At 47.2% G+C, this 72,089-nt stretch overlaps 1 protein-coding gene across 1 annotated transcript; it reads right to left on the reverse strand.

Moving 5' to 3' along the window:
* Positions 1-7,485: 7,485 nt before the first annotated feature.
* On the reverse strand, positions 7,486-49,554 carry LOC100663851 (cytokine receptor like factor 2). The gene is made up of 8 exons (XM_064277863.1): positions 49,355-49,554; positions 30,050-30,158; positions 23,152-23,330; positions 21,113-21,246; positions 17,464-17,626; positions 14,329-14,437; positions 11,046-11,130; positions 7,486-8,234 (listed from the first exon to the last, which is right to left on the reverse strand). The coding sequence occupies exons 1-8, from the start codon at positions 49,434-49,436 to the stop codon at positions 7,968-7,970; spliced, it is 1,128 nt and encodes a 375-aa protein (XP_064133933.1). The 5' UTR covers positions 49,437-49,554; the 3' UTR covers positions 7,486-7,967.
* Between the last annotated feature and the right edge of the window lie 22,535 nt (positions 49,555-72,089).

A 72,089-nucleotide genomic window follows, 5' to 3' on the forward strand; every position in this document is an offset into this window, starting at 1 on the left:
GACCAAAAGGGCAACACCTGCCCAAAAGCAAAGAGGAGAAGGCAGGAAGGGACAGGAAAAATGGCCAGATGGCAACAGGGAATTGGGGCACAGAAGGGGAAAGAGTTGGCACATTGCAGGGATTGCAACAATGTCACAAAAAATTTTGTGTATAAATTTTTGATTGAGAAAATAATTTGCCCTGTAAAATTTCACCTAAAGCACAATTTTTAAAAAATGTAAACTTAAAAAAAAAAAAAAAGACTTGGACTTAAGACTTAGAGCCTCTTGGCCCACGAAGCTCAACATTTCCTAAATCCACGGGGTTTTCTTGGCAGACATACAGACGTACAAATTTAGCCTCTAAATATTCATCTAATGAGAAGTTTTTTAATTGAAAAAAAATGTGAAAATGTAGTAAGCAGCAATGCTAAGAAAACATAGACATTTTTACGATGCGTTCTCCCTGAGTAGCCAGCGGCACCTCACTGAGGCTGGCTTATGTCTGGGAAATTTTTTTTCTGTTAAAAAACCTAATAGTTTTTTGCATGTAATTTAAGCACACCCACGATGACCTGGATAGCCCTCGTCTTGTGTGTGATAGGAGACAGACAGGAAGTGCTTTCAAACCCAAAGGTTAACTTTTCATTAAAGTGAGGACTAGTTTGTCTGGATGGATTGCTGAGCTAAGTTTTTATGGCTCAATTCTGAGCACACATAAATGCTGAGAAACTGTAATTCCAGCATAACATATATACCCTGAAAGGACTTTCTAGAGATTCTGGGCTTAAGTTAATGAGTAAATTTCTCGAGGATAACGAAAGCTATGTTTTCGATGCCTGATTTTCCTCAAGGAGATTGCCAGGCCTTTCTTTTGAGGTTCTTCTGGGTGGACTCGAACCTACATCCAGTCAAGCTTGCTAACTATTTGCTAACCATTAGTCCTGAAGTATTTCTTCCCAAATAGTTCATTAATTACAAAGGGCAAGATGGTAACTTCCCAAGTCAAGGGACTTTGTACAAAATAATGGCCTGAAGTCTTCAAAACAAAATATTGTCTGAAATATAGTGCCGGAAGATGAGCCCCATAGGATGAAAGACACTGAAAATACACAATGGCTGAAATAGCGGAGTCGAGCTACCAACAATCGTGAAGATGGCTCAGGACTAGGCAACGTTTTGTTCTGTTCTGCTCGGGTCGGAGCTGACTCGACGATAACTTTCAACGGCTCTTCCAAAAATCAAGGTTAAAATAATAATAAGGGTCTTCTTTAAGTCAAACAGTAAGTTCGTTTATCAGTAAAGAATGTCTCTGCCCTGAGCATCGTGCTCTTTTAAAGAACTACGTATATGGGATCGAACTGAGAACAGCAACCCTAAAGTTTAGATAGGAAGCTTAGGGGGCAGTGAGTAGATGTGAGTGGGGGAGGAACAACTCAGAAAAGGAGGGTGAGAATGGTCGCCCAACTCCAAGAATGTCATCCACGTCACTGAATTGTAGGTGCAGAAACTGTTGAATTGGTGAAAGGTTATCTGTGTATATTTTCAATAACGACAACAGCTACAAAATGTTTTTAAATCAAGGTGAAGAAAGACCATGAAAGGCTGAGTAATTGCTGCAGACTAGATACTAAAATCAGAGAGTGAAAGAGGGCCAGTTATTATTATTTGCAGTAGCTGTGTTCTGTAAGGTTGCCATGAACACTGACGGCAAATAAGGTATTACCACTGCGGCGGAAATACAGGGTTAGGTTCCTGTGAGCCTGTGGTCACTACATTTTCACCATCCAATCCATACGTAACCTCGTTTTGTGTGTGTTTCTCTTTAAAGAAACCTTACTTAATATATGGCGCCCTGGCGGTGCACTGATTAAGAGCTTGGCTGCTAACCAAAAGGTTGGCAGTTCAAATCCACCAGCGACTTCTTGGGAATCCTATGGGGCAGTTCTACTCTGTCCTATAGGCTCACTATGAGTCAGAATCCACTCGATGGCAACGAGTTTGGTTTTTGGTTTTTATTTACTATGTGGAGCCCCTTGGTGTTGCAAACGGTTAAGTGCCAACTACTAAAGGTTGGCAGTTCAGGCTCACTCAGAGGTGCCTTGGAAGAAGGCCTGGTGATTTGCTTCTGAAGGGTCACAACCTGGAAAACCCTATGGGGCAGCTCTACTCAGCACACACGGGGTCACCACGAGTTGGAGTCTGCTCGACAGCTACTAACAACGCTGTCTCAGGGTGGGTTCTCCAGAGAAGGAAAACCAGTAAACTGTACAAATATCTACATAGAGAGATTTGTATAAGGAAATGGCTCATGAGGGTGTAGAGGCTGGAACGTCCCAAAATCCGTGGGTCAGGCTGGAGGATTTTCCTGATTCACATAGCCGCAGGGGCTGGGAAACCCAGGACTGGCAGGTCAGAGGGCAGGGCTCCTGCTTACAGGCTGCAGAGACTGTCAGGAAATACCTCAGGTAAGCTGCTAGCTCGAGTCCCAAGAAGCAGAGGTCAGGTGAAGAGGAGGCAGCAGCAGGGTCCAGAACCAGGAAAAGCTCATGAGCCTTGCCGGAATGTCCACTTGTATTTGATGCAGGCCACATCCCAAAGGAAATTCCCCTTCAACCGATTGGTTACTCACAGCAGATCCCATCATGGAGGTGATCACATCATATCAGATCCCATCGTGGAGGTGATCGCGTCATGTCAGATCCCATGGTGGGGGTGATCACATCATCACACGACTGCCAGACTACATCATAGCTGCCAAACCACTGAGAATCGTGGCCCAGCCAAGCTGACACACAACCCTCAAGATCATGAGCTTTCAATGTCTGTTGTTGACTGAAGAATATCGACCTAGGGGAACCAAGCTAATCTAACACAGGTCTTTTCTCTGCAAGGCATGTCACACTGATCCTTGGCTTAGGATAACCACGCAGCACTTCAGCTCCATGCCTGGGGGCCTTTGAAAGAGCAAAATCACCAATAAAAAGCACAGAAATGAGAAATGTGCGTGGCACTAAACAAACCACGAAGAAGGCCCTTATCCGTTGTAGGCCAGCTGAAGCAAGAAGGAGAGCGTCGCCTTGTTCCAGCTCAGCTGGGTACGTGCATGTCCTGCTTCTCATATTTCTCACCGCTCTGAGCACACCCATGAATGACAGCCATAAATGCCATTGCTGTCAGGGACGGGACAGACCAAGCTTCGTGAGGGCCTGTAAGTCCCAGGGAAAGAGGGGGACCAGAGACAGTTAGGAAAACCTGAGGTCACACAGCGCTGTACAGTGTTCAGTCTTTCTCTGCGAAGGCCTGGCCACTGCCTGTCTGTCTCTGTTCATTCGACTGTGGGGACAGTCGGTGCAGCCTCCCCGCTTACAGCTTTGACCTGAACACATAAACCTGTCACCTGTCTTTTCAGACTGTGGTCTGGGGCAGGCACACCGAATCTCACTCGGGATTTCCAGTTCTTTGCCTCTGAACTTTAAACAGCCTTTTCTGTTATTGATTACCAGGGATGATTAGGACTGGAGATGAACAGAAAGTGAAGTGCCTCTTTGGTAGAGAACGTGGACCAGACAGAGGGGAGATAGACAGCATCTCTCTCAAACCACCATTATCCGCAACACCCACGGCTTCCTTCTGCTGGTTTCCGTGCCGCACGCAAACCCCGAAGTCAGGTACACCCCTGAGAAGGAAAACTACATCTTCCGAGAGTTACCGCATGGTGAGCAAAATTATATCAAATAAAGAGTTGGGGCACAGGGTATTTTTGGGGTGGGGAAACTGTTCTGTCTGATACCGTGATGGTGGGCAGGTGACATTACACATTCGTGAAATATCGTCAGGCTGTACAACACAGAGAATGAACCCCAAAATGAAACATAACCATTTACCTCGGAGTGGACCCCGACTCGTGGCACCCCTATCTGTGTGTGTCCGAGTAGAACTGTGCTCCACAGGCTTTTCAATAGCTGATTTTTCAGAAGTAGATTGCCAGGCCTTTCTTCCGAGGCACCTCTGGTGGACTCTAACCTCCAACCTTTCTGCTAGCAGCTGACCGTATTCACTGTTTGTGCTGCCCAGGGAATCCTTTAAAGTAGCACCCTGGTTGTATTTACTGTAAAGCTCTCCAGGGCTGGGCTTGTGGGATTGGACAGTCAGCATAAGCATGTCACCAAGATATTTAAGATGGATGTTCTCCAAATGGCTTATAAAGTGGACCTCTAAAGGTATCACTTAAAGAGCAGGGTTCCAAAATAATAGGAAAGAACCAAAAAATCATCCAAAAAAAACAAACGCATTATCGTCCAGTCAATTCTGACTCACGGCAACCCTGTTAGGGCACGGTAGAGCTGTCCCATTGGGTTTTCTAGCCTGTAATCTTTATGGGAGCAGACTGCCAGGTCTTTGTCACTTGGAGCCCCTGGGTGAGTTCAAACCACCAACGATTCAGCTACCAGCCGAGCTTTTAACCAGTGCACCACCAGGGATCCTTAACCAGATAATGTTGTTGTTGTTGTTAGGTGCCATTGAGTCGGTTCCGATTCATAGCGACCCTGTGCAAAACAGAATGAAACACTGCCCGGTCCTGAGCCATCCTCACAGTCATTGTTATGCTCGAGCCCACTGTTGCAGCTGCTGTGTCAACCCACCTCGTTGAGGGTCTTCCTCTTTTCCGCTGACCCTGTACTCTGCCAAACATGATGTCCTTCTCCAGGGACTGATCCCTCCTGACAACATGTCCAAAGTGTGTAAGACGCAGTCTCGCCGTCCTTACCTCCAAGGAGCATTCTGGCTGCACTTCTTCCAAGGCAGATTTGTTCGTTCTTTTGGCAGTCCACGGTATATTCAATATTCTTAGCCAACACCATAATTCAAAGGCGTCAACTCTTCTTCGGTCTTCCTAATTCATTGTCCAGCTTTCATATGCATATGAGACAATTAAAAACACCATGGCTTGGGTCAGGCGCACCTCACTCCTCAGAGTGACCAAACAATAATTTAGCTTAATTTGTAAAGAATATCTGCCTTGAGCATTGTGCTCTTTTAAGAACTACCTGTATGGGATCAAATTGACTAAAGTAACTGGAAAGGTTATACAGGAAGCTTAGGGGGCAGTGAGTTTATGTTAATGGAGGAGGAACAACTCAGAAAAAGAGGGTGAGAATGTTTGCACAACTTGAGAAATGTAAGCAATGTCTCTGAATTGTACAAGTAGAAACTGTCGAATTGGTGTGTGTTCTGCTGCCTATACCTTCGACAACAACAAAAATAAACAGAGAGAATAGGAAGCAGCGGGGACCGTGGACAAAGACTCAAAAAATGGAGGAATCTTACATCTTACACACCCTACGTACAAGGGTCCTTGTGTGCTCCAGGCCCTTCATTGGAAGGTCAGCATTCTGAGTCTACTGGGGACATGCAGCTGTGGACAGTACCTGAGGTGGCTGGAGCCTGCCCGTCAAAACTGTTCTGTTCACATTTAAATTGCATCTGTACCAATGGGTAACAGGCATTCTTTTTCTTCATTATTCCTCACTATGGGGGATAAAATGCATCCAAGCAAAACACACTGTTCTGAAAAGGAAGTACCCAATCAGCCTCACAAAGGGCCCCGGGTCCGACCAATCTGCTCTCCCCTAAAATCACCCTCCACCACGGCACAGCCCAGGGGGTCCAGGCAGGTGGAGAGAACTGGGTGGTGGAGCTGCAGGGCCTGGGCTGTGAGGGGGCCGCTCACACATGGCTGTCGGGACACCCAGAGCAGGGCATGGATCAGAGGAACTGTGGGGCGGCCGCCCCTACCCATACACACATACACACACACATACGCCACACGAGCCACATATAGACACCCACACACACACACACGCATGCACACGCCACACACTCATACACCCCAGGTGTGATTGCAAAGCCTTTTCTGGACCCCACAGAAAAACAACTTCGACCCAGTTCCCACCTGAAGATCTAAATGTCAGTCACCCAGCAACACTGAGGGCTTCGAGCCTGAAGGAGGGAGAAAGCACTAGAAGCACGTTTGTCCCCACTATCTACAAGCACATCAGAAACCAACTTGATCTCACGTAGTTCTCGTGCCAACGCTTTTCTTATTCCCTTTATTCCAATGGCGTGAAAAGCCAACGCAAACTCAAGGGACAGGAGGCTTCATGTGACTGAAATGAGGGTTTTCGAACTCAACTGTCTCTTAGACACAGAATCATGTCATGCGTGAAGACCCAGGAGCAGAGGTTGGGTCTCCTGAAGAAAATGTTCACGTGGCTACAAAGGGGACCTTTCTTCTTCAGAAGACCTGCTTCTTGGGGTTGGTATTTTAAAAACAGGCTTCTTTTTATCATCCAAAAGAGCCACACTTCATGTTCTGGAGATCATCCCATAGAAAGCCACCCCCCACCCTGTCTGTCTGTCTGGCAGTCTGTCCTAATGTGGTGGCTTGCGTGTTGCCGTAATACTAGAAGCTATGCCACCAGCATTTCAAAATACCAACCGGTCACATGGTGGACAGATTTCAGGTGAGCTTCCGGACTAAGAAGACGGGGAAGAAAGTCCTGATGATTTATGTCTGAACACCAGCCAGTGAAAACCCTAAGGAGCATGACAGAACATTGTCTGAGTCTTGCTTTGACAGGTCATCAGGAGGGCTCCATCTCTGGAGGAGGACACAATGCTTGGTGAAGTCGAGGGCCAGCAAGAGCAAAGGAGACCCTTGGTGAGATGGGTTGGCACAATAGCCACAATGATGGACTCAAACATGTTGTCAGTTGTGAGGATGACCCAGGGCTGGGCAACATTTTGTTCTATTGTACATGGGGTCACCATGAGTCAGAGTCAACAGCATCTATCTGTCTATCTCACCCATCCAACCATCCACCCATTCACCCACCTAACTAATCCATCCATCCATCCATCCACCCATCCCTCCATCCACCTACCATCCATCCATCCACCCCCATCCATCCATCCACCCACCCAGCATTCATCCATCCATCCATCTATCCCTCCATCCCTCCCTCCCTCCATCCATCCCTCCATCCCTCCATTCCTCCATTCATCCCTCCACCCATCCACCCATCCCTCCATCCCTCCACCCCCATCCACCCATCCCTCCATCCCTCCATTCATCCCTCCATCCATCCACCCATCCCTCCATTCCTCCATTCATCCCTCCACCCATCCACCCATCCCTCCATCCCTCCATTCCTCCATTCATCCCTCCATCCATCCACCCATCCCTCCATCCCTCCACCCCATCCACCCATCCCTCCATCCCTCCATTCATCCCTCCATCCATCCACCCATCCCTCCATCCCTCCATTCATCCCTCCATCCATCCACCCATCCCTCCATCCCTCCACCTACCCATCCCTCCATCCCTCCATTCATCCCTCCAACCCTCCATCCATCCACCCATCCCGCCATCCCTCCACCCCCATCCACCCATCCCTCCATCCCTCCATTCATCCCTCCATCCATCCACCCACCCACCATCCATCCACCCATCCACCATCCATCCATCTATCATCTGTCTATTTATCCCATGGAACAAAAAGTCCAAGAAACTACCCATCGATGCACTTGGTGACAGAAATGATGGTCCCTGTGTGCACCTCGACAGCCCTGGGTTTTTTTTGTGTCGTTTGTGTGCACATAAGAAGGTGGTCTCCATGCACCCTGGCTGTCCTTCTTCAAGATTTTTGTGGACAGCACCAGACAGGAGGAGGTGCAATCTGAGAGCAAGGAACCCCCAAACCAATGAGGTCTTCCACCTACAATGGCCCCACCGTCAAACCCTGGAATGGAAATGTCCTGGGAATAAAACTGGACCCAGGGAGCCCTTTGGTCTGGCAGTGGGGGTCTTCAGTGCCCCAGACAGCAGCATCATGGGTCCTGGATGGTGCTGACCGCTGGGGCATCTCCTTTGGTCCTTTACCACCAACGTTGACCCTGCTTTTGGCTCTGGAGGGGGCACTCTCTCATAGCATCAAGTATGCATCGTCATCTACCACAAATGAAAAGCCACCCAGGGTGACCATATCACTGTGTTGGGGGGGCCGAAGAGGATGCAGGCCAGGACCCAGGGCCTCTCCCATCTGCATCTGTGGGCACAATGGGCCTGTCATGGGTGCCTCCACCTTGACCTTGACCAGCTGGACCACGGGCACCTCCTCCAGGGCACAGTCCTCCTCTTCATTCTCCACCTTATTCACAGGGGCCACGTTCTCAGTGAACTTGATCCACTCCTGCAGGGATGGAACATTCTGGCTTAAATCCCGTGAACACACCAAACAGCAGTGTGTCTTACCGCAATGCATGCCCCAAACACGAACCCCTAGCACTTTTTTTTTTTAGTGCATGCAAAATTTTGATATATTCTTCTGTTCTAATTAAAAAAAAAAAGTTCTAAATCTCCATTTTCCAAGCATAGACTCAGTGAGTGATTAAAGGTAAACCAGTTGCCGTGAAGTTGATCCCGACCCACAGCGACCCTCATGTGTGTCAGAGTAGAACGGTGTCCCACAGATCACCAGGCCTTTCTTGCAAGGCACCTCTAGGTGTTTTTGAACCGCCAAACTTTCAGTTGTAGCTGAACACTTAGCCATTTGTGCCACTCAGGGACTTTTTGATTAAATCTACCCTAATGCTAATACCACCACCCCTCTGTCAGTCTGTCACACTGTGGTGGCTTTCATGTTGCTGTGAGGCTGGAAGCTAGGCCACCAGTATTTCAAATACCAGCAGGGTCACCCGTGGTGGGCAGGTTTCAGCAGACCTTTCAGACTCAGACTAGGAAGAAAGGACTGGTGATTTACTTCTGAAAATCAGCCAATGAAAACCCTACAGGTCACAACAGAACAGTAATATAGCGCTGGTAATACGAGCCCCTAGGTTGGACGTCACTCAGAATACACACTGGTCACCACAATGGACTCAGGCAGACCAAGGATCATGAAGATGGTGCAGGACCGGAGAACGTTTCCTTCTGTTGTGCACGGGGTGGCCAAGAGTCAAAGCTAACTCATTGACAACCAACAGCACAATGCTAACACATTCAATCCAGTCATGCAGGTATTTGGTTAAGAAGAGGATTCAGGTTGCCCTTGTTGAGTCATTGTCATTGCGTAGCTGTATTTTTGAGGACCCCAGCTAAGCAACTATGTATTTAAAATTACTCCTAAAGTAAAATACAAATTCTCATGGAATCTGGACTTTCTGGAGATGTGGAGGTTGGATGAACCCCTGAAACCATTGCCCTGAGATAATCTTTAAACCTTAAACCTGAAGTCTTCTTAAAACCAAACAATAGTTTAGCTTAACTAGGAAAAAAAAGTCTGCCTCGAGCACTGTGCTCTTTTAAGATCTACCTACATAGGGACAAATTGACAACAGCAACTCAAAACGTTAGATAGGAAACTTGGGGGGCAGTGAGTTTATGTTAATGGGGAGGAGCAACTCAGAAAAGGAGGGTCAGAATGGATGCACAACTCAATGAATGTCATCAAGGTCACTGTACTGTACGTGTAGAAAATGTTAAATTGGCTTATGTTCTCCTGTCTATATTCTTAGAAACAAGAAAAAACAAAATAAACTATGTAAAAATAAAATACTTCCAAGATAAAATGAGTAAATGAGTAAACCAAGTTTCTCTACCAAGTTAGGGAAGCTAGGTTATGAATTTTGTAAAAAGTAGCACGTTCTATAGGGAACTTTACCGTCAGATCACAATGGCATTCAATTCTTGTAGGTTGCCTCAAGACTGTGACCAGGTATGCACACATAGCAAAAAGAGGATGTAAGGACTGTAAAATCAAGTGTATAGTATATTTTAATTTTATTTTAAAAACCATAAATTCTAAAATTTATAGTAAATTTATATTTAGAAAAACAAAATCACCCCACGGAAAAGCACCCCTGGACTTGTTACAAGCTGGCCAAGTGTCCAGTACTGCCCCTTTCCTCAGAGGGTTGCCAGCAAACATCCTTGGGGATGAGGCAGACTCCCTTGGGAAGGCTATTCCCGTTGGAGCAGAAAAGCCCCCTTCTTCAGTAACTTTCCACAAAGTGTACACCATGTTTGCTGTTGCGGTTAGCTGCTGTCAGTTGATCCCAACTCACGGCAACTCCGGGCACAACAGAACAAAACGCTGCCCAGTCCTGTGCCATTCCCGTGACTGGTCGTGAATCAGACTACTGTGATTTATAGGGTTTATTGTTGGCTGATCTCCACAAGCAGAATGCAGGCCTTTCTTCCTAGTCTTAGTCTGTACCTCAGCTAAAACCTGTTCACATCATAGCAACAAGCAAGCCTCCACCGACCGAGGGGTGGAGGCAGCACATCAGGTGCATTGGCTGGGAATTGAACCTGGGTCTCCTACATGGAAGAAGAGAATTCTACCACTGAACCACTATTGCTTCACCATAAGCAACTGAATAACCAGGTATAATCAACGAAGATAGAGGGAAAAGACAAGATGGAGAATGGAGGTTGAAAACAAGATGGAAGGCAGGGACAAGATGGAGGATGGAGGGTGGAGACAAGATGCAAGGTGGAGGCTGGACAGAGGGTGGAGGCAGAAAACAAGATGGAGGGTGGAGACAAAATGGAGGATGGAGGGTGGAGACAAGATGAAGGTTGGAGATAAGAGATGGAGAGTGGAGATAAGATGGAGGGTGGAGACAAGATGGGGGTGGAGACAAGATGAAGGTTGGAGATAAGATGGAGGTTGGAGATAAGATGGAGGGTGGAGACAAGAATGAGGGTGGAGAATGTAACATATATATGATGTTATGTGTGTGCTATGTTTGTGCAGGCAAGGTGGAGGGTGGAGATGGGATGGAGAGTGGGACAAGATGAAGGATGGACACAAGATGGAGGGTGGAGACAGGATGGAGGGTGGAGAATGTAATATATGTATATATGATGTTATGTGTGTAATTACATGTGTTGATTTTTTAGTTTGTAGTTGCCGTCTGCTTGACAGCAACTAACCACAATAATAACAAGCAAGCCTCCTGAGTTGAGAGAAGAGAAGACAAAGCAAGATCACTGTTACCTGGAAGTTCCCTCTGTGGTCCTCAAAAAGCCCGGGAAAGGTGAATTTTGGGTCTGGCACGCTGGGCATGAGGAGATTCTTCACTCTGAAATGGGCATGGAGAGTCTGGCCAGACAGGCTGGCGCCCCAACATGGCTCTGGACCCATTGTGGTGCACAGACCCCAAGAGGGGTGAGGACATTACAGACCTGCTTCCCAGCGACGCAGCACCCGGACCCCAAGTTCAGGGTGGTTGCTCCCCTCAATGCTCCCACACCGTCCCCAGGCTCTTGACATCCACTGGTGCCCCTGCTTCACTGTGCTCTCTGGGACACACAGCCACGTTCTTCGTACAGTGTAAACCAGTTACCGTGGAGTAGATTCCAGAGTAGAACTGTGCGTCATGGGATTTTTAGGGGTAGGTCACCACACTTTTCTTCTGAGGCACCTCTGGGTGGACTCAAACCTCCAATCTTTCAGCTAGCAGCCGAGCATGTTAAACGTTTGCACTGTCCAAAAAAAGCTCATTGTGTTGACTGGATTCCAACTCATAGCAACCCTATAGGACAGAGTAGAACTGCCCCATAGGGTTTCCAAGGAGCAGCTGGTGCATTTGAACTGCTGACCTTTTGGTGAGCAGCTGGGCTCTTCACCAGGGCACCACCAGGCACTGTCCAAACCAAACCAAACCCAGTGCCGTCGAGTCGATTCCAACTCATAGCGACCCTATAGGACAGAGTAGAACTGCCCCATTGAGTTTCCAAGGAGCGCCTGGTGGATTCGAACTGCCGACCCTTTGGTTAGCAGCCATAGCACTTAACCACTACGCCACCAGGGTTTCCGGCACTGTCCAGGGAGTCCCAAAAACCAGATTCCATTGAGTCAACTCTGACTCTTGTTGGCCCCAGGTGTGTCAGAGTAGAACTGTGCTCCATGGGGTTTTCAATGGCTGACTTTTCAGTAGATTGCCAGGCCTTTCTTCTGAGGCACTGCTGGGTGGACTCGAACCTCCAACCTGTCATTTAGCAGCCGAGCGTGTTCACCCTGTGCGCCGTCCAGGGGCTCCTTGGGCAATGCATTGATTTCACTGTTCACTGTTCATTTTGAACAGGGTGTTCCCTTGAAGATAGAGCAAGTGTTGGGTTTTTCCAAGAAGACTGTCCCTCAGTTTCCCCCAGTGGATGACTTTCGCATTCAAACACCGGACTCGTTAGCAGATGCTGCACCTGACAGCTTGGCCTCCTGGCAGCCAACCGTCTTATCTGATTACCTTATTTCCTCCCTGGCTGAGCAGCATTTGGGCTGATTAAAGAGATGGAAGTGGACTGAAGAAGCTTGCCTGATCTGCGAGAGATTAAATGAAGGCAGCACTAACCCTACACTGTATGAAACTATGCCAGGAAACACTGGAAGTTGGCTAACTCAGCCCAGCTCAGACCCAACGTGATTCCTCTCAAATGGAGGTCTGTCTTTCTCTCCTTGTCACTCAGCTTGTTGCTATGGAAACCTGATCCCAAGAAACAAAGATGGCACCAGCAACACAGGACATGAACAGCTCCCAATGTCGTAAACAGCCAAGAGCTTAGGCTTCACTTAGGCTTAAACAGAAATGGAAACAACGCCAAAACACAAACCTGTTGTCATCAAGTCGATTCCGACTCATAGCGACCCTATAGGACACAGTAGAACTGCCCCGTAGGGTTTCCAGGGAGCGGCTGGTAGATTCCAACTGCTGACCTTTTGGTTAGCAGCCTGAGCTCTTAACCACTGTGCCACCAGGGGCTCCAGAAATGGAAATCATGATGATTAAAATGTCATAAGGAAGGTAAAAAAAAAAAAAAAGAAAGGAAACTATTCAATATTTTTGAAAAGTTCTCTTATGGCCTCAAAGAGTATTGGTTTTTTGTTTTGTTTTGTTTTTTTGTCTATAAATGTACAGACAAAACCTGAGAGGTTTTTCTTATACAACTCTATTTTCCACCTTCGCCAAATTGCCCGCTGTAATTGATCTCAATCAAAATTAAAATGTATTTTTATCTCCTGTTACATGCAGAGAATGAGGGTAGGAAGGACGAAGCTGAGTCAGGCTCTGTGTCTGAAACACGCTAACCCTCTAGAGGAACCCTGGTGGCACAGTGGTTAAGAGCTCGGCTGCTAACCAGTCAGTCAGCAGTTCAAATCCACCAGCCGCTCCTTGGGAACCCGATGGAGCAGTCCTACTTTCTCCTATATGGTCGCCGTGAGTCGGAAGCAGCTCGAGGGCAACGAGTTTGGTTTGGTTTAATCCTCTAGCAGGAGTCCCCGGGTGGGGTCAACGGTGAGCATGCTCAGCTGTAACCAAAAGGTTGGAGGATTGAGTCCACCCAGTGGGTCCTCAGAAGAAAAATCATCCATCGAAAACCCTATGGAGCCCAGCCCTGCTCTGACATACAAGGGGTCACCATGGTCAGGGTCGACCCGACGGCAACTGGTTTAGCCTTCTAGCAGATGCTCGACACACATACGTTTTACTGCGTCCACAAGACCCTTTCTGAAATAATATTCCCAATATCCCTGTGTCTTTAGCATTATCTGAAAACCCTGGTGGCTCAGCGGTTAAGAGCTCAGGCCAAAAGGTCTCCAATTAGAATCCACCCACTGTCCATCCATCCATCCCTCCTTTCAAACCTACGCATTCAGCCACCCATTTACTCATCCATCTATGCACCCATCCACCTACCCATCCATCCATCTATGCACCCATCCACCTACCTGTCCATCCATCTATGCACCCATCCACCTACCCGTCCATCCATCTATGCACCCATCCACCTACCCATCCATCCATCTATGCACCCATCCACCTACCCGTCCATCCATCTATGCACCCAACCACCTACCCATCCATCCATCTATGCACCCATCCACCTACCCATCCATCCATCTATGCACCCATCCACCTACCCGTCCATCCATCTATGCACCCAACCACCTACCCGTCCATCCATCTATGCACCCATCCACCTACCCATCCATCCATTTATGCACCCATCCACCCATCTAAGCCACTCCTTGGAAACCGTATGGGCCAGTTCTACTCTGTCCTGAAGGGTCGCTATGAGTCGGAATCGACTCGATGGCAATGGGTTAACATTATCTGCCTCTCAGCTTTCATTGGCCATTGGCAACAAAGTGGGCAGTGATGGGGCGTGAGACTCAGCTGAACCACCCCACCAGGCAACTGGTCTTTCTTCCAACTTCATGGACATGTTGTAAGCCAAGCCGTCTGCCCTCGTCCTTAGGAGGCCCGCAGAGGGATCCTTACCTCTGCCGTTTCCACAGGAACAGAAGAAGAACACACACAGTGAGGAGGGTCACCAGAATAGCGATCAAGACAAACCTTGGGAAGGACGTTTCCTCCTGCAGGCACGTATCTGAAACAAAACAGGATGGCCACTGTCAGGTTTCAACCTGGTATTGGAACTCATCCTACCCCCGTTGTTTTCATTTATGAATGCCACCATCAGCAAAACTTCATGGCTGTGGAAATATCTTTTTTTTTTTTTCAAATTGTATTTTAGATGAAGGTTTACAGAACAAACCAGCTTCTCATTAAACAGTTAGTACATATATTCTTTTCTAATACTGGTTGCCAGCCCCATGACATGTCAACACTCTCCCCTTCTCTACCTTGGGTTCCCTGTTACCAGCTTTCCTGTCCCCTCCTGCCTTCTAGTCCTTGCCCCTGGGCTGGTGTGCCCCTTTAGTCTCGTTTTATGGGCCTGTCTAATCTTTGGCTGAAGGGTGAGCCTCAGAACTGCCTTCACTACTGAGCTAAAAGGGTGTCCGGGGGCGGTACTCTCAGGTTTCTCCAATCTTCATTAGGCCAGTAAGTCTGGTCTTTTTTTGTGTGAGTTAGAATTTTGTTCTACATTTTTCTCCAGTTTTGTCCAGGACCCTCTATTGTGATCCCTGTTAGAGCAGTCAGTGGTGGTAGCCAGGCAACATTTAGTTGTGCCGAACTCAATCTGGTAGAGGTTGTGTGTGGGTAATATCTTGGAAAGGGAGACTGATTGAGTCTACAGACAGGCACACGCTGCGTTGGCATCCCCACAAGATGGTGTTGGCTCAACTCACTGCCCAGGGAACCGACTATGGCCAAGGGAGAAAAGGGGTGTTGGTGGTGGAGAGAGATTTTAGGACCCTGACTTCTCCTCTGTTCTCTGGCTAAAAGCCTACTAGGGTGTTGCTTGGGCATAGGGACATCCACTGAAGACACGTGAAGGATGGCAGGCTGGAGGAGAGGAGTGTCGCTCACCCCAAAAGGGTTCATGGTTTGCACACCCAGGGACGCCTTGCACAATATGGAAGATAGCCAAGCAGCAGGTATCCATATTGTGAAAGTCACTGATTTCATTGTTCATTTTGAACAGGGGGTTCCCTTGAAGACAGGGTAACCGTTGGCTTTTTCCAAGAAGGCCGTCCCTCAGTTTCCCCTGGGGATGATGTGGGCTCTGTATCCAAACACCAGATGAGCCACGGTGCTATGACTTGCTGCCCGCCCTCAAGACAGTCAATGCCTTTATCTGATGGATTCATTTCCTCCCTCCTGTCTCTGAGCTCCTTACTGATAGCATATATTTGAGCTGGTAAAAGCAATAGACGTGGGCTGGAGAGGCACACTGATTTGCAAGAGATTAAATGAAGTGTGCACCTTAGCACCATATTAAACTACACCAAAAAGCCTTTGAAGCTGACGGTTCACTCATGGGACCGGCATCAGTTGGTGACCTGCTGAAGGTCAGCCAAGCCTGTGTTGGGTCCCAGGAACAGGGAGATGAGTGAAGCATGACCCTTCACTCAAAGAACTGAACCTAAGGATGCCATACATCATCCTGTTTGCAGGGGCCCAACCCAAGTGCATCGTTCATTTTCAGGTACATGTTGAGTTGTTCGTTGGACGTCTCAGCATCGACGTCCTCCAGGAACTTCAGGGTAAATTTATCCAAAATGGCACTGCTTCCCCACCAAGCCCTCTTTTCTTTGGTCATTCCCTGGGGGAAGCTCTGCTGTCTGCTCAAGGCAGAGCCTGGAGCTATCCCTGGCATCCTCCTCCACCCTGTGAGTGGGCAATCTTTCTTAACAGCACCTGAGCATTGTGGCACTTTGCTCCCAATGGCTTTATCCTGCTCAGAAAGCTCTTCTTGGTGTGGTTCTGTTCCCGCCTTTCTCCTCCACTCATCATTGTCCAGCCATGGCTTGAGATATGGTGACAGAAGTTTGAACGAAGGGACAGATAGATCTCTACCTTCCCTTGGTGTAAAACTCTGAGTTCTGTTTCTTCTCTCTCCTCTCCTCCCTTTTTGGAAATGCACCATCTGTTTATACACACAACCAGCCACCCACTCATCCACCTACCTGTGCTTCTATCCATCTGTCCCTTCACCCATCCACATACTCACCTACCTATCCACGATCTATCCACTCACACGGTCTTTCACCTAACCACCAACCCATCTATCCATCCACCTATCCATCCATCCATTTTTTTTACCTACTTATCAAGCCACCCACCCATCCAGCCACCCATTTACTCATCCATCCATCCACCCATCTATGCATCCATCCATTCTTTCACCTACCCATCCATCCATCCTCTCATACGTTCATCTGCCCATCCATCCTTTCATCTACCTACTCATTCAGCCATTCATTTACTCATCTATCTACCCACCCATCCATCCACCTACCCATCTATCTATTTTTCACCTACTCCTCCACACACACACCCTCCAGCTACCCATTTATTCATCCATCTAGCCACCCATCCATCCATCCATCTATCCAATCATTCTTTCACCTACCCATCCAACCACCCATTCACCCATTCATCCTCTACCTACCCATCCATTCATCCATTTTTTCACCTATCCATTCAGCCACCCAACCACCCTCCAGCCACCTATTTACTCATCCACCCACCCATCCACCCATCCAGCCACCCATCCATTCTGTATATAATTACATGGTTTCTATCATGGATGGAAAGGCACATAGACTGGAGTCTAAAGCCCAGCTTGACAACTAACTAACTGTGTATCTTTGGACAAATCACTTTACCTCACTTAATTTTATCGTCAACAAAATCATACTACTGTAACAGCATTGAAGGCTTGTTTCAAAGATGATAAGAGCTAATCTATATAGCAGCAGGTCCAAATCAGGCTTTTAGTAAATGATACTTGTTATTTTGTTGCTGTGTTCCTAGAAGTAAAAAATATATATATAATTACGTCAGTGAGGAAGGCTGCCTGCAGAGAGAAACACTGAGAGGAATCACTTTCAGATTCACCTTTGGTACCAAGATCATTCACGGTTTTCACTTGTCGTCTACTGGTGCCCCCACCCCTGCCTGCCCTCGCCACAAAGGTGCGAGACACGGCTGTGTAACAAACATCACCTTTCTGCTCTCCCCCCTGCCACTGGGTCACTTCCGACCAGTCACTGGGGTACGTCTCTGGGCCATATCTGGACTCCATGGTTTTCACTCTGGCGCGGAAATAGTAGCATTTATCAGTATCCAAGTTTTCTATTGCAATGCTGCAGGTTCTCCGCTCCGTAGACTGCAGAAAAAATAGACATGTGAGGGGTGTCATGATCTAGCCTTCTTATCTTAGCACCAGGAATCCACAAGGCTCTTACTGCGGGCATTAGTGGTACAGACATTCACGTTCCGCTGTTTCCCATCCTTCCTTCATCCCCACCTTCACATCTCTTCAGCGAAAACACATCGATGAAGCACCTCGACCCCCTCCTCTCCTCCACCCTGAGAATCCTTTATAACAAATAACTGCTTTTGAAGAATGACTTAGAGACAAGTACTTCCTTTTAGGAAAACAAATGGTTTGTTACAATTATAAAAGTAACACCTTTATTTCTGAGACCTTAGAAAACATTCAAGACAAAAGGGGAACCATTAAAAAAAAAAAAAAACTTTCTTATTGAAGTGTGGAGCAGAACTCAAATTCTTAAAAAGTCCAGACTTACTGGAACAGTTTAGACTAGAGGACTCCCCAAGGCTACCACCCCAAGATACTCTAAACTTTGAACCAAAACTACTCCCTGAGGTAACCTTTTAGCTAAATAACAGATTGGCTCATAAAATAAAGACTATCACCTGTGAATACTGTGCTCCTTAAAAAAAAAAAAAAATCCATATGAGATAAAAAAAATGAAACCTATTGCCATCTAGTTGATTCCAACTCACAGTGACCCTATAGGACAGAGTAGAACTTGCCCATAGAATTTCCAAGGAGCGGCTGGTGAATTCAAACTGCGACCCTTTTGGTTAGCAGCCAAGGTCTTAAGCACTGAGCCACCAGGGCTCAATTACTCTAAAGCAAAGATGAGAAAGTAAGGGGGCAGGGTAACCAGATTACTGGAAAAGAAATATCCAGAACTACATCAGTGAGAATGTTAGCACATTGTAAAAACGTAACCAACCTCCCTGCACAATGTATGTAGTAATTGTTAAATGGGGACCAAATCTGCTGTACAAACTTTCACCCAAAACACAGGAAAACGTTATCTAAAAAAAAAAATCTTGTTTTAGCTCCAAGACATGGGCACCATGGGCAAGTTGATGTTATCTATTTCCTCCCAGAAGTACTCATAATGAAAATGGGGTTATATTTTCCCTGCAACTGTGTGTCTTTTTTAATGCAATGTTTCATCGTATGCGTTTTCTCTTGTCTAAATATTCACCCATGTTGTCGTTAGCCGTTAGCCGCAATAGAGTCTGCGCTGATTTTGACGACCCCACGCACAACAGGGCAAGATATTCCCTAGCTTTGCTTCATTTCCATGATCAGTTGTCGACTGAACTACGCGACACCCAAGGTGTTAACAGTGACATAAAATTCAGTTTTCCATTGATCTGCTCACACGCTCAAATCTCAAGCTTGTTCCTCTGTGTCTAAAACACAAAGGAGGCATCTGTTGCAGGGAGTGATTTCCCAATGGGAGGGTGTTATGGGTTGAATTGTGCACCCCGCAAAATATGTGTTGGAAACCTAACGCCCATACCCGTGGTTATAATCCTGTCGTTTGGAAATAGCATCTTCTTACACTAATTAGATCATGGCGGGGGGGGAGGTGGGTTCTAAATCTAATCACTTCTGAGTTAGAAGAAGAACAGATTAGACACAGAGACACAGAGATTCTATTTGAGAACAGAGGAAGATTTATCTACAAGTCCAGAAACTCCAAGGATTGGTGGCTCAGTGGTTAACAGCTCAACTGCTAACTAAAAGGTTGGCAGTTTAAGCCACCAGTCACTCCTTGGAAGCCCTATGGGGCAGTTCTACTCTGTCCTATAGGGTTGCTATGAGTCGGAATCTACTTGATGGCAAAGGGTTCGAAGCTGAAATAGACAAAGAAGGACCTCTCCCTAAAGCCACACCATGAATTTGGACTTCTTGCCTCCTGAATTATGAGAAAATAAATTTCTGTTTTTATCCACTGGTGGTATTTCTGGTACAACAGCTCTAGGGAACTGACACAGGTGGGGACAGGGAAAAGCTGTGAGTGATTGAATGAACAATCGGACAATGGCTAGAACATATACAAAAATACAACTGACTCGCAGCCTGCAGCAGTCAGCCTAGGAAAGCAAGCAACGATCTCTGTAACAATGAGCCCGAAATGGCCAAGGCCTGATTTATAACTGACCCGTTGCTATCAAGTCTTTTCCAACTCACAGGGACCCTATAGGACGGAGTAGAACTGCCACGTAGGGTTTCCAAGGCTGTAAATCTCTATGGAAGCAGACAGTCACATCTCCCTCCCGCAGAGCTGCTGGTGAGTTCGAACCACCAACCTTCTGGTTAAGAGCTTTAACCACTGCACCATCAGGTCTCCTTGATTAGTAGCTGACACTCACTTAATTCTTATCCCCCCTTCCAATGTAAGTCCAGCCAATGAAAGTCAAATTCGCTCCCCTAACCAATAACATAGAAGCCCTAGTGGCACAGTGGCTAAGAACTACGGCTGCTAACCAAAAGGTTGGCAGTTCGAATCCACTAGCTGCTCCTTAGTAACCCTGTGGGGCAATTCTACTCTGTCCCATAGGGTCGCTATGAGTCAGAATTGACTCAAAAGCAATGTTTTTTTTTTTTTTAACCAATAACATAAAATGCCCCACTTCCAGTTAGCCCACTTCTAGCTTCCCCATGGCAACAGCGTCCGTTCAGGGCATACAGGAAGCCTTCCCTTTGTTCCCTCAGAAAACCCTGTCTTTGAAATTCTGCTGAACACAAGTGATGTTGGTCTTGTTACAGCCAAGCTCTGTATACATAGTCTTGTTGGTTCTTACTTAGGTGGTGTTTCTCTGTTGCCATAGTCAAGTGGGATTAGGTATTGATCTTGATGGAAAGATGGAATGGAGTGCAGTGGGGTCCAGAGAGAGGGGAAAGGGGGTTTGGGGGGAAATACGGAACCCCACAAGGACAAGGTGGGGTACTCTCTGTCTTAGTTGTCGAGTGCTGCAGCCATAGAAATGGCAAGTGAATGGCTTTAAGGAACAGAACTTCATTCTCTCACCGTCCAGTAGGGGAAGGCTTTCTCTCTCTGTCGGCTCTAGGGGGAGGTCTTTGTCTAGCTTCTGTAATGTTCTTATCGGCGTACCTTGGTGATCGCCATGTGTCATCTACCTTTCCCCATCTGTGTTTGCTTCTCTCTGTGCCTAATCTAGAGCTCGGCTGCTAACCAAAAGGTCGGCAGCTCGAATCCACCAGCCGCTCCTTGGAAACCCTGTGGGGCAGCTCTACCCCGTCCTATAGGGTCACTAAGAGTCAGAATCAACTCAATAGGAATGGATTTGGTTTTTCAGCTTGGTGCCTAATCTGCTCCTTTTATATCTCAGAAGAGATTGACTTAAGATACACCCTACACTAATACTATCTCATTAGCAAAACAAAGAACCTATTTCCAAATGGAATTACAATGTCAGGTGTAGGGCTTAGGATTTATGACATGTATTTGGGGGGACACGATACCAATCCATGACAGGCATGAACTCCTCATCCCTGAAAGCACACCGCAGCACTCACCTCCCACTCGGAATCAAAGTTGCTCTTGTATTGGATTTGATATAGGAGACCGTTGTAGGAAAGGTTGGAACACCTGACAGTGACTGTCTCCTGTCGCCACAGGAAGGTCAAGTCTTTCGGAGAGCTGGGTTTCACTAAGAAGGGAGGAAGACCAAAGAAGAAATGACACCTTTGAATTACGGTGTAGGCGAAGGATATTGAATATACCATGGACTGCCAAAAGAACATACAAATCTGTCTTGGAGGAAGTACAACCAGAATGCTCCTTACAAGCGAGAATGATGAGACTTGGTCTCACATACTTTGAACATGTTATCAGGAGGGACCAGTCCCTGGAGAAAGATATCATGCTTGGTAAAGAAGAGGGTCAGCGAAAAAGAGGAAGACCCTCAATGAGATGGGTTGACACACTGGCTGCAAGAACAGGCTCAAACATAACAACGATTGTGAGGATGGCGCAGGACCAGGCAGTGTTTCGTTCTGTTGTGCATAGGGTCGCTATGAGCCGGAATCAACTAACAACAACAACAAGGAAAAGCAATAGAACCATCACCTCCTTGACAGATAAACATGTCACCTCTTGAAAACCAGTGTCGTATTTGCGTAGACACACTTTCTTTAATCGCTACCACAACGGGGCATACCCATGATCGTGAGGCTGGCACAGGACCAGCCAGTGTTTTGTTCTGTTGTGCGTGGAGTCGTCATGAGTCAGAGCTGGCTCGAGAGCGACTAAGAGCAACGACACTTTCTTCTGCCTGCATCAACCCTTCCTTTAAGGGGCATCCTTACTACCTTGGAGGAATTTTCGGTTTACTTCTCTTTATTACCTTTAACCAACCAGCGGCCATTGAGTCGATTCCAACACATGGCGGCCCCGTGTGTGTCAGAGTAGAACTGGGCTCCACAGGGTTTTCAATGGCTGATTTTTCAGAAGTAGATCACCAAGCCTTTCTGCTTGAGGGACCTCAGGATGGACTTCAAACTCCAACCTTTCAGTTAGCAGCTGAGCACACTAACCCTTTGTGTCACGCACAGGCTTCTCATTATCTTAAGAGTGAAAGTTTTTAGCCAGGAATTCAAAGATCTGTAGGCGTATAATGGAAGAGACTCTGTCAAACTGCGTGAAACACTCCTGTACCTGGGCACCTATGAGTGATTTATTAAGGAGGGGTCTATAGCTTCCATCAGACTCTGAAGGGAATCTGTGGCCCCTCCGCCTCAAAAAAGAACCTCTGCTTTACAGAGTTCTAAAATGATGAGTAAATATCGTAGAGAATTTAATGCATGTGTGCAGTTTTTCCTCACTCAAGACTGACCAAAAAAATCCATTGCCATCAAATATTACTGCTCCATAGGATTTTCTTAGCTGTGATCTTTACAGGAGCCGATCCCCAGATCTTTCTTCAGCGGTGGCACTGGGTGGGTTTAAACCGCCAACGCTTAGGATAGTTGTAGTTAGGTGCCGTTAAGTCTGTTCTGACTCATAGCGACCCCATGCACAACAGAGTGAAACACTGCCCCGTCCTGCACCATCCTCACTATCGTTGTTATGCTTGAGCCCATTGTTGCAGCCACTGTGTCAATCCATCTTGTTGAGGGTTTTCTTCTTTTTCCCTGGCCCTCTACTTTGCCCAGCATGATGTCCTTCTCCAGGGACTGGCCACTCCTGAGAAGATGCCCAAAGTAAGTTGAACATAAAATGTTTGCACCACGGAGGGACCTCTGGAGGTTGACTCCAGCTCTGAAGGGCACTTCAAAAGAAAAGGATAGATATGGGCTGGGGGTAATAGGGTGTTTCTCTCTCTGTGGGGTTTGGGAGAGGGTGCTATTTTTCAAATCACAGCCTTCACACAGTCACCTGGTCTCCATCACTGGACAACCAAGATCCCCCGGTCAATGGAGACACATCCATGCCCGGCGTGTGTCAAGAGGGACCTCCTGGAAAGGTCCATCTCTTCCCTCTTGGGCTCAGGGAGGGAGTGCTCCCAGACTCAGCTTCCCTGGGGTGAGCAGACAGCTCCTCGCTCAGTACTCACGGTATTCGCTGATCCACACACTGTAATTCAGAAGGACACGGGTTTTGTTGCAGAGAGAGAGCTCGAGTATAACATCTCTAGTGCCGTCCTCGTCTGGCTCCACCTCCAAGACGCAGCCTGAGGTGTAGCCTTGGTCAAGAGTGTAGTTGTGACATTGGCTCATGGTAGCACCTCTGAATCTGTGCTTAAAGAAAGAGGACCGTTTAGCCAAGGGCCATCTTGAAAACACCGTCTTAACAGGTTCCCTGCCCATTCTCTCTCTCCAAACCCCTGTCACAGATGAGATCGGATGCCCTCCTTCCTTTCTCCAAGAGCCCTCCCTTATAGCCACAGAGAGACCTTTCCACACAGAAAAAGGGTCCCTTCTCTCAGATGCTTAAAGCCCTCAAAACACTCCCATAGAGATAGCTGAATGGGGGCCCCTCAAAAGATATGTCCACTTCCCTAATGCCCAGAACCTGTGAATGGGAACTTGTCTGCAAAAATGGGTCTTTACATATGGAATTAAATGAAGGATCTTGAGAGGAGATTGTCTCGGATTTTGGGGGGGAGGAGCCTAAATCCAGTGATGGGCGGGCATCCTTATAAAAGAGGAGAAGACACAAATACAGGTAAGACGGTGTCATGGATTGAATTGTGTCCCCCCCAAATATCTGTCAACTTAGCTGGGCCTTGAGTCCCAGTATTGTGTGATTGTCCACCATTTTATGTGATTTTCCTGTATTTTGTAAATCCCATCACTATGATATGAATGAGGTAGATTAATGGCAGTTATATTGATGAGGTCTACAAGATTAGGTAATGTCTTAAGCCAATCTCTCTTGAGATATAAAAGAGACAAGTGAGCAGAGAGACATTGGGACCTCATACCACCAAGAAAGAAGAGCCAGGAGCAGAGAGGGTCCTTTGGACTCGGGGTCCCTGCTCTGAGAGGCGCTCAGTCTAGGGGAAGATTGATGACAAGGATCTTTCCCCAGAGCCGACAGAGAGAGAAAGCCTTCCACTGGAGCTAGAGCCCTGAATTTGGACTTGGAATCTCTAGACTGTGAGAGAATACATTTCTTTCTTGTTAAAGCCATCCACTTGTGGTATTTCTGTTATAGCAGCACTAGAAATCCAAGAAAGACAGCCTTGTGAAGGCAGACACAGAGATCGGAGTGATGCGGCCACAAGCCAAGGGATACCAAGGATTGCTGGCGACAACCAGAAACTGGAAGAGCCAAAGAAGCGTTCTTCCCTAGAGTCTCCAGACAGAGCGTGATCCTGCTAATACCTTGATTTTGGGCTCGTGGCCCCAGAAGTGTGAGAGCAGCCATTTCTGTCGTTGTAAAGCACACCAGTCGGCTCCTACCCATGGCACCCCTGGGTGTCAGGGTAGAACTGTGCTGCATAGGATTTTCAATGGCTGATTTTTTTTCATTATTGTACTTTAGACGAAGGGTTACAGAACAAACTAGTTTCTCATTAAACAGTTAGTACACATATTGTTTTGTGACATTGGTTACCAACCCCACAACACGTCAACACTCTCCCTCCTCCACCTTGGGTTCCCCATTACCAGCTTTCCTGTCCCCTCCTGCCTTCTCGTCCTTGTCCCAGGGCTGGTATGTACCTTTTGTCTCGTTTTGTTTTATGGGCCTGTGTAATCTTTGGCTGAAGGGTGAACCTCAGGAGTGACTTTATTGCTGGTCTGAAAGCGTGTTGGGGGCCATACTCTCAGGGTTTCTCCAGTCTCTGTCAGGCCAGCAAGTTTGGTCTTTCTTTTTGAGTTAGAGTTTTGTTCTACATTTTTCTCCAGCTCTGTCTGGGACCCTCTATGTGATCCCTGTCAGAGCAGTCAGGGGTGGTAGCCGGGTACCATCTAGTTGTGCTGGACTCATTCTGGTGGAGGCCGTGGTAGATATTGGTCCCTTAGTCCTTTGGGCTAATCTTTTCCTTGTATCTTTAGTTTTCTTCATTCTTCCTTCTCCCGAAGGAGTGAGACGAGTAGAGTATCCTAGGGCCACTCACAGGCTTTTAAGGCCCCAGAACCTACTCACCAAAGTAGAATGGAGAACAGGTTCTTTATAAACTCTGTTACGCCAGTTGAGCTAGATGTTCCCCGAGACCACGGTCCCCACAGCCCTCAGCCCGGCAATTAGTCCCTCAGGGAGTTTGGCTGTGTCTATGGAGCTTCCAGGACCTTGTCAACGGTTGGTTTTTTGAAAGTAGATTGCCAGGCCTCTCTTCTGAGATACCACTGGGTGGACTCAAACCTCCAACCTTTCCGTCAGCATTCAAGCTTGTAACCCTTTGTACCAGAGAAAACAAACAAACGGACAAACCTAAACCAAACCCACTGCTGTGCATTCAATTCCAACTCACAGCAACCCTACGGGACAGAGGAGAACTCCCCTAGAGGGTTTTCAAGGCTGTAAATCTTTTTTTTTTTTACATTTTATTGTGGTTTAGGTGAAAGTTTACAGAGCAAATTAGTTTCGCGATCAACAGTTTAGACGCTTCTCGTTTCTTGACGTTGGCTACACACCTCTGAATGTGTCAGCACTCTCCCCGCTTCCTCCCTGGGCCCCCTGTGTCCATTCACCTGGCTTTCCTGCCTCTACCGTCCTTCTGAATTCTGCTTTTGGGCAAATGCAGCCCGTTAGGTCTCATATCCATGATTGTTCTGAGAACTCCATTCCTTACTGGTGTTACTGTTCACTTTATAGTCTTGTCTATTGTATGGTTATAATGTGATCTCTGGGAGAGATTTTAGCTACTAGTTTGAAGGGTGTCTAAGAGCTGTAGTCTTGGGGGCTCCACCAGTCCCTGTGAGACAGACCGGTAAGTCTGGTCTTATTTATGAGTTTGAACTTTGGTCTACATTTCTTTCCCATACTGTCCATGACCTATTACTGTGGTCCTGGTCAGAGTGGTCAGTAGCGGGAAGGCTGTAAATCTTTACAGAAGCAGACTGTCACCATGTCTTTCTCCCACAAAGCGGCTGGTGGGTTTGAACTGCTGGCCTTTTGGTTAGCAGCCGAGGGCTTTAATCCCTTGCACAACCCAGGAAGAACCATAAGGCACCTGGTTTGTAGTCACCTGTTACGGAGCCCTGGGAAACACGCACAGGTACCGTTTCACCTGAGGAGAAGCCAAGCCCCAGATTTGAAGAGGTGCTTCGTCATAGATGCACCATGCTGGGTACTGCTCTTCAACATTCTTGCAACACTAAGAAGGAGAGTATCCAGCAGGAAACAAACTCACAATCCCTCACTAAGACCACAAACCCCAGGGGTGACTGGATGGAGGATTCCCATCGGGTGACATCAACGGTTCGCACACAACTACTAACCTAAAGGCTCGCAGCTCGAACCCACCCAGAGGCAGAGGAAAGTCCTGGGAATCTGCTTCCAAAAACTCACAGCCAACCAAAACCCCAAGGAGCGCAATTCTACCCTGTAACACACGGGGCTGCCATGAATCAGGGTCAACTCAACAACAATGATGTTTTTTACACATGAGGCCACTGAGATTCAGAAAACTCAACTGACTTCTCTGTGTGACCCCTTGGAAAACCTGGTACTTCTCTGTGTCATGGGTCTTATTTCCCAAATCAGTTCATCTTAGAATTTCTCTCTTCCAACACCAAAGACACAAGGTAAATATGAGCCCAGGAGACAGAAAGGGCCACATGAACCAGAGACTACATCATCCTGAGACCAGAAGAACTAGATGGTTCCTGGCTACAACCGATGACTGCCCTGACAGGGAACACAGCAGAGAACCCCTGAGGGAGCAGGAGAAAAGTGAGATGCAGACCCCCAAGTTCTCATAAAAAGACCAGACTTAATGGTCTGACTGGGACTAGAAGGACCCTGGTGGTCATGGCCCCCAGACCTTTTGTTGGCCCAGGACAGGAACCATTCCAGAAGCCAACCCTTCAGACACGGATTGGACTGGACTATAAGATAGAAAATGATACTGGTGAGGAGTGAGGTTCTTGGATCAAGTAGACACATGAGACTATGTGGGCAGCTCCTGTCTGGAGGGGAGATGAGAAGGCCGAGGGGGACAGGAGCTGGCTGAGTGGATATGGGGATACAGGGTGGAGAGGAGGAGTGTGCTGTCTCACTAGGCGGAGAGCAGCTAGGAGGACACAGCAAGGTGTGTATAACTTCTTGTATGAGAGACTGACTTGATTTGTAAACTTTCTGTTAAAACACAATAAAAAAAAAAAATTCCCTCTTCTGTGGCCTTTCCGTTTATCTCCTGTGCTATCAAACCTCAGAGAATGAGCCATACTTTGTGCCCTTCTCCCACCCCCACCCCCACCCCCACCCCCGTGACCAGAATTCAGATTGATATCACTGGAAAAAACCTTCCTCCCACATTTATTCTCAGGCTGATGGGTGCAAAAAAAAAAAAACACAAAAACAAAGTCGTTGCACTTGATTCTGGCTTATAGTGACCCCATAGGACAGAGTAGAACTGCCCCATAGGGTTTCCAAGGGTTTAATCTTTTTGTTTGTTTTTAATAGTGCCTTAGATGAAGGTTTACAGAGCAAATTAGTTTCTCGTTAAACAATCAATATACATATTGTTTTGTTACACTGCTTGGCAACCGCGCAACCTGTCAACACTCTCCGTTCTCAACCTTGGGGTCCCTATTACCAGCTTTCCTGTCCCCTCCTGCCTTCTAGTCCTTGCCCCTGGCCTGGTGTGTCTAGTCTCGTTTTGTTTTATGGGCCTGTCTAATCTTTGGCTGAAGGGTGAACCTCAGGAGTGACTCTACTGAACTAAAAGGGTGTCTGGGGGCCATACTCTCAGGGTTTCTCCAGTCTCTGTCAGACCAGCAAGTCTGGTCTTTCTTTTTGAGTTAGAATTTTGTTCTACATTTTTCTCCAGCTCTGGCCGGGACCCTCTGTTGTGATCCCTGTCAGAGCAGTCAGTGGTGGTAGCCGGGCACCATCCAGTTGTACTGGACTTGGTCTGGTGGAGGCCATGGTAGATGTGGCCCCTTAGTCCTTTGCACTAATCTTTCCCTTGTGTCTTTAGTTTTCTGCATTCTCCCTTGCTCCTGAAGGACTGAGACCAGTGGAGTATCCTAGATGGTTGCTCACAGACTTTTAAGACCCCAGACACTACTCACCAAAGTAGAATGTAGAACATTTTATTTAAAAACTACGTTATGCCAATTGAGGTAGGTGTTCCCCAAGACTATGGTCCCCAGCCCTCCCAAGGCTGTAATCTTTACAGAAACAGATTGTCACATCTTTCTTCTGCCGAGCGGCTTGGGAGTTAGAACCGCTAACCTTTCGGTTAGCACCCGAGCACTTAACCACTGTGCCACCAGGGCTCCCTTGGGTGCATATGGCAAAACAAACAAGCCCATGTCAGAGAGCCATGCTGCTGGAAGCTGGCCCCTAGAAACCTGACATGGTAGTAACTTGTTGTTATTAGGTGCCATCAAGTCAGCTCTGACTCATAGCGACCCTATAAGACAGAGTAGAACTGCCCCAGGGGTTTTCCAAGGAGCTGCCAGTGGATTCGAACTGCCAACCTTTTGGTTAGCAGCCTGAGCTCTTAACCACTGTGCCATCAGGGCTCCTAGCGCTGCCATAACACAAAACGTACCAAAGGCTGTGGCTTTGCAGAGCAGGAATTTACTGTCTCACAGTTCTGGAGGCTAAAATCCACATTGGGGCATCGGCTCCAGGGGAGGGTCCGCCCTTGTCGGTAGCCCCAGGTGTTCCTTGATTCCTTGGTTTATAGAGGGTCTTCACAAGTCGGCTGTCGTCTCCCTCTGTGTGCATGCGTGTGTGCGTGTGTGCATGTGGTGTGTGTGGGTGTGTGTGTAGTTGTGTGGGTGTGTTTTCTGCTCTTTTTATAAAACACAACTCAGAATTTATTTGTTCTAGGACCTACCCTACTGTGGCATGGGCTCATGAACCTAACAAAAGAAAACCCAGATTTCCATACGGGGTCATAGGTACCAAAACAAAACCCAAGCCCCTTGCTGTCGAGTCTATTCTGACTCACAGTGACCCTACAGAACAGAACAGAGCCGCCCCACGGGGTTTCTGAAGCTGTCAATCTTTATGGAAGCAGATTGCCATATCTTTCTCCCAAAGAGCGGCAGGTAGATTTGAACCTCGACCTTTTGGTTAGCAGCTGAGCGCTTAACCATTGCACCTCCAGGGCTCCTTATTGTGCTATAGTTATTATAATTTGACACTGTTGTTAGTTGTCATCGAGTAGATTCCGACTTACAGTGACCCCATAATATAACAAAACATATTATATATTGTAATGTGTAATATGACGTAATATAACCCAACCGAAAAACCAAACCCAGTGCTGTCGAGTCGATTCCGACTCATAGCGACCCTATAGGACAGAGTAGAACTGCCCCATGGGGTTTCCAAGGAGCAGTTGGTGGATTCGAACTGCCGACCTTTTGGTTAGTAGCCGAGCTCTTCACCAACTGTGCCACCAGTGCTCCGTTTACAAGTACAGAGGTTAGGATTTCAATCCACAATTCGACCCGTAACATCTGACATGAAAGTTTTAGAGCAGGAATCTTTGGCGCGGCCACGTATCAGATAAGGTTTCGAGGCTGCAGAGCAATGAGAAAGGGCAGCTGCTGAGATGTCCCAGGTGGCGCTGGGTGAAGTAGGCACTCTGTGAATGTCCTGGTAAGAATCTAAGTGTTTTCAAGTGTGACTCAGTCATCACTCGGCTCCGAAGTTTAGAGAACTGTGATTGTGGCGTGGGCTGAGGTCAGAATAGAGAGCACACACTCAGACCTGCATGTTTTGGTTCTCGTCTTGACTTCCCCGACTTCCTAGCCTCTGACATCTCAGAAGAAGAGATGTTTTAGCAGAAGGCATCAGATTCCCTGCCCAAGGGCACTTACTTGTAGGAGAAAGTCAAATTAGTCCCAGGGTATTCGCTTGCATTCCACGTAACCCATACGGTTTCAAAATTAAAGTTGATTATCTGAAGCTGCACGGCTTCTTCTGGGTCTAAAAAGAGACAAAAAAAGATTATACTTTGCGGCAATGCTGAACTCAGCTTGAAATCTGAAACATGGTGGCCGTATTCCTACATTAAGAATGGTACACATTTTACCTTGGTAGTGTCTGGGATCTTAAAAGCCTGTGAGCAGCCATCTAGGATACTCCCCTGGTCTCACCCCTTCAGGAGCAAGGAGGAACGAAGAAAATTAAAGATACAAGGGAAAGATTAGTCCAAAGGACTAATGGACCACATCTACCCCAGCCTCCACCAGACTGAGTCCAGTACAACTAGATGGTGCCCGGCTACCATCACTGACCACTCTGACAGGGATCACATAGATGGTCCCAGACAGAGCTGGAGAAAAATGTAGAACAAAATTCTAACTCACAAAAAAAGACCAGACTTACTGGCCTGACAGAGACTGGAGAGACCCTAAGAGTATGGCCCCCGGACACCCTTTCAGCTCAGTAATGAGGTTACTCCTGAGGTTCACCCTTCAGCCAAATATCAGACAGGCACATAAAACAAAATGAGACTAAAGGGGCACACCAGCCCTGGGACAAGGACTAGAAGGCAGGAGGGGACAGGAAAGCTGGTAATAGGGAGCCCAAGGTCGAGAAGGGAGAGTTTTGACATGTCATGGGGTTGTTAACCAAAGTCATAGAACAATGTGTGTACTAACTGTTCGATGAGAAATTAGTTCGTTCTGCAAACCTTCATCTAAAGTACAATTAAAAAAAAAAGAATGGTACAGTGTTCTAAGGGGGCAAAAAAAAAAAAAACAAGATTTTCACAAATGAGCTAAAAGCTGTGTGATATACAAAGGTTGGTCATGAAGCCCATTTGCCCAGAGAGAGAGCAAGATCATGGCTGCCCTTCTTCTTGTTTTTGCAATGGGTTATGACCACACATTGGGAGTCTTCCGGTGGGTCAAGCAAGTAAGCACTGGGCTGCTAACCGAAAGGTTGGAGGTTCAAGTCTGCCCAGAGGTGCCTTGGAAGAAAGGCCTGCTTATCTACTTCCAAAAGATCAAAGCCATTGAAAACCCTGTGGAGCACAGTTCTGCTCTGATCCACATGGGGTCGCCATGAGTTGGAATCAACTCGACAATGACTCTTAAAGGCCACCCATTAATGCAATTGGACAGTGAGAGCCAACTGTATGCCCAGTGACACAGATTTGTGGGCAGATAAGAAGCCTTGGGGTCCATCCCCCATCAACCAACCTCACTGACTTATCCGGAACACCACACATGGCAACGTGAGGAAAAGCTCAAGGACGCACCAGTTCTTCGATCTTTGCTTTGAGAGCTGGGTGACTAGTTAGTCAGGTTACTTTTTTTAATTGCAGAGGTCTGGGTGAGCAATTCTGAAGTTAGTTAATGTGTGTGTGGTAGGGCTGAACCCACATGTAACTGCATTGTGGAAAACGGGGGCCAGGTTTCTTGTTCGCTGAGGAGGAAGGTGGAGATATGCAAAGATGGAAGGCTAGATGCACCCTGTGGCGTTGGTTTGAAACTGGAGGTATCAAGAGGTAGGTAGGCAGACGGGTGGATGGTTACATAGACAGACGGATAGATGGACAGATAGACAGACAGACAGACAGATAGATGTTCTTTTTAGATGCCGTTGAGTCAGTTCTGGCTCACAGCAATGCCATATGTCAAAGCAGAACTGCCCCATAAGGTTTCCTAGGTTATAATCTTTATAGAAGCAGATCGCCGGGTTTTTCTCCCACAGATCCACTTGGTGGGTTTGAACCAACAACCTCTTGATTAGTAGCCAGGCACTTAACCCTTGTGCCACTAGGTCTCCTTTAGACTGATGGGTAGATAGATAGATACATACGTACACATGTATGATCATATATGAAATTATATATTATTTGTTATTTATATATTATCTGAGACCCTGGTGGTGCAGTGGCTAAGCATTTGACTGCTAACCAAAAGATCGGCAGTTCAAATTCATCAGCCACTCCTCAGAAGCCCTAGGGGGCAGTTCTACTCTGTCTTACAGCCTTGCTATGAGTTGGAATCAACTCGATGGCAATAGGTTTGGTTTGGCTTTATGTATTATCTATTATAATAACTGCCCGGCTGTTAACTGAAAGGTCAATGGTTCGACACTACCTGTGGCTGCACAGAAGATATGGGAGTCTGCTTGCATAGAGATTTACAGCCTTGGAAACTCTATGGGGTCACTATAAGTTGGAATCAACTTGACAGGAGTGGGTATTATAATATGATAACATATGATCTATCTGCCTCTACATCTATTATCTAGCTATCTACCAAACCAAACCTGTTGCCTCCGAGTGGATTCCAGCTCATAGTGACCCTACAGGACAGAGTAGAACTACCCCATAGGATTTCTGAGGCTGTAATCTTTACAGAAGCAGACTGTCACATCTTTCTCCCATGGAGCGACTGGTGGGTTCAAACCACTGATTTTTCGATGAGCTTCTGAGCAGTTTAACTCGTATGCTACCAGAGCTCCTATCTATCTACCTATATATATATATATATATATATATATATATATATATATATATATATATATATATCTATATATAATATCTACATTACATTACATTAAGGAGGGTGATTACATCACATTACACTGTATTACATACAGGAAGTTCCCAACTTACAATGGGGTTCCATTCTGACAACTCCATCATAACATGGTCCTGGCATAGGTCAAATACCTATTTTTTTTTTTTAGTTTTCATTATTATTGCCTTTTATTATCAGTATCTTTATAAATCTGGCATTGTTTTGAACACTGAATCATAAAACTGAGTATCTGCGAGTGAACATCTGAGGATAACATCCGCAACTATGTGCTGCAACCTATTACTAACAATAAGGTGTACACAAAAAAAGGATGGTCGTAAGTGCAGTTTGCTATAAGTCAAATACCTCATAAGTTGGGGACTGCCTGTACTAATAATACATGAATAAATGAATATAGCAATATATAATATGTATTATTATGTATAATATAATTCATACTAATATAAGTGAACATCAACATCAATGAATGAAAAGGAAAGCTTTTCCTTACAGTAGAATGTGAACGAATACGTTAGAAGGAATGATAGAAAATCACCATATCACAGTCACCAGGGTCATATCTTTTTCAGGCAAGAATCATCAGTGAGTGCTAAAACTGGTAGGTAAAAGTATGGAAACAGGGTGTTTACATGATCCGAAATAAGTCCACACAATACCGTAATTTTGGTATTTGGTAATTACACAGTGGAAAGTACTAACTTGAATGTGGAGACAGCTGATAAATGCCATTGGAATCAAGTGATCCAAGTGTCCATCCTCAGAATTGGGACAAAGAGACACCATGGTCCTTCTTAAAGAATGTGCCAAGAAGCACACACCATGGCTTCTGTGATGCTCACGCCAAAGTATCCGTGCCAAAAATGCCTAACTGGGACCTAACCATGGAAGACATCAGACAACCCTAAATGGAGGGACATTCCACAAGGTGACTAGCCTGTACCCTTCAAAATGATGTTTTCAATCACCTCATACACATGTAAAAGCTGGACAGTGACTAAGGAAGACCGAAGAAGAATGGAAGCCTTGAATTATGATGTTGGCAAAAGAATATTGAATATACCATGGATGATCAGAAGAATGAACAAATCTGTCTTGGAAGAAGTACAACCAGAGTGCTCTTTAGAAGCAAGAATGGCGAGACTTTGTCTCATATACTTTGGACATGTCGTCAGGAAAGATCAGTCCCTGGAGAAGGACATCATGCTTGGTAAAGTACAGGGTCAGCGAAAAAGAAGAAGACCCTTAACAAGATGGGCTGACACAGTGGCTGCAAAAATGGGCTCAACCATTGTGTAAGGCCAGGCAGTGTTTCATTCTGTCGTCCAACTCGAGAGCACCTAAGAACGACTAACAACTCTTCAAAATGGAGAAGGTCGTGAAAAATAAAGACAGCCTGAGACATTGTTCCAGGTTCAGGGAGATTAAAGCAACTGGAAAGCTGGGTTGGATTTGGACTGGACTGCTTTTTTTTGGAGTGGATGTTGGTAGGACAACTGGTAACATTCAAATAGAGCCTGTAGATTAGATAGTAACATCCCACCAGTGTGAATTTTCCAATTTTGATCATTATGATGTGGTTACCTAAGAGCATGTTCTTATCTACATGGGCATCATGTCTACAACTTATTGTCAAAAGTTTCTGCGGGAAAAAAATCGCCCATATGGAGAAATCAATAGAAATACACGTGGGAAATTATCCCAAACCAGCAGAGCAGTGTATAAAGATTTCTGTTGAGTGTACTCATCATCTCTTTATCCATAATATAAAAAATTCCTCAATGCACAACCTTGTGGAGTTAAATAGGACACACTCATATACTGAGGAACCATTAAAAGGCATCTTGATACTCATGAAGAGTGTGCTTCTTAGTTCAAGTAGGTACACGAGATGACATAGGCAGCTCCTGTCCAGAGGCGAGATGAGAAGGCAAAAAGGGATAGGAGCTGGTTGAATAGACATGGGAAATCTGGGGCGGAAAGGAGGAAGGTACAGTCACATTACAGGGAGAGCAACTAGGGTCACATAACAATGTGTGTATAAATTTTTGTATGAGAAACTAACTTGAGGCGTAAACTTTCATCTAAAGCACAATCAAAAAAAAGGCATCTAGATAGAGATTATTCATTGATTTTTTCAAGTCCCATTTACTGTTAATAAAAGATGGCGAAGCACCATGCACACTATGGTCTTGATTCATTTTTTTAAATAATATCTATGTTAACAGAAAGGACAGGAAAAATGTTTCTCAATACATGAAGGTTTATTCCCTGTGATGTGTGCCACAGAGGGCAGGGTGTAAGGGCTCAGCCTCAGAAACCAGGCAACCCAGGTTCAAACCCCAGCTCCCACTTGTTAACCTCAAATTGGGCAGATCATTTCATCAAGGACTTCTTAAGCCAAAAACTGCGCTCAATTCCCTGGGGGTCCCACTAAAATGCAGGCTCTGATGCACAGCTGTGGGCAGGGCTGGAATCCTCCATTTCTGACTCCCAGGTGATGCCCACGTTTTCTAGAACACTCAGACAACATAGCTCGTGTTTGAGTCTCCTGCAGCAGCTGTAACAAACTACCATACACTGGGGGGCTTAAAGCCACAGGAATTTATTCTCTCACAGCTCTGGAGACCAGAAGTCTGAAATCGAGGAGTGAGCAGATCCTTGTCCCCTCCAGAGGCTCTAGGGGAGGATCCTCCCTTGTCTCTCCCAGCTTCTGGTGGCCCCAGGCATTCCTGGGCTTGTGGCCTCATCACTCCAGTTCTCCATCTTCACATGGCTGTCTCCACTGTATGTGTCTCCTTTTCTGTGTCTTATAAGGACACCCTCTGTGGGTTTAGGGCCCACCCTACTCCAGGAAGTAGCCCTGGTGATGCAGTGGTTAAGAGCTTGGCTGCTAACCAGAAAAGGTTGGCAGTTCGAATCTACCAGCTGCTCCTTGGAAATCCTATGGGGGTGGTTCTACTCTGTCCTATAGGGTCAGTATGAGTTGGAATCGACTCAATGGCAATGAGTTTTTTTGATCTACTCCAGGATGACCTCCACATCTCAAGATCCTCCACTTAAGTACATCTGTAAACACTCTTTTTACAAATAAGGCCACGATCACAGGTCCTGGGGGTTAGGACGAGGATCTATCTTTTCAGGGGTGGAGGGGCACCTTTCAGCCCCTGCAGGGTGCACCCTCCATGTGCCTCAGCTTCTCATCGGCCCCAGGGAATCTTTATGAGGGTTAAACAATCAGCGTGTCTGCTATGGCAAAGCGTGTCTTCACTCACCAGCGTTTCTTGTGTTTTCCTACACCTACGCTTTTTCCCTTAAGAAGAAGACTTGTTTTGGACCTGGGAACAGGACATTTTAAACACTATTTCATAAAATGCTTTGAAGAGGCACAAGGGGGTTTTCTGGCAGCACAGAAATGTCCTGTATCTCAAGCGGGCTGGTGGGTTCCTTGCCGTGTGTATCTGTTTTAAGTTCATCCACACGGAGACATAAAATGTGTGAGTTCAACTGTACGTCACCAAAGTTAACTTAAATGAAGTTTCTAGGAGGGATTTTTTTTACTAGGATTGTGGAGTCACACGGTGGGGGGAGGTCACTGAAGACCCCTTACCAAAGACATTCTGAACGGTCTTTAGGCTTAGGAATACACATCAAACTAGCATTAAACACATACAGTCTTCTGCCATGAGAATATAGCTGTCGCCCCTAAACCTGCTGCCATCGAGTGGATTCTGACTCATAGTGACCCCATGTGTTACAGGCTAGAACTACCCCGTAGGGTTTCCTTGGCTGCGATCTTTACTGAAGCAGATTGTCAGATCTTTGTGGTGCTGCTGGGTAGGTTCAAACCACTAACCTCTCGATTATCAGTCGAGCGCCTAACCATTGTGCCACCAAAACCAAACCCACCACCCTCGAGTCAATTCCGACTCCTTAGAGGGTAGAATTAAATAACGGGCGTAAACTTTCTCTGAGTCTGTGAGAAAGAGACTGACTGTATCTGCCCGAGGTGTACGGGATACTTTATTCTACGCTAATCACCGTTAAGGACATAAGTGATCACAAAAGAGATGCGACTAACTTGAGCTGGCCGTTTCTGAACGTGGAGCAAAGATTCCATGAGGAAGAGCGTTTGAGCAAGGGGAAAGCCCCGACATTCAGAAGAGGAACTGGGGTTCCTTCCTTATTGCGAACACCTCCCAGGCTCTGTAGAGAGGAAGAGGGTTGAGTGCTCAGCCCCTCGTGAACATTACATCAGCTCTTTGAGCCCACAGGGTGGAAAATGTCTGATTGCTGAAAACAGAAACCCCCATTTTCCAGCTGAAAAGTGAGGTGTCCTGTGGTTGAAGGACTCCCACAAGCAGTGAGTCAGCAACAGGAACGGACAACCCCCTCTCTGAGCTCATGCCTGGCTCGAGAGAGAATGACATGGACGGGACCTGTGACCCCCTAGCTTGCGTGCTCACCGGTCATGATGGATGGAGTCATTTCTGCTGCGTCACCGATGGTCATGAGGTCTAGGTGAGGGGTACAATCGGGGCCCCCAGCCTCATCCTTTGTGTGGTCAGTGCTCTGAGACAGGGGAATGGGGGAACGGTGGGAGGCTTCCCACCAATTCTACAACATGCTTCCGGGCAGCCCATTTTTATCTTGCGATGGCGTCTTCTCACAACTGGTTCAGTATTGTCGTTGTTGCTGCTGCCGTAGACTTGGCCCCTGACTCCCGGTGACCCCGTGCACAACAACACACAACACTGCCTGGTCCTGCACCATCCCCATGAGCGGTCGCAGATCCAACCACAGCCATCCATTGGCTGATTTTCTGAAGTAGATTGCCAGGCCTTTCTTCCTAGTCTGTCTTAGTCTAGAGGCTCTGCTGAACCTGTCCAGCATCACAGCAACATGCAAGCCTCCACTGGTGGCGGCACGTGAGGTGTATCGGCTGGGAATCGAAACCAGGTCTCCTGCAGGGAAGCTCAGAATTCTGTGGCTGAACCACCCATGCTCCCAGTTCAAAAACCGCACGGCTGCTAACCACAAGGTCGGCAGTTCAAACCCACCAGAGGCTCCCCAGGAGAAAGATGTGGCAGTCTGCCTCCGTAAAGATGACAGCCTTGGGAACCCTACAGGGCAGTTCTACACTGTCCTATAGGGTCACTAGGAGTCAGGATCAACTTGACAGCAATGGGTTTGGTTTGACTTTTTTTTTTAAGGATTAGAGGCTATTTGGAAAGCAGAGGGAACTTGTGCTAGCCCATGTTGTCCTCACCCCGGCTCTACTTCTAAAATCCCCACATCCTCTTTTTCTCTCTGGGAGTTACTGATTCCCCTGAGCCATCCATCCGTGGTTATTGACATTCCCGGGGCGGCCAGCTCCATTAAAAGCTGCCGTTTTGTTCTTGTGTTGTCAAAGCTCCCACCTTTGAACACGAGCTCCTTGGCGGAAAGGGACTCGTGACTCCCACACTCCAACCCTACCCACAGTTGTTCAGAAAGCATTTGTTGGTTTTACTGGAGGTTAGTCATTTATTTGGAAATTTTAAGAGGCAGAGGTTTAGATTGCAAGGGGGCCCTGTTAAGGGAGACTGTCTATACTGAGAGAAAAAGAGAAAGACAGAGCGACAGACAGGGAGAGAGACAGAGACAGAGAGACAGGCTGGTAGATAGAGATGCAGAGGGAGAGAGACAGAGACAGAGAGACAGAACAGAAAAAGACCCAGAGAGAGAGAGGAAGACAGAGACAGAGAGACAGAAATGGATACACAGAGACAGAGAGACAGAAAAAGAAGGAGACCCAGAGAGAGAGAGAGGGAGAGAAAGACAGAGACAGAGGGAGAGACACAGGGACAGAGAGGCAGAGGCAGAGAGAGACCCAGAGAGAGAGAAAGAGAGACAAAGACAGAGAGGTCTTCGTGTTTTTGATTTCCACACCGATCCAATGCACTTGCCTTCAAAATCCCCACCCTCATCAAGACCCCCTCCTCAGACCAAAGAACACTGCAGAACACATTTCTAAGATCGAAAAGATAAGTTAATTTTGCTTACCTATTTTGTTTTAAAAGTACAGTTTTATGCTACCTCTTGAAACAACCGTACCTCATCCAGGTAAGGGATTACCTGCCTTAAAAATGGTTGCACTGAATTTTGCTGATTTGTTTTGATTTCTGGCCACCGACTACCACGGTGCTGCCGTCAGAACATATCTAGGCAAAACTCTAAAGCTCGTCTCGTTGGATTAACACGATGTGGTCTATCCGTATGATGGAGTATCGCTCAGCCATCAAGAGAAACGAAGCCCTGACGCACGCCACAGCGTGGATGAACCTTGGAAACGTGATGCCGAGTGAAAGAAGCCAGACGCGAAAGGACAGATGAAGTAGGATTCCACTTATCTGAAATCCATTAAAAAAATAGGCAAATTGATAGAGACACGAAGGAGATTAGTGGCTCCAGGGGGAGAAAGGAGTGACTTCTAACAGGCGCAGGGTTTTGTTTGGGGACGATGAAGACATCCTGGAGCTAACTGGATGGTGCCCAGCTACCATTATAAACGCTTTGATCAACGAGTCTACAACAGAATCCTGATCAAAAGGGGGGAAAATGCAAAACAGAATTTCAAATGTTCATAGAATCTAGGCTTCCTGAAGCCATGAAGCTGGATGAACCCCCGAAACTATTGCCCTGAGATCATCTTTAAACCTTAAACCAAAAATATCTCCTGAAGTCTTCTTAAAACCAAACAGTAGTCTACCTACGTTAACTAGCAGAGAATCTCTGCCTTGAGCATGGATGGTGCTCTTTTTTAAGATCTGTATTATGGGATCAAATTGACAACAGCAACTCAAAAGGTTGGATGGGAAGCTCAGGGCAGTGAGTTTATGTGAACTGGGGAGGAACAACTCAGAAAAGGAGAGTGAGAATGGTTGTACAACTCGAAGGATGTCATCCATGTCACTGAGTTGTACATGTAGAAACCATCGAATCGGTGTGCGTTCTACTGTGTATATTAACAGCAAAAAATAAGTAAACAAATTACTTTAAAAGAGATGATCTGGGACTAGATAGAGGGGATGGTAGCGCAACATGCTGAGCTGTGTGCACTGTGAAAGGGCGATTATACGGTCCGTGAGTTCTGTCCCAAAGCTGTTCTAAAGCCTCATCCCCTGCCGTGCTGTGTTCCTGGTCTGGTCTCAGTCCCTGTTTACCTCCCTCGCTTCTGACCTTTCCTTCTCACAGTGACTGCACATCGAGGTCCACCAAGAGGTGGGTCTGTGAAAATGAACCCTGGTATCTCCAGGGTCTGATTACCCAGTAAGGAAGGTACACACGGGCTTGCAGTGAGCAAGGTACACATGGGTTTACAGGGAGCAAGGTACGTGTGGGCTTATAGTGAGCAAGGTACACAGGGGCTTACGGTAAGCAAGTGTCGTGGATTGAATCGTGTCCCCCCCAAAATATCTGTCCATTTGGCTAGGTCACGATTCCCTTGTACGACTGTATGATTGTGTACCATTTTATTTTCTGATGTGACTTCCCTATATACTGTAAACCCTATCACTATGATGTAGTAAAATCGATAAGCGGCGATTATATTGATGAGGTCTACAAGATTAGGAAGTGTCTTAAGCCAACCTCTTTTGAGATATAAAAGAGAGAAGCAAGCAGAGAGACATGGGGACCTCATACCTCCAAGAAAGCAGTGCCAGGAGCAGAGCTCGTCCTTTGGACCTCAGGTTCCTGCACTGAGATGGCCCCTGACAAAGGGAAGATTGATGACAAGGACCTTTCTCCAGAGCCAACAGAGAAAGACTTCTCCTGAAGCTGGGGCCTTGAACTTTGACTTCTAGCCTACTGGACTGTGAGAGAATAAACTTCTCTTTGTTAAAGCCATCCATGTTTGGTATTTCTGTTATAGCAGCACTAGATGACTAAGACAGGGGCTTATAATGAGCAAGGTACACACAAGATTACAGTGAGCAAGGTATACACGGGTTGACAGTGAGCAAGTGTCATGGACTGAATTGTGTTCCCCAAAAATATTTGTCAACTTGATTAGGCCATGATTCCCAGTATTGTGTGGTTGTTCTCCATTTTGTAATTGTAATTTTATGTTATAGAGGATTAGAGTGGGATTGTAACACCCTTAGCAGGTCACATCCCTGATCCAATGTAAAGGGAGTTTCCCTGTGATGCAGCCTGCATCACGTTTTATCTCTCAAGAGATAAAAGGAAAAGGGAGTGAGCAGAGATATGGGGACCTCATACCACCAAGAAGGCAGTGGTGGGAGCAGATCGCTTCCTTTGGACCCAGGGCTTCTGCAGGGAGAATCTCCTAATCCAAGGGAAGATTGATGACAAGGACCTTCCTCCAGAACCAGCAGAGAAAACCTTCCCCTGGAGCTGATGCCCTGAATTTGGACTTATAGCCTACTTTATTTACTGTGAGGAAATAAATTTGTCTTTGTTAAAGCCATCCACTTGTGGTATTTCTGTTATAGCCACACTAGATAATCAAGACAAGAAGGTACACACGGGCCTACAGGAAGCAAGGTGCTCACCAGATTATAGTAAGCAAGGTACACATATCCTCACATGTCTCTGATATGGTTTTCTTTGATCAAAGATGTGGTGAAACCCATCTGAAATGGTGCAGTAGAGATGACTAAGGAAAAACGATTAACCATGTGCATGCCTGCTGACCCCAACTAGCTGGTGTGAAACCCTGGGTGCTTCTGTAAAACAACCTCTGAGGTCTGTAACCCACGTGTTGGATTTTGTTCTCCCCCACCTCCACCCCCTGGTAAAACCTGAATGCGACAGAAATGTGGAGATGAATAGATTTGTACCACGTTGTCTCAGTCATGCAGGCAGTTACGTCCTTTAAATACCAAGAACCCCCTTCTACGTTTAGAAAGTCATGCCCAGGTTTTCTTTTTTTTAATGTAGAAAAGGTAATTAATTACAATAATTTGCTGCGGCAATTGTGGCTATACCAAGGGGATTTGCCCCCAAAACTCTTGTAGATATTTTAGGGATTGGTCTGTGACGTGAGGCCAAAAGAGCGGACAGCTGGTAGACCACAGAATGTACAGTTTAGATTTTCGCTGCTGTTGTCGTTTGTCGTTAGCTGTGCCGATTCACGGTGACTCCGTGCACAGGGGAACAAAAGTGCCTGGACCTGCACCTTCCCCACGGCTGGCTGAGGAACAGGCCATTGGGATGAAGCCAGGGTTTCCACTGGCTGATTTTTGGAAGCAGGTAGCCAGGCCTTTCTTCCTAGTCTGTCTTAGTCTGGAAGCTCCAATGAAACCTGTTCAGCACCAGGCAAGCCTCCACTGACAGACGAAACGTGGGTCTACGTGAGATGCGTTCGCTGAGAATCGAACCTGGTTCTCCCACCTGTGAGTGGAGAATTCGACCACTGCCGTCACACGGCTTAGATAACTTCCTTCAAAATCCTTGCGCCACTTCACCTCTGCTTGGTATACAGCCGTTTAAGTAGTCTTGGCAATCATAGAGATAGCCAGGGCCCACGGCATTAATCAGAAATGAAGAATTTCCAATCAAGTAACTCTTTTTGTCTGCCCTGGAGGGAGGACCAGAGAGTCTAGGGAAGAACCGATGTAACCAACCAGTAGCCATCAAGCCACCCTGACTCCTGGCGGACCCATGTGTCTCAGAGTAGGACTGCTCCCCCCTGGGTTTTCAGTGGCTGAGTTTTGGGAGGAGATTGCCAGGCCTTTCTTTCAAGGTGCCTCTGGGTGGCCTCGAACCTCCAGCCTCTCAGTTAGCAGTCAAGTGCTTTCGCCATTTGCACACCCAGAGACTCCCGAGCCAACATACCACCCCTCCTTAAGCGCCCCTCCCAGAGAACAAGCTGACATTCCGATTACTATCCCCTGATCCCAAGTTTCCACCCCGCTCCCCACACCTGGGCTTTCTAGCCTGGTTTTCTCTCAATTGCTGTCCTAGTTATGTAGTGCTGATGCTGTCCTCTCTACCCATATCTAGTGCTGACAGAGGAGCGCCGGTAGCACAGTGATTAAGAGCTCAGCTGCTAACCCCAAGGTCAGCAGTTCCAACCCACCAACAACTCCTTGGAAACCCTATGGGGCACTTCTACTGTGTCCTGTGGGGTTGCCATGAGGCTGAATGGGCTCCAGGGCAATGAGTTATGTATCTATACCTATTCTCTCTATCCGTCTTTATCATCTGTAGCCTGTCTATCCTCCCTGTCATCTGTATCCCTGCTATTCTCTCTACCTCTACCCTCTCTGTCCATCTCTATAGCCTGTCCGTTCTTGCTGTGATTCATCTCTATTAATCTCTCTCTTCTCATCTCTCTTTCCTTCCCTATCCTCTCTATCCATCTCTATTCTCTCTGTTCACCTTTATCCTCTCTACTCTCTCTCTCCTCTTTATCCACCTCTTCCTCTCTATCTCTATCCTCTCTATTCTATATATATATATCCTTTCTATCCACCTCTATAATCTCTATCCTCTCTGTCAACCTCTATCATTCATCTCTATTATCTCTCTCCTGTCTCTTCTTCCCTATCCTCTCTATAATCTCTATCCATCTCTCGTATCATGTCTATCCATCTTTATCCTCTCTGTTCACCGCTATCCTCTCCGTCCACCTCTGTCCTCTCTATTCTATCTCTATCCATCTCTTGGCTCTCTATCATGTCCGTCCACCTCCATCCTCTCTCTTCTGTCTCTATCCTCTCTCTTCTGTCTCTGTCCTCTCTCTTCTGTCTCTATCCTCTCCGTCCACCTCTAGCCTCCCTATCCTTGCTATCATTCATCTCTATTATCTCTCCCCTTCTCTCTTGTCTCTTGTCTCTTTCAGCTCCTGTTCCTCCATTCCTTGGCCATCTCCAAGTGACATCTGTCTTCCCCTATCTGTGCTTGCTTCTTTGCCTAATCTACTTCCTTTACATCCCAAAAGAGATTGACTCAAGGCACACCCTACACTAATCTTATCTCATTAACATGACAAAGAAAACCCATTCCTAAACGGGATTCTAACCACAGATTAAAAAAAAAAAAAAAAAACTCATTGCCATGGAGTCAATTCTGACTCATAGAGACCCTATAGGACAGAATAGAACTGCCCACAGAGTTTCCAAGGATCACCTGGTGGATTCCAACTGCCGACCTTTTGGTTAGCAGCTGAAGCACTTAACCACTATACCACCAGGGTTTCCATAACCACAGATATGAGGGTTAGGGTTCACAGCACTTACTCTGGGGGTCACGATTCAATCCATAACAGTGTATGTAAAAGACAATGCTTCTTCCCTAACTCTTGAGACGCTTCCAGGTCTAATGGTCAGAGCTGTCTCCTATAACAACAGCCCCCTCCCCTGATTTTAATAGTTCCTTCCTCTTTTCCTTTCTGAAGAAAACCTCTCCCTGCCAAAGTCTGGATCCGGTTTTTAGCCCTGGTGGTGCAGTGGTTAAGAGCTATGGCTGTTAACCAAAAAGTCAGCAGTTCGGATCCACCCGCTGCTCCTTGGAAACTCTATGGGGCAGTTCTACTCTGTCCTCTAGGGTCACTATGAGACTCGACAGCAACAGGTTATTGTCACCTCAAACACAAGGGGCCCTGGTGCCACAGTGGTTAAGAGCTCAGCTGCTAACTGAAAGGTCAGCGGTTCTAACACACCAGTAGCTCTTCGTTAGAAAGACCTGGCGATCTGCTCCTGTACAGATTGTAGCCTAGGAAACCCTATGGGGCAGTTCTCTTCTGTCACATGGGGGTACTACGAGTCAGAATCAGCTGAACAGCACCCAACAACAACAACAACCCACAATCAGAGGAGTCCTTAAGTGATGCAAACAGTTAAGCACTCGGCTGCTAACTGAAAGGTGGGCAGTTCGAAAACACCCACCAGCTCCTAGGGAGAAAGACCTGGCAGTCGGCTCCTATAATGATTACAGCCTAGGAAGCCCTATGGGCAGTTCTACTCTATCACATGAGCTCACTGAGTCTCAATCAACTGGGTTGCACCCAGCAACAACTATCTCAAACATACGTTGTCGCTCCTTCCCACCTGGACCCACTTTTCATTTCTATTTAAATTGAACTGCTGAGATGGCATCACCCACTGATGGTCCATGGTGGACCCACTCAGCAGCTACGTCATGACAGATTTATGGTGGGGACACCGGGCAAGACCCCCTGCACCATCCTTAGATACTCATAGGTCCCTGTTCACCTTTAATTACTTCTTAATGGTTTTCACACCTCTAGTCGTCTTGGGTACAAAGTGATGCATTGAAAGAAAAGAAATACAAACCACAAAAGTCTTCATACAGAAAGCAAACTTAAGCATTTTCTAAGAAGTTACTAGAAAGACTTTGAGCACACTTGGCTGGATGGCAAGAAGGCAGATTTAGAAGTGTATACCCACTTCTGCCCGTGCCCGTGGTTGAGGTTGGGTCAGAATCTGTCTACGGTGCACCTTCCCGCAAACACATTCCAAGTCAGGGCTCATTAAAGGAGGAAGAAGGGAATCTCAAGAAGTGCCCCAACGGGCCTGCAGAGACTGGAGAAGCCCAGAGAGTATGGCTCCCAGACACCCTTTTAGCTCAGTACTGAAGTCACTCCTGAGGTTCACCCTTCAGCCAAAGATTGGACAGGCCCATAAAACAAAACAAGACTGAAGGGGCACACCAGCCTAGGGGCAAGGACAAAAAGGCAGAATAGAATAGGAAAGCTGGGGATGGGGAACCCAAAGTCGAGAAGGGGAGAGTGTTGACATGTTGTGGGTTGGCAACCAATGTCACAAAACAGTACGAGTATTAACTGTTTAATGAGAAGCTAGTTCACTCTGTAAACTTTCCCTTAAAGCACAATTTAAAAAGAAAAGAAAGAAATGGCCCAACAATCAATGAATCCTGATAGAAAGGGAAAAAATGTGGAACAGAACTTCAAATTCTCACAGAGCCACGGCTTAACTGGGCCCGTCAAGACTGGAGGGCTCCCCGAGAATATGCTCTGAGATACTCTATAAACCTGGAACAGAAACTAGCCACTGACATCATGTTTTCACTAAATAGCAGGTTAGCTCAAAAAACAAAGACTGTCACCCACGAGTAAACCCAGTGAGTACTACCACAAAAACCAAACCTGCTGCCATCAAGCCGATTCTGACTCATAGCGACCCTGTAGGACACAGTAAAACTGCCCCACTGGGTTTCAAAGGAGTGGCTGGTGGATTCAAACTGCCTACCTTTCAGTTAGCAGCCGAGCTCTTAACCACTGTGCCACCAGGGCCGCACGAATACTACACTCCTTTTAAAAAAAAAAATCTTCTATATGGGACCAAATGGCCAACGATTATCCTGAAGCAAAGATGAGAAGGTTGGAGGGCTGTGAGACCAGGAAGCTGAAAAGGCAAATCTAGAGCAGAAATGATGAGACTATCCCTCTAAGTCAGCAAACAATACATGTAGAAATTGTCGAATGGGAACCTGTTTTGCTGTGAACACTTTCACCAAAAATACAACAAAATGTGAATTACAAAAAAAAAGAAAGAAATAGCCTGACAAAGATATAGAGGTCAGAGTTTAACAGTGCCTTAACGCTGGTGGTACAATGGTTAAGCACTTGGCTGCTAACGAAAAGGTGTGTGATTTGAACCCACCCAGAGGCTCTATGAGAGAAAGAGTGGACCATCTGCTCCCATAAAGATTACAGCCTAGGAAACCCTATGGAGCAGGTCTACTCCATTACATGGCGTCCCACAAGTCAGAATCAACTCAACGGCCCACGACAACAACACGAACCGAAAGTTGGCAGTTGGGACCCACCTAGAGGTGCCTTGGGAGAAAGGCCTGGAGATCTGCTTCCATAAAGATTACAGCCTAGAAAACTCTACGGGGCCGTTCTACTTTGTCACGCTGGGTCACTATGAGTGGGACTCAACTCAATATCAACAAGTACAAGGGGCGAGAGGGAAGAGGGAAAAGGGGATCTTGGCTAAGCCAGCACTGAGTTTCTGCTTATGGGGATGAAAAAAAAAGGCCGTGGATGTTGGTGATAGCTGCCCAGCACGACTGATGTAATTGATTTCATTGCATTGTCCAAGTGGCCCATGCTGAATTGGCAAATATTGTGTTCTCTATATTTTTACAACAATAAAAAAGAAAGAAAGAAATGGACTAAAATGTGTTGTTCGCATTCGTCATTGCTCTGCCTTTGTCCCTGGCAGGCAGCAGAGCCGCGTGGAACATGCGTCCACATTGTCACCGGAGTCACACAGGTGCTACCTGGAGCCCAGCGGACAGGTACACACAGGCTTCACCACACCTCTGGCTGGGTGGTCTCGAAACCCTGTTTGTATCCATGAGTCCAGGAACAAAGGCGATAGCAGGGAATAAGCCAGGTGTGCAGGAGGCTGGCAAAGAGAGGGAAGGCGAGCACGGCGTTGTGGTTGGCTAATGGGGACAGGTCAGACCCTAAGGGGCCGTGGAATGCCATACCTGGCTTGGACCTGTGGGAGGCGCTGCAGCTGGACAGTCAACTGCAGGCTTAGCTGCCTGACTGGAGACCCACCCACGTTCTCCCATCTGGCTTCTCACATTTGTACTTAACCCCCACCTGTCTGTCAGGGTGCTGTACTGTGGGGGCTTGAGCGTTGCCGCGATGCTGGAAACTGAGACACTGATATTTTTCCAACTATCAGCAGGGTCACCCATGGTAGGCGGATTTCAACTGAGCTTCCAGACTAAGACAGGCTAGGAAGAAAAGCCTGGTGATTACTTCCAAACACTAGCCAAAGAAACCCTTAAGGATCCCAACAGGATATTGTCCTATAAAGACCTAGAAAACGATTCTGTAGATTGGAAGGCGCTCAAAACACACAGTGGCTGCGACAATGGGCTCAAGCTCCCCAAAGGTGGTGAAGATGGCACAGGACCGGGCAACACTGTGTTGTGTTGTGCACGCGGTCAATGTGAGCCACAGCTGACTCAATGGCATCTAACAACAAGACTTGTAACTTGACACTCCCGGAGTTCACCCTTCCTCCAAAGACTAGACAGTCCCCTAGAACCAAATGGGGATAAATGAGCAGAGCAGCCCAGGGGCAAGGATGAGAAGGCAGGAGGGGACAGGATAGCTGGATGGATGGAAATGGGGAATCCAAGGTCGAGAAGGGGAAGGTGTTGGCATGTCGTGGGATTGATACCCAATGTCACAAAATAATATGTGTATTAATTGTTTAACGAGAAACTAGTTTGTTCTGCAAACCTTCAGCTAAAGTACAAAAAAAAAATTTTTTTTAATAAAAATAAAAAATATTTGTATCATGAGCATAGAGCCTGGCAATGAGTTTCTCACAAGTCTGCAGGAACAAGACCGTGAAGACAGAAAGACAAGAATTCTGATTACTGTCAAAAGGTAGTAGCCCCTGAAAGCCCAGGGAGGCGTGAGGTCCAGTCGGGCCCCTGCCTGGGGTCTGGGTGCTGGTACTGATTATTTCTTGGATGGCACCAAAACCCATTTTGCAAGCCCCTTGACTTTGTCTGAGGTGTTGTTACAAGGTGAGCTCACCCCAAGAACATAAATATTAATTTAAACAAAAACTTTCACCCTCGTTGAAAGCAGAAATATGAAAATGACGGTCATCTGAGCCTAGAATCTTAGCAGACAAGGGTCCATTTCTTATTGATTCAAGCCTGATCCTGTGTTCAAACAAAGAGGGGTGCTGTTTACAACAGGTTGACCCATTGCTATCAAGTCAGCTCTGACTCATGGTGGTCCCATGTGTGTCAGAGTAGAACTGGGCTCTACGGGGTTTTCGTGGGCTGATTTCTTGGAAGTAGGTTGCCAAGTCTGTCTTCTGAGGCACGTCTGGGTGGACTTGAACCTCCAACCTTTTGTTAGCAGACTAGCTTGTTAACTGCACCACCCAGGGATTCCAGAAGTAGGTTTAGATGACCTGAATTTCTCACAGGCACAGAGAAATTTTGATATGTCCGTTGTAACTTCTATGAAAAAAGAGTGTGGCTGACAAACACATCAAGGGAGAGAATAAAAAAAGAGGGTTTTGACATACAGAACACAGCCTTGCTACCATTAGTGAATTTGATGACCGAAGATTTTATAGAAGAACACTGATCAAAAGGGGGTAAGATGTAGAACAGAATTCCAAATTCCCATGGAGCTCAGGCTTCTGCAGCCACAGAGACCGGAAAAACCCCCAAAACTATCGCCCTGAGATAATCTCTAAACCTTTAACCAAAAATATCTCTGAAGTCTACTTTAAACCAAACGATTATTCAGTTTAACTTTGTAAAGAATGTCTGTCTTAAGCATTGTGCTCTTTTAAGAGGTATCTGTATGGGATCAAATCAACAACAGCAACTCCGAAGATTATATAGAAAACTTAGGGAGCAGTGAGATTACATTAATAGGGGAGGAACAATTTGGAAAAGGAGGTGCACAACCGAAAGAAGGTCATTGATGTCACAGAATTGTACGTGTAGAAATTGTTGACTCGGCGCCTAGTCTGTCTATATTCTCAACAACAACAAAGATCAATAAAATGAATTTTTAAAAACATCCAGAACATTTGACACCCACGGTGCCCACCTCCCCAGGGGACAGCTCACCAGGTCCTGATTCCTCCAGAGCCACCGGATCTCCCAGCAGAAGCAGAGTGGCCACTGCCCAGGGCAGGAAGGAGTGCCTCATTCTGAGAGAGGAGCAGACAGGTCTGCAGGTTTGGTGAGCACCCGGGGGTTAGGGTTCAGGACTAATGTGCTAGGGCCACCGCATTTTAAACGGATGAAAGCCAAACTGGGGAAATGACTACAGGAAGCGAAGACTCACGTCTTATTTTTAAAATGGCATTTGTAACGCACACACTCATGCCCGTGTGGGACAGCTATTTGCATGCACTTTGATGGTTTCCCTCTTGAAAGCTTATCAAGAACTAACTTTCTTCATCCAGCCCTGGATTCTTACAGATCTCAGATGAGGTTGCGGATGGGGACGTTTGCTGAAGACACACTTTGCGAGGGGCCCCCCATATCCACGATCTCACTGAAGTCTCCCCACAACTTCCTGAGAAATGGGTGTGGCCATCATGACCCCCATCATTAAGAGCCAGAGCCAGGATTCGAACCCACATACGAAAGACCTGGAGATCTGTTGCCTTAACGATTACAGCCTAGGAAACACTATGGGCAGTTCCTCTTGGGGTCCCTATGAGTCGGAATCAATGGGACGACACACAACAATAGTCTCTCTTTTGTTTAATTTTATTATGCTTTAGGTGAAAGTTTAGAGCTCAAGTTAATTTCTTGTTCAAAAATGAATACACATATTGCTTTGTGACATTGGTTGCAATCCCCACAATGTGACAGCATGCTCCCCCATGTCCCTTCGTCCAGTTCCTGTCCCTTCCTACCTGCTCGTCCTGTTTTGGGCAGGAGGTGCCCATTTGGTCTCACGTATTTGATTGAACTAAGAAGCACGTTCACCGTGTGTGTTACAAGGGGTCCTAGTGGCACATCGGTTAAGCACTCAGCTGCTAACTGAGAGAATAGCAGTTTGAACCCACTCCCTTCGGGAGAAAAGACCTGGTAGTCTGCTCCCATAAAGATTACAGCCTAGGAAACCCTTTGGGGGCAGTTCTACTGTGTCACATGGGGTCGCTATGAGTCGGAAGTGATACAATGGCACCCAACGATGACACATGCCTTAAGTACGGGGTCCCTGGGTAATGCACACGCACTTGGCTGCTAACTGAAAAGTTGGAGGATCAAATTCCCCCAGAGGTGCGTCAGAAGAAAGGCCTGGCAACAACTACGAAAAAATCAGGCGCTGAAAACCCCATGGAGCACAGTTCTACTCAGACACATATGGGGATGCCAAGAGTTGAGTTCCACTCAAGGCAACTGGTTTGGTTTGCTTTTTTAATGCCTTAAACCAGAAAGCTCTCGTGGTTCGGTGGTAGACTCCTCACCTTCCACGTGGGAGACCCGGGTACAATTCCCCACCAACGCACTTCCTGTCAGTGGAGGCTCGTGTGTCGTTAGGATGCTAAAGAGGTCTCAGTGGAGATTCCAGACTAAGACGGACTAGGAAGAAAGGCCTGGAGATGTACTTCTGAAACTCAGTCAGTGAAAACCCTATGGATCACAACGGTCCGATTCACAACTAATCGAGGTGATGGAGCAGGACCGGGCAGTGTTTCATTCCTTTGTGCAAGGGACTGCCGTGAGTCTGACCTGACTCAGTAGCAGCTGACAAGATGCGTTACGCCCGAGGGGGTGCTCGGCCTCTCTGCTAACCCAGCACAGAGGGTGCCTCACCTGTGTGATCAAGCCCTATGACCTGGTACTTCAGTTTCAGAACAAGAGAGCCTGGTCAGAAAGGGTTGTTGTTGATGGTGCCGTAGAGTCAATTTTTGACTCCTAGCGACCCCATGTGACAGAGTAGAACTGTCCCCATAGGGTTTTCTTGGCTGTAATCTTTAGGGGAGCAGATCACCAGGTCTTTGTTCCGCAGTGCTGCTGGGTGGGTTTGAACTGCCTACCTTTCAGTTAGCAGACGAGCCCTTAATTAACCAGTGCACCACCAGAAACAGCCTTTGTTCTTGTTCTTCCGTTCCTGGTCCCTAAATCAGAGGAGCTCAGGGCAGGGCCGCCGCGTCCTGCCTGAGAACTCAGCTCTCCAGGTGTTCTGAGGCTGCTGGAAGCCAGAGGAAGGAAGGATTGTACCCGAGAGGGACACATGGACTGGGGACTTTCGGAGTCCATGCACAGAATCATTTTCTAGAACGTGGTCAGCGAGACTTTTTGGTGTGTAAGCTTGGGAGCTGGAAGCCTGAACTGGACCCGGAACGGCTAACTTACGTCTCACGTCTGTCTGTAAATGTGCCTTCTTGACTGCTGCCCAGTGGTTCTGTTACCATTTTGTGGAGCAAAGTTTCTCAACCCGAGTAGCTGTGATAATCCTTTTTTGGGAACCGCACATATTTCTGCTTCTGGAAAATACTGGTGCCTCCTAATTAAAATTCCCAGGTTTCAGAAGAGCCGGGGTCAGGTGTGGCTGCCTTCTATGGCCTGAGACGAGCCTCTCTGACATTTCTGCTCTTTGTACCTGTTGTTCTTTTTCTTTATTTTAGAATTAAAACACCTGAGAGAACAGTCCCAGGAAGGCGAGAAGGAACAAGAAGCTCGAGTGTCCCCAGAGCGACAGGTCACAACATGGGGGAGAGGACGACTCTGTCTCCCAGGGGACACTGGCCACATCTGCAGACATTTGGGGTGCTGGCTCCTGAGGTTTACTAAACGTACTTGCAATCACCGCAGACGGGTGGTGGCAAAGCATGAGGTGGGAGGTGAGAATTCCACCGCCGAACCACCACGGCTGCGCTACATTCTCAAGGTACTTAAGCTCTGGGTTCCTCCCCTTTACATGGGGATAGGATGGGGGGATTAGGGACAGAGTGGGCCCGCCAAGCCCTTCCCTTCCTCTGGAGCCCAGGATGGAAACTGACTCTTGGTGAATTCTGAATCCGGGACCATTACCCATGGAGGTGACACCTCTCCATCTGCCTGCCTCCTCGTCTTCGTCGTCTCCACTCAAAACCACAAACCAATATTGTGTTGTTCGTGTTTCACAACGCCAGACATGCACCGTGATTCAGCAAACGAGAGGTAGAAGTGAGGGAGGTTGGGGAGAGGGAAGGAAGAAAAGAAAGAAAACAAGGATGGAGGGAAGGAGGAAGGGAGAAAGGAAGGAAGAAAAGAAAGAGAGAGGAAGGGAGGGAGGAAGGAAGGAAGGAAAAACAGAAAAGAAGGAAGGAGACAAGGAGGGAGGAAGCAAAGAAAGGAGAGAGGGAGGAAGGAAGGAAGGAAGAAAAGAAAGAAAGGATTGGGGATGTAAAATATGTTTGAGTGTGGCTAAAAATCCAGCTGCCCCTCTGAGAAGAGTATGTTTATTTCTTCTCTGCACCGTTTTGGTTTCCTGCCCCTGTTTAATGCGCCACCCGGGAACTCTGCAGCGTAAGAGAGCAGCAGGCCGCATCTCTCCTGATTCTGAGGTGGACTGGACTTGGCGGGGCGGCTCCCCTGCTCCACGTGGTGTTGGCTGGGGCTGTCGGTCACCTGGACGCTTGATTGAGCAGAATGTTCTAGAAGGTTCACTCACATGCCTGGCAGCTGGGCTGTCAGCCAGGAGCTTGACTGCGAACGTCAGCCATTTGGACGCTTGATTGAGAGGAACGTTCTAGAAGGTTCCCTCACACGCCTGAAAACTGGGTCTTGGAATCAGTCTGTTTTGGTTCGAACCCCTACTGAGAATTTGCGTTTCCACCCTAGATGTACTCAATCAGAATCTACATTGTAACGAAATTCCCCAGGTGACTCTTATTCCCAACAGGGGTCCCAAGCGGTGAACTGGTGGGAAGCCCTACTGGGAACTGAGCCAAATGTCAGCCAGAAGTTCACCTAGAGCTCTCGGCCCCCTGGGGGCTGCATTGGGTGGGATGTTCTAAAAGGGTCATTGTCTTTGTTTCCCAAAGCTCCCTAAAAACATGCCACAAACAAGGAATTTATTCTTGCACAGTTCCAGAACCCAGAAGTCCAAAGTCGAGGTGTCAGCTATGTGGATTCCTTCTGAGCCTCTGCAGAGAGTCTACCCCAGGCATCGATCCCAGCTTCTGCTGACCGCCAGTGATCCTTGATGTTCCTGGGCTTGAACCCGCATCGTCACCTGGAATCCTTCCCCTGGCTCCCTGTCTCTGTGTCTCTTCTCCTCTTTTATAAGACACCACTCATGGGATTAGGAGCCACCCTATTCCAGTGTGACCTTATGTTAACAAAGACGCTATTTCCAAACAAGGTCACGTTCACAGGTACGGGGCTGAAGACTTTGACACAGCTTTTGGGGCGACACTATTCAATCTATAACAGTCACATTCCCGGGAGATGGGCCAGCTGTCAGCCGGAAGCTTTAAGGGGGCTGTCGGCCATCTGGAGCCTTGACTGAACAGAATGTTCTAGAAGGCTCACTCACACAACCTATCACCTTCACCACAGTCTACTGACCAACGCAAGCCACAGGGTCAGTCAGGCTCATGGAGAAGAAAACGGAACCCCACCTCTCGGTGGCAAAAACTGGAAATTTTTTGTGCTGTTGTTGTTTTTAGGTGCTGTCCAGTTGGTTCCAACTCATAGCGACCCTGTGCACAACAGAACAAAACACTGCCCGGTCCTGCGCCGTCCTCACAATCATTGTTATGTTTGAGCTCATTGCTGCAGCCACTATGTCAATCCATCTCATTGAGGGTCTTCCTCTTTTTTTGGTGACTGTCTACAAATTGTTTGTAGCCATCTTTAATCCTCTGGGTAAGTGCTCGACTACCCACCAAAAGGCTGGCAGTTCAAACCCACCTAGGGGCACCTCAGAAGAAAGGCTTGGAGGTCGACTTTGAAAAGGTCACGACCTTGAAAACCCTATGGAGCAGTTCTATTCTGCACGCAGAGGGTCACCATGAGTTGGGGTCCACTCAGTGGCGGTAGGTTTGGTTTTTTGATTTTTTTAAAATTCTCACAATGTTGTTGTTGTGTGACATCAAGTCGATTCCAACTCATAGGGACCCTATAGGACAGAGCAGAGCTGCCCCATAGGGTTTCCTAGGCTGTAATCTTTATGGGAGCAGATGGCCAGGTCTTTCTCTCCCGGAGCCGCTGGGTGAGTTCAAGCCGGTGAACTTTCTGTTAGCAGCCGAGCGCTTAACCGTTGCACTACCAGGACTAAGGCTTTGTGTGATTTCCAAGAGAAAAGCTGGGTTCCCACACCAACCTCCAGGTCAGACGTGGGCATTGCAGCATCACGCCTCTAGCGATCGTTAAGCCATCACCAGCCTCCAAATGGCACACCGTCCACATTTTATTTTGTCAAGACGGACACTGCACACTGACGGCATATCTTTTATGCTGCTGGATCCTCTTTCGAAATCTGGCAAACACACCAAACGTAATCGTGAGCAATAATTTGTGCCGCCGAGAGCTCTGTGGTTTGCTATCAGATTCAGGTCTGGCAAAAGGCTGTCGGAGTTCACTTTTCGCTGCAGGAGGGAACCGTTACTTAACAGAAATGTTTCTCTGCCTGGCAGAGAGACAACAGCGTTGCAAGCAACATAAACCGGTTACCGTTGAGTTGGCTCTGACTCACGGCGACCCGACGTGGGTCAGAGTAGAACTGTGCTCCATGGGGTTTTCAGTGGGTGATTTTTCAGAGGTAAATTGCCAAGGCCTTTCTTCTGAGGCACCTCTAGGTAGACTTGAACCTCCAACCTTTAGGTTAGCAGCCGAGTGCGTTCACACTTTGTGCTACCCAGGGACTTCAAGTGACATGTAACCCATTGCCGTCGAGTCAATTCCGACTCATAGCGACCCTATAGGACAGAGTAGAACTGCCCCATAGGGTTTCCAAGGCTGTAAATCTTTATGGAAGCAGAACGCCACATCTTTCTCCCCGGGAGCAGCTGGTGGGTTCGAACCGCCACATGGAACAGTGTTTTTTTTTTTTATCACAGAGCAATGTGGAACGTCCCCGTCCCTCATGTCATTTACTTTTGTCAAGATTTGCTTCAAAGAGTGGAGGGGGTGAACCGTCTGATGCAGAAGCTCCCAGGGTGGAAAGAGAGCTGGCTTGAGGGGGTGTGTGAGAGCACCTGGGGGTTGTGGGAGCCTGGAACCAGGAGCTCAATGACTCGTTCACATGGTTATGTTTCGGCTCTGCGTGTCCCCTTTCTCTGAGCCCTGGAGAGCATAGAACACCATCTTGGGGCACAGACTTTTACACGATGCTGATACCGCAGGTGAATTTAAAAAGCCAAACTCGATTCCGCCTTAACCGCATGGTTTTCTCTCGACCAAATAATTACAAGACTGAACACAGGGCACTGTCTCTGCTGAGTAATGTTCCCTACGTCAATGGCCAAATCCTCGAAATGAGGGCGGAGCAGCAGCTGCCTCTGCCTCCTGCCCGCCTCCAGTCTGTCCCACTCCCCCCAGTCCAGCCTTGCTCCTCCCAGAAGCACCAGGAAGGGGTAGAGTTGGTGTCTAGTGTCCTGGCAATAAAGAGGAAAATCAGGTCTAACAAAATACAATTTGACTAAAGAAGGGTTTTTAATCTGTGACGTGAGGAATCTTGTAAGGGAACTTATAGCTTGAATGCTGGTTGAGTGGAGGCCAAAAAATAGTAAATAATAGGTGTAATGATGATTCGAGACGCTAAGGATCCATCAGTCTGGGTCTGTACCTCCCTGGAGCCTGGTGTTTATTCAGCATCTGACACACACAGGGTGCGTGTTTCTAAAAGCTGGTAGATCAAGGAATGGAAGAAGGGATGGTGGATGTTTGGATAGATGGATGGATGAATGAGTGGGTTGGCAGCTGGGTGGATGGGCAGGTGAGAGGATGGTTGGTTGGATGGTTGGATGGTTGGATGGTTGGATGGTTGGATGGACGGACGGACGGACGGACAGACGGACGGATGGATGGATGGGTAGATCAATGGGTGGATGGGTGGATGGATGGTGGATAGATTGGTGTGGATGGATCAATGGATAAATGGGTGGATGGATATATTGGTGGCGGGTGGGTGAGTGGATGGATGGATAGATGACTAGATGGGTGGATAGATACGTGGATGGAGGAATGGATGGTTAAGTGGGTGGAACATGCTTTGTAGGTGCGTGGATGGCTAGATGAGTAGGCGGATAAGTGGGTGGATGGATAGAAGGATGGGTGGGTGTATGGATGGATGTGTGGATGGAAGAGTGAAAATATCATCTGCCATCTTGAGTCTGAAGGGACATTGACAAGAGGAAGACCAGGATACTGAAGGGTCTGAGAGCTCATGTAGGAATGAGACTTGCTGAACTATCTTCAGTTGATTTGGAAGATCTCTGAAAGACAACGTCCTGAGTCTTCTTCGACAGTCATAGGGCTGCAAACTCGCTGTTGACAGAGCAGCCAATTGCGTTCCTGAGGGGCTACAATAGATAGAACGTCCATCTGCCCACCCCTTTTCCTCCTGCCTTTCCTCCGACACACAGAAAATCTATCACCAGGTGATCCCCTTTCAGACAACTGAAGAAGGTTCAACAAGTCTCATTCCTTCCTCAGTTCCCAGACCATTCAGCATCCTGGTCTCCCTTTTGTCAATGTCCCCTCAGATTCAAGATGGCAGACCACCCTCCAAAGACCCCATCCATGTGGCAGGACAATAATACAAAAAGCAAGGGGAAAAATCCATGAGTGTGAGGAGGCCTGGGGAGGCTGGCATTTGTGGAGGACGGAATTCCACAGATTTTGGGACCAAGGAAAGAGGATTGAGATAAAGGTGACTTATTACTCATTCTTTAAAATCCCCTTTCACTTCTTAGCTAACATCTAACATTAGCGTATCTGCCTTATTTATTTCTGAAAAGTAGACTTAAAATGGATGAAATTTCTGCAAACTAAGCCCATCTCTCTAGGATTTTCAACTATAGAAGTTTGCGAAACGCTGCTCTCAGGGCATAATTGGAAATTTACTTTGAAATGACGTCAGCTAGTTGATGGGGAATATTTATGGGAAAATAAAGGGTGAAGTGAACAGTAATACCTCATGCTGTGATATAGAACTTAAATCCTGCCAAACATGTTAGAGACTGATTTGGGAAACTTGGCTGCTAAGCAAAAGGCCAGCAGGTCAAATTCATCAGCTGCTTCTAGGAAACCCTGTGGGGCAGTTCCACTCTGTCCTATGGGATCGCTATTAGTTGGAATCAGCTCAGTGGCGACAGGGTTTTTTTTTTTTTTTTTTTTTTTTTAGCCCTCGTGGCGCAAACATTTAAGCACTTGACTGGTTACTGGAAGGTTGGCAGTTTGAACCCACCAGGGGCTCCTTAGGAGAAAGACCTGGCAATCTGCTTCCGTAAACATTACGGCCTAGAAAACCCTATGGGACAGTTCTGCTCCATCCCCGGGGGTAGCTATGAGTCAAAATCAATTCAACGGCACACAACATCTATACCAGCATTAAATACCTGTGTATGTGTGTGTTGTGTGAATACTTTTACTTATAGCCATACCTACCTGATGGCACAGTGGTTAAGAGCTCAGCTGCTAACCAAAAGGTCAGCAGTTCAGATCTACCAGCCACTCCTTGAAAACCCTATGGGGCAGCTCTACTCTGTCCTATAGGGTCACTATGAGTCGGAATTGACTTGATGGCAACGGGTTTGGTTTTCTTATATGTGTGTCTATGTATCTCTACCTATATCTACATAGAGCCCTGGTGGAGCAGTGGCTAAGAGCTCGGCTGCTAACCAAAAGGTCGGCAGTTCAAATCCACTAGCCTCTTGGAAACCCTATGGGGCAGTATAAGGCAGAATTGACTCGACGGCAATGAGTTTGGGTTTTTTTGTTTGTTTTTGGTATATCAACATACCTATATTGGTACCTATAAAGCCAAAAAACCAAACCCATTGCTGTCCATTTAGATACACGTTTATAGGTTTATTAGGAAACCCTGGTGGTGTAGTGGATAAGTGCTACAGCTGCTAACCAAAAGGTCAGCAGTTCGAATCCACCAAGCTCTCTTTGGAAACTCTGTGGGGCAGTTATACTCTGTCCTATAGAGTCGCTATGAGTCCATATCAACTCGAGAGCAACGGGTTTGGTTTTATAGGTTTATTGGAAACTCTATCTTATAGGGTCGCTATGAGTCGGGATCGACTCAACAGCAACAAATTTGGATTTTGTTTGTTTGTTTATACCTAAATAGCTTTACCTATATCAAATGGAAACCCTGGCAGCATAGTGGTTAAGTGCTACGGCTGCTAACCTAGAGGTCGGCAGTTCAAATCTGCCAGGCGCTCCTTGGAAACTCTGTGGGGCAGCTCTTCTCTGTCCTATAGGGTCGCTATGAGTCGGAATCGACTTGACAGGCATGGGTTTTTGGTTGGTTATCTCAAAACCTCCACCTACACACCAACACTACACCTGTATTATACCTACAATTACGGCTATTATTCTCTGCTGTGCAGTCCGTCTCTGAAGAAGGTGATTAAAGAGCTCTGGAGGCTCAGTGGTTAAACACTTGGCTGCCAACCGGAAAGCCAGCTATTCAAACCCACCGGTCGTTCCAAGGGAGAAAGACCTGGTGATTTGCTCCAGTAAAGATTACAGCCTGGGAAACCCTATGGAGAAGTTCTGCTCTGGTCACTGTAAGTTGGAATCAACCCCTTGGCAACAGGTTTAGTTTTTTAATATAATGTTTATTTTATCAGTCCAAACCACCAACCTTTAGGTCAGTCGCCAAGCAAAAACCGCTTGTCCCATCCAGGGACCTGCGTGGACCTCTACATAGCTTTAATGTTGGCTTCCCCCACACCTTCCTTTCCACTGCACCTCCCCAGTTTTGATGTCTTCTGTGCCCCGAGTCAAAAGAAGAAGGTCCTTGCACACAGGGTAGGAGGGTTGCAAAGTGAAACCTTTTTAGCAGGTCTCCTCTGAGTTGTTAAACTAGAAAATGGTTCCTACGACAAGTTAGCAAAGTTCTCCTCTCTGCAGGTGGTGTTATTTGTGGCAGGAATTCAGAAATGAATCATTGCAACTTTTGGGGAAGTCAGAAGAGAACCGCCCCAGCAAGGCAACCTTTTTCTTTTCCCTCCTTCCTCAATACAAGTTGTTGACAGTTTTGTTACAAAGTGGATGTTATTGAAAGGAAATGAGCCATGGAAACTGTACGCTCCCCACTGACTGCTGCGCCCCCAGGACAGTCCCCAGCCCGGCGTTCCTCTGTGGAAATTCGTATGAAGATGACCATGACGACGGAAACGCGCTCCCCACAATCTCAGGCTTCCATCTGTATTTTCCCTTCAGGGACGCCCACGCGGAGCCCTGCCTTTCCCTCCTCACACCCCTCTGCCCACAGAAAGAACAAGGAAGGCATTATGGCTGGAGCTTGTGCCCTTGGCACTCTTACCTCTGGTGGCGCAATAGTTAAGAACTTGGCTGCTAACCCAGAGGTCGGCAGTTCAAACCCACCAGCCCCTCCAAGGAAGAAAGACATGACAGTCTGCTCCTGTAAAGATTTACAGCCTTGGAAACTGTGTGGGGCAGTTCTGCTCTGTCCTGTAGGGTCGCAATGAGTGAGAATTGAGTCAACAGCAATGAGTTTGGTTTTTTGGTTTTTCTTTGATCCAAAGAGCCCTGGTGGCAAAGTGGTTAAGTGCTCAGCTGCTAACCAAAAGGTCGGAGGTTTGAATCCACCAGCGGGTCCACAGGAGAAAGACCTGGAGATCTGGTTCCATGAAGATTACAGCCTAGGAAACCTTATAGGGAAGCTCTAGTCTATCGCATGTGGCTGTTATGAGTCAGAATCAACACCATGGCACCTAACGACAACTGTTGGCTTTATTTTAGGGAGCCCTGGTGGCACAGTGGTTAAGTGCTCGGCTGCTAACCGAAAGGTTGGTGCTTTGAACTCACCAGCTGCTCTGTGGGGACAAAGATGCGGCAGTCAGCTTCCATAAAGATTAAAACCAAAAACTCAACCTGCTGCTATCAAGTCGATTCTGACTCATAGTGACCCTATAGGACGGAATAGAACTGCCCCATAGAGTTTCTAAGGAGCGCCCGGTGCATTCGAACTGCCAACCTTTCGGTTAGCAGCCGAGCTCTTAACCACTGCGCCACCCTAAAGATTACAGCCTTGGAAACCCTGTGGGGCAGTTCTAATCTGTCCTACAGGGTCAGTGTGAGTCAGAATTAACTCGACGGCAACAGGTTTGGGTTTTTTTGGCTTTAGTTTTAGACCCTAACAACAACAACCATGGATATATACCAAGAAATAACTAGCGCTGGCAATGAATAAGGTGCCCTTTTGGCACAGTGGTTAAGTGCTTGGCTGCTAACTGAAAGGTTGGCAGTTCGAACCTACCAGCAGCTCCGAGGGAGAAAGACCTGGCAATCTGTTCCCATAAAAATTAATAACCAAAAAACCAAACCCATTACCATCGAGTCATGTCTGACTCATAGTAAGCCTATGGGACAGAGTAAAAGTGCCCCACAGGGTTTCCAAGGCTGTAAGCTTTACAGAGAAACCCTGATGGCTCAGTGGTTAAGAGTTACGGCTGCTAACCAAAAGGTCGGCAGTGTGAATCCACCAGCCCCTCCTTGGAAACCCTACGGGGCAGTTCTACTCTGTCTCGATGGCAAGGGGCTTGGTTAGCCTTTATAGAAGCAGACGGCCATGTCTTTCTTCTAGGGAGCAGCTAGTGGGTCCAAATCTCCAGCCTTTCTGTTAGCAGCTGAGCACTTAACCACTGCGCCACCGTAAAGATTACAGCCTAGGAAACCCTACGGGGCAGTTCTACTCTGTCTTGTAGGGTCGCTATGAATCAGAATGGACTGGAAGACAATAGGTTTGCTTTGATGCAAACTTTCAACCTTGCTGGTTCGTCACATGCTTCCCTCAAGGAGCCTCCCTTTTGTTCTGAGTTCAGCAAGGAGACCGGGAGACGTTCTCATCAGAATTGCAAGCACTTCCTTCCTTCCAAGTTCCCTGCTTTGTGATGGAAATCAAGCTGTCCAGAGATGAAAGGGCGAATGTATCACTCTCAATTCTATAGGGCCAGCATTGTGCTAACCCTCTTCATGTGCTGTTTTACTTAATCCCCGCAGCTGCCTGGGACCGGAGCTGAGGTTCTCCCTCCTTTATAAATGTGGTGCCAACAGTTACGCGCTCAGCTGCCAACTCAAAGGTTGAAGGTTTGAGTCCACCCAGAGGCACCTAGGAAGAAAGGCTTGGCAATCTCCTTCTGAAAAATCAGCCGCTGAAAACTCGGACACATACACACATACACACAGAATCTACTCAGCAGCCACTGGTTTTTTGTTATTATTAAATTTTTTGCTGATGTAAAAGAGGACTACCAGACCCCAGGAGTCCTTGCTTGGTGCAGATGGCTAACTGCGCTGGACATTTAACAGAAAGATTGGCGGCTCATACCCTCCCACAGATGCCTCAGAAGGAAGCCCTGATGACCCCCTTCCAGAACACCAGCCACTGAAAACCCTACGGAGCACAGTTCTACCCTGACCCAAACGGGGGTCACCGTGAGCCAGGGTCAGCACAACTTGAGCGCAACTAGCAATGCCAACAGGGGTTATAAATGAGAAAGTTACATTCTACCCAAACCCTAGCATCCTGTAAAACGGCAGTGATCCTGTGGTCCATTGGTGCTTTGGACTATTTACTCTCTGGAGTCTTTGGTTTTCTTCGCTCTCCTTTGCTCTGGACCGTAAGAGTCCGATAGATGTATCTCAGATGGTTGCCAGCAAGCTTTTAAGACCTCAGGTGCTATTCATCAAAGTAGGGTGCAGAACTCTATCTTTGCGAGCTCTCTTGTGCCAAGTGATGTAGATGACCCCAGAGACCAGAAGAACTAGATGGCCCAGCTACCGCTATCAACTGCTCCGACTGGGATCACAACGGATGGCCTCAGACAGAGTGGGAGAAAAACTGTACAACAAAAAATTCAGTTCACAAAAAAGACCAGAATTACTGGTCTGACAGAGACTGGAGGAACCCCTGAGACCATGGCCCTACGACACCCTTCTGACCTGGAACTGAAGCCATTCCTGGAGACCACCTCCCAGCCAAAGAATAGACAAGCCCATACTATAAACAATAACATCCCAGAGGAACGCACTCCTGAGAACAATCAATTATATGAGATCAGTGGGTGACATTTGCCCAAAAGCAAAGATGAGAAGGCAGGAAGGGGTAGAACTTCAGGAGAAAGGAAACGGGAAACCAGGGTGGAAATGGGGAGAGTACTGACACATTGTGGGGAACGAAACCAAGGTCATGGGACACTTTATGTACAAACTATTGAATGGAACCCAATTCAGTCTGTAAACTTTCACCTAATTTACAATAAAAATTTAAAAACAAAGAACAAGGATGATCAAATAAGTCCTCCCCACCCTCTGTGCTCTGGAAAACAGCTTACTGCAAACAACTCGCCAAGATGGGTGTCATGGCCACTTCTGTTTAAATCTCTCCCTGACTGCTCTCCTCCCCTCCCTCCCTCTCTCAGTCTTTATGATCTCCAGGTACCCGTTCAGGGAATCCCTCATCTCCCTCTGCCTCCTCTGGGTCTCCCAGGATCCAAGCAGCCTTATCACAGAGAAGAAAGCAATCTGAGCCAAATAGTGTAATCGGTAACTCTGTAAGTCACTCACCTATCCCGAGGGTCCAACCGTTTGCCGTAGAGTTGACCCTGACTCAGGGCAACCTAGGGTGCATCAGAGTAGAACTGTGCTCCACAGGGTATTCAATGGCTGATTTCTCAGAAGTAAATCACCAGGCCTTTCTTCCAAGGTGCCTCTGGGTGGACTTGAACCCCCAGCCTTTCAGTTAACAGCTGAGCATGTTAACCGTTTGCACCACAAACACCTAGCATTATGTATTTTACATATACTCTGTCTTTCATCTGGAGCCCTGGTGGTGCAGTGGTTAAGTGCTTGGCTGCTAACCAAAAGGTCGGCTGTTCAAACTCACCAGCTGTTCCACAGGAGAAAGATGTGGCAGTCTGCTCCCATAAAGATCACAGCCTTGGAAGCCCTATGGGGCAGTCCTGCTCTGTCCTATAGGGTAGCTATGTGTCGGAATTGATTTGACGGCAGCAAGTTTGGAAGGCGAGACTATGTCCCACTTACTTTGGATGTGTTATCAGGAGGGACCAATTCCTGGAGAAGGACGTCATGCTTGGTCAAGTAGAGGGTCAGTGAAAGAGAGGAAGACCCTCAAGGAGATGGACTGACACAGTGGCTGCAACAGTGGGCTCAAGCATAACAACGACTGTGAGGATGGCACAGGACTGGGCAGTATTTCGTTCTGTTTTACATGGGGTCGTTCTGAGTCGGAACTGAGTTGATGGCACCTAACAACAACAACAACAACAACAACAACCATCCATCCATCCACCCATCCACCCATCCACCCATCATCTATCCATCCATCCATCCACCCATCCACCCATCCATCCATCATCTATCCACCCATCCATCCACCCATCCATCCATCCATCCATCCATCCATCCATCCATCCATCCATCCATCCATCCATCCATCCACCCATCCATCCACACATCCACCCATCATCTATCCATCTATCTATCAACCACTTGCCACAAAGTCAACCCTGATTCATGGCAACTCCCTGTACCTCACAGTAGTGTCTCCACAGGCTTTTCAGTGGCTGATTTTTCCAAAGTAGAGCACCAGGCCCTTCTTCTGAGGCACCTCTGGGTGGATTCAAGCCTCTGAGCTCTCAGGTAGCAACCTCGCTCATTTGGACCACCCAGGGACTCCTCCCAGAAGTCAGCCCTTCCCCCCTGAATTTCTTCAATATTTCTTCACTAGCCTCCCACCTTTTTAACTGTCTTTGGTGTCAGGGAGTAGAACTCAAGTGTGGGTCTGCTCGCTCCTGATTGCAATAGTCTCCATCCCACCTACCACAGTCTGCTTCTCCACCCCTTTCCAACAGCCCTTTCCCCCTTCTTGCAATAATCCTTCTGAATAAAATCATCCTTGCTTGTTTTAAAATTGTCCTGTGCAATTTTTTCTTTGACACAGAGATTAAATGCCCAGAAAATGTAATAACCAAGAACCAGCAACGTGGATTGGTCTAAGTCCATCCAACGTCAACACCCAGGCTCTTGGCCGCCATTTTGCACATCTCTGTTGCTAATGTTAGTAGCCAACAAGTTGACTCCAAGTCATAACAACCCCGTGTACAACAGAATAAAATGCCTCCTGGCCCTGTACCATCTTCGCATCGTTGGTTGATCTGCTCGGGTCCATTGTTGTGGCCACTGTGTACTTTGAATGCCCTCCATCATAGGGGCTCACCTTCCAGCACTATATCAGACAGTGTTCTGTTGTGATCTGCAGGGTTTTCATCGGCTGATTTTCAGAAATAGATCGCCAGGCCTTTCTTCCCAGTCCGACTTAGTCTGGAAGCTCTGCTGAAACCTGTCCACCACGGTGACCCTGCCAGTGTTTGAAATACGCGAGCCACCACAGTACAATGGGCTGATAGATGGGGGTGGAGGGGTGCACATCTTTAGGAGAAAGCTTTTCAGGCCCCACCCAGGACCCAGAACACTGCCGTGGTACACTTTTGTACAGGACATCTCTAATTGAATTTACCTTTTTTTTTTTTTTTTTTTTTAATTGATTTGAGTTTAGACAAGGGGGACCACATGTTGGACGAGTAATATGAAGGCAGGCAATCAGGGAAGTCCTAATGGGCCCCCAAGAGCTCTTTCTGGCAGACTTCAGGCTGACAATTTCAACATTTCCAAACAAAGAGGAAATGTGCGTCTCTGAGAAGTGTGGTAATTGATTATAATTCGGGGGGCGGGGGGAAGTCCTTTGGGGATATAGCTCGCTTGTACAAAATTACATACTTAAAGGAAATCATTATTTTGTAATATTCTTTTCTCAAAATGTGTCAGCTGTATCGACAGAAATTAGTTTAGGTCTATTTCAGACACCAGTTAAACGTCTGAGCTGGGTTGAAAGGTTGTTGTTGGCGTGAGGTGCTGTCGAGTCCGTGTGTAACACAAGAAGGAAACGCTGCCAGGTCCTGTACCATCCTCGCAATCGTTCCTACGTTTGAGCCCCTTGTTGCAGCCACAATGTCAATCCATCAAATCGAGCATTAAAGAGTGCATCCCAAAAATTCATGTTCATGTTTATGTCAAATTCATGTGAATGTGGCCATGTTTGGAAACAGGGTCTTTGCAGATGTAATTAGCTAAGATGAGATCCTGCTGCAATAGGGTGGGTCTGGAATCCAGTGTGTATAGGAACGAGGAAATGTTGACACACAGACACAGGGAAGACGGCCCCGTGAAGACAGAGGCAGACTGGAGTGTTGCATCTATAAACCAAGAAGGCCAGTCATCGCCAGAAACTGGGAAAGGACCTGCGACAGATTCTCCCCCCGAGCCTCGGAATGAACCAACAAAGCCCACATTTTGATTTCTGACTTTTAGCCTCCAGAGCTGTGAGAGAATAAAATTTATGCCCTTATAAGCCAACTCTCAAACTGTGTGCACCCAACTACTCATCTAAAGGTTGGTGGTTCGAACCCACCTAGTGGCACCACAAAAGAAAGGCCTGGCAACTTGCTTCCATAAAGATTGTTGTTGAGTCCAGTATTGACTCGCAGTGACCCCATATGACAGAGAACTGCCCCATAGGGTTTCCCAGGCTGTGATCTTTACAGCAGCAGGTCACCAGATCTTTTCTCCCTCGGAGCCACTGGGTGGGTTCAAACCATGACCTTTCGGTTATCAGCTGAGCGCTTAACTGCTGCACAAGGAAAGCCCCATGAAGCAGCCTCCACTGAGTAACGCGTGAGGTTGCTATGAGTCAGAATCAACTCAAAGGCAACAGGTTTGGTTCTTACGGATTATAAATTACTCACCTTGTTACATTGTTACAGCCACACAGGGGTTAAGTGGGCGAGAGAGTGGAGGAAGGGTAACAATCTCCAGCTCCTGGGGGCAAAGTCTAAATCATGCCCCCACCCCTCCATGTCAAGATGAACTGGTGTGGAGAGCGGTGTGGCTTCCCCCTCCAGGCCAGCTGCCTCAGCCAGGCGCCTTTCATATTTGTGGCACCTCGAAATGTCACTCCACACCTCGTCTGGTGCCCCTTCGACTTGCAACTGGGGGAAAGTGCCCCCCTCGGCTCCCCCTCACTGTTCTTCTGGGTGCAGCCAGGGACCCCCCACCAGAAAGATCTTACCTGCTACGAAGACCCCACTGGGATGGGGTCCCTAAGGAGTCGCTGACTTCCGTTTTGTATTTGAAGAACGTGGGTAGCAGCTTCCTGTATGTTATTTTGCACGTTGAAAACCGGACTGGGAGTCACTGTGTTATGTTGTTAAGTGTCGTAGAGTGGATTCCGACTCACAGCCACCCCATGTGGCAGAGTAGAGCTTCCCCATAGGGTTTCCCAGGCCGTAAACTTTATGGAAGCAGATCTCCAGGCTTTCTTCCACGGAACCCTGGTTTGGTTAACAGCTGAACGTCTAACCATTGAGCCACCAGGGCTCCTTCACTGTGTTATAGAAAAGTAGGACTGGGTTGTATATTTTCCATCGTAGCTGTCTGTGACCCTAGAAAGCAGGTGCTTAAACATCAAGCTGATTTCATGGGCGCGTGAGGCAAAGCAGGGGTCCTCTGCACAGAGTCAGGCCCGCCTTTGGAAACACATTAAAGTACGGCTGTCACTGCACACTTTCTTGCATTTTTGTCTAACGTCTTTGCTTCTTGTAATAAAACCTTTTGTGATTAGAAGAGGAGGGGCGAGGGAAGGCATTCATCGATGGGACCTTGCTCTTACCTGGTACCCACCCGCCCAGAATGGGGTTGGGCCCTGCCAGGCCCCAGAGAGGCGGGTTGGAACCCTGAGGTCCGCATACTCTGTTCGCATCTTTGCAGCTTCTGAAGTCGGGAGCCGCGGCCTCTTTGAGTTGTGCCAACAGGACCAGCCAGTTGTCGCCAGGTTGACCCCGACTCATGGTGCCCCCATGTGTGTCCGAGTAGGACTGTGCTCCATAGGGTTTTCAATGGCTGGTTTTTCAGAAGTGGATTGCCAGGGTTTTCTTCCTAGTCTCTCTTGGCCTGGACGCTTCCCTGGAACCTGTCCTTCATGAAGGATCCTGCTGGTACTTGAAATACCAGTGACACAGCTTCAGCAAAGGAGCCCTGGTGGCACAACGGTTAGCTGCTCAGCTACTAACTGAAAGGCTTGCATGTTGAACCCACCCCATGGCTTTGCAGAAGGAAGACCTGGAGATGGGCTTCTGTAAAGACTCCAAACCAAAAACCCCGTTGCCTTCGAGTCCATTTGGACTCATAGCAACCCTGTAGGACATAGTAGGACTGCCTCCTATGGTTTCCAAGGAGCGGCTGGTGGATTTGAACTGCTGACCCTTTGGTTAGCAGCTGTAGCTCTTAACCACTGCACCACCAGGGCCTAGAAAATCCTGTGCGACAGTTCTACTCCGTCACATGGGGCCGCTATAAGTCAGAACTAACTCGACAGTACACAACAACAACAACAAAACTTCCAACATGGCGGCAGCACACAAACCCCACAGTACAACAGAAGGACAGACAGGCTGTGGGTATATGAGTTTTTACATGGTTATGTTTGTACATGTTAAAAAAAAAAACATCGATATTGAGTTGACTCGACTCATAGCCAACCCACGTGTGTTGGAGTAGAACTGTGTTCCACAGGGTTTCCAGTGGCTGATTCGTGGGAAGTAGATTGCCAGGCCTTTCTTCCGAGGTGCCTCTGGGTGGACTCGAACCCCAATCTTTCAGTTAGCAGCCAAGTACATTAACTGTTTGCATTACCCAAGGCCTTGCTCCAAGATGCGGGTCTTCGATATTCCTCTCAATGCTCTGAGCACTTAGCACAGGGTCTTAGCAGCCACAGAGCGCTTTTTGACTCCATCTTTGCTTTATTGGCATTTTGATCAGTAAAATAATAAGAATAATATTAAATGGTTATAAGCCAGTCTTCCAAAACATCCCGGGATGTATTTTGGAATACATTTTCACTTTATACGAGCGATTGAAATGACATTCTGAGATCCAGGAACTGTGAAATAAACCATCATTATGAGTCAGTCTCCAGTATTTAAATTCTTTACCTTGAAAATGGCTATTATGCCCAAGGAAAGCGTTCTCCTGGGAATCGCCTCCAAAGCCGACTTATTGAAACGGGCTTCTCAGCCTTCCCCAACCACATGCTGCAATTAATCCGCTGGCTCGGAAAGGGCTTTCCGAAATCCCAAAGCAGCCTGGCGAACTTTTGCTCCCCTCTTTTGGGAAGCCTGGGCGGCCGAGTCCTAACCCGCACGCTTGGCCCGCCCGGACTTGGCACGTTTGCTGGAATGTGGGTATTTGCTGCACTTGGAAGCCACCGCCCCGGGGTCACTTTGAGCAGCGGGGCGAGGAGTCATTAAACAGACTGGTTATTAGCCAGGGTTAATCATCTGCAGAACTTGCCAACGTTACCTTGTTCTTAGGCCAGGATAAAGTTGTTCCCAGAGTCCTGAACTCCCAGACCTGCGGGATTGTTTTAACCTCAGAGCTGTGCAATTACACCTGGGCTCTGAGCGGAAACGTGGCATTTTCTTTTCAAAATTGCGTCTGTAGATACTCCGTGAAGTGGAAAATTGGGGCAATTATCTTGATCATTCCCGCTCACATCCCCCTCGCTCCCCACCACCCAAAATGCCTGAACACGGAGACCAAAATCTAAATGGCTTCAATTAACTGGATTGCTGCCTTACTCCTCCATGTTGTTGTTGGGTGCCATCAAGTTGGTTCCGACTCATAGCGACCCCGTGTGACAGAGTAGAACTGCCCCACAGGGTTTCCTAGGTTGTGGTTAAGAGCTCAGATGTTCACGGAAAGGTTTGTGGTTCAAACTCACCAGCTGTTCCGAAAGAGAAAGATGTGGCAGTCTGCTTCCGTAAAAATTTATAGCCTTGGAAACCCTATGTAACAGTTCTACTCTGTCCTGTAGGGTCGCTAGGAGTCCGAATCTACTCGACGGCAATCGTTTTGGAATCTTTATGGAAGCAGATGGCCAGGTCTTCCTTCTGCAGAGCTGCTGGGTGAGTTCAAACCACCCACTTTTTGGTTAGCAGTCGAGCACTTCACCGTTGCACCACCAGGGCACCCTCCTTGTACGGACTCAGAATGGAAAAACCAGTACGAGGCTTAAGCCGTTCAGCTGTGTCCATCAGGAGACTCCTGTATTTATATGTCTGGCCGAGGGAGACGTGGGCTTTCCTATTTTATGGGATTTTTCTCTCTTTTTTTTTTTTTTAATGTGGAAACAACCTAGTCTTTGACATTCTGGATCAACACTTTGTCCAACAACTCAATGACATTTCACCACCCCAAGGGGAGGATCAAACAAGCCCACCAAACAGCTCAATTCAAAAACAGCACCGTGTTAAAGATGCTGTGGGTCTTCAAACAATACTCATCAAAAACGTGCTGCTCTCGAGTTGATTTTGACTCCTAGCGACCCCACAGGACAGAGTAGAACTGCCCCACAGGGTTTCCAAGGCTCAAATCCACCAGCCACCCCTTGGAAACCCTTTGGGGGAGCTCTACTCTGTCCTACAGCATCACTATGAATCAAAATCTACTAGATGGTAACAGGTTTGGTTTTTGGTTAATCTTTGCGGAAGCAGACTGCCACATCTTTCAACCACCAACTTTTAGGTTAGCAGCCGAGCTCTTCACTGCTGCACAACCAGAAAACAAACAAACCAAACCCATTGCTGTCGAGTCGATTCCAACTCGTAGTGACCCTATAGGACAGAGTAGAACTACCCTGTTAATGTCATAGAGGTTAGGATTTACAACACACAGGATAATCACATCAGACCACAAAATAGTGGACAACCACACAATACTGGGAGTCATGGCCTAGCCAAGCTGACACACATTTTGGGGGGACACAATTCAATCCATGACAAGGTTTTCCCTCTTTTTCTCTGACAGTTATATAATGAGGCAGGACTCAATCTACAGGATTAGGTTGTGTCTTGAGTCGATCTCTTTTGAGATAAAAAAAGAGAGAAGCGAGCAGAGAGACAAGAGGACCTCGTACCACCAAAAAAGCGACACTGGAAGTGGACCACATACTTCGGACCCGGGGTCCCTGCATGGAGAAGCTCCTAGACCAGGGGAAGATTGATGGCAAGGACCTTCCCCCAGAGTCGAGCGAGACAGAAAGCCTTTCCCTGGAGCTGGCAGTTTGGACTTCTTGTTAGCTGCCATCGAGTTATCTTGAGTCAAGGGAACCCCACGCACAACTAAATGAAAAGCTGCCCAGTCCTGTGCCATCTTCGTAATTGTTGGTCTGCCCGAGTCCGTGGCTGCAGCCACTGTGTATTTTGAATGCCTTGAAGCCTAGGAAACCCAGTGCCGTTGAGTCGATTCTGACTCATAGTGAAACCCTGGTGGCGTAGTGGTTAAGTGCTCAGCTGTGAACCAAAGGGTTGGCAGTTCAAATCCGCCAGGCGCTCCTTGGAAACTCTATCAGGCAGTTCTACTCAGTCCTATAGGGTCGCTATGAGTCGGAATCGACTCGACGGCACTGGGTTTCATTTTCGTTTTAGATCCAGCCTAGGAGGCTCATCTTCCAGCCCTGTATCAGACAACATTCTGTTGTTCTCCCTAGGATTTTTATTGACTAATTTTCAGGCATAAATAATCAGGTCTTTCTTCCTAGTCTGTCTTAGTCTCAAAGGTCCACTGAAACCTGCCCACCATGGGTGACCCTGCTGGTATTTGAAATACAGGTGGGATAGCTTCCAGGATCACAGCAACACACAAGCCTAGTGTTGTTGTTAGGTGCATCCCAGGCAACGCAGATACAGCTGGTCCAGGCATCATTGTTTAATTTTTTTTTTTAATTGAACTTTAGATGAAGGTTTACAGAGCAAACTAGCTTCTCATTAAAGTTAGTACATGCATCACTTCATGGCAGTGGTTAACAACCCCACAACATGTCAACACTGCCCCTTCCCCATCTTGGGTTCCCTATTACCAGCTTTCCTCTCCCCTCCTGCCTTATAGTCCTTGGCCCCAGGTTGGTGCACCCCTTTAGTCTTTTTTTTTTTTGTGGACCTGTCTAATCTTTGGCTGAAGGGTGAACATAAGGAGTGATTTCATTACTGAGCTAAAAGGGTGTCCGGGGGCCATACTCTCAGGGTTTCTCTAGTCTCTGTCAGGCCAGCAAGTCTGGTCTCTTGTGTGTGTGTGTGTGTGTGTGAGTTAGAGTTTTGCTCTCTGTTTTTCTCCAGCTCTGTCTGGGACCCTCTATGGAGGGATCACCATTTGAAAGAGGAGGGTATAAAGGGCCCATGTGGGGGTAATGGTGGCTCAGCGATAGAATTCTTCCCTTCCATGCAGGAGACCTGATTTCAATTCCCGGTGGGTGCATCTCACACACAGCCACCACCATCCGTCCGTGGAGGCTTGTGTGTTGCTAGGATGCTGAACAGGTTTCAAAAGAGCTTCCAGGCTGAGGCAGACTAGGAAGAAAGGCCTGGCAATGAAGTTCTGCAAACCAGCCCATGAAAACCCTACAGAGAACAACAGAACCTTGTCTGATACAGGGCTGGAAGACGAGCCCCTGGGTTGGAAAAGCACTCAAAATACACAGTGGCTGCAACCATGGACTCAAACTGAAGCAAAGCAATGA

Source organism: Loxodonta africana, chromosome X (assembly GCF_030014295.1).
Source record: "Loxodonta africana isolate mLoxAfr1 chromosome X, mLoxAfr1.hap2, whole genome shotgun sequence".
Classification (NCBI taxonomy): Eukaryota; Metazoa; Chordata; class Mammalia; order Proboscidea; family Elephantidae; genus Loxodonta; species Loxodonta africana.

Excerpts from the sequence above, each read along its gene's own strand:
- LOC100663851 (XM_064277863.1), bottom strand. The coding sequence starts at position 49,436 with ATGAGGCACTCCTTCCTGCCCTGGGCAGTGGCCACTCTGCTTCTGCTG. Across the intron at positions 21,247-23,151 it reads TGTGTGGATCAGCGAATACC|TGAAACCCAGCTCTCCGAAA; the intron begins GTGAGTACTGAG and ends CTCCCTTCTTAG. Across the intron at positions 17,627-21,112 it reads ACTTTGATTCCGAGTGGGAG|TCTACGGAGCGGAGAACCTG; the intron begins GTGAGTGCTGCG and ends TTTTTTCTGCAG.